The sequence below is a fragment of the Rutidosis leptorrhynchoides genome, chromosome 9 (assembly GCF_046630445.1).
Source record: "Rutidosis leptorrhynchoides isolate AG116_Rl617_1_P2 chromosome 9, CSIRO_AGI_Rlap_v1, whole genome shotgun sequence".
Classification (NCBI taxonomy): Eukaryota; Viridiplantae; Streptophyta; class Magnoliopsida; order Asterales; family Asteraceae; genus Rutidosis; species Rutidosis leptorrhynchoides.
The window spans coordinates 345655848-345727936 of record NC_092341.1 but is presented as its reverse complement, the minus strand read 5'-3'; the positions used below and the strand labels follow the sequence as shown (position 1 = coordinate 345727936).

The 72089-nt window shown below is 34.9% G+C and overlaps 1 protein-coding gene across 1 annotated transcript; it reads right to left on the bottom strand.

The window, feature by feature from the left end:
* Window positions 1-38095: 38095 nt before the first annotated feature.
* Window positions 38096-39995, bottom strand: LOC139866515 (expansin-A8-like). The gene is made up of 3 exons (XM_071854767.1): window positions 39744-39995; window positions 39311-39623; window positions 38096-38659 (listed from the first exon to the last, which is right to left on the bottom strand). The coding sequence occupies exons 1-3, from the start codon at window positions 39865-39867 to the stop codon at window positions 38356-38358; spliced, it is 741 nt and encodes a 246-aa protein (XP_071710868.1). The 5' UTR covers window positions 39868-39995; the 3' UTR covers window positions 38096-38355.
* Between the last annotated feature and the right edge of the window lie 32094 nt (window positions 39996-72089).

Below are 72089 nucleotides of genomic sequence, written 5' to 3'. Positions count from 1 at the left end.
AGAAACAACTGAATATGAGGCAGCGTAGGTGGATTGAATTGTTGAATGATTATGACTTTGAGATTCGTTACCACCCAGGGAAGGCAAATGTGGTAGCCGATGCCTTGAGCAGGAAGGACAGAGAACCCATTCGAGTAAAATCTATGAATATAATGATTCATAATAACCTTACTACTCAAATAAAGGAGGCGCAACAAGGAGTTTTAAAAGAGGGAAATTTAAAGGATGAAATACCCAAAGGATCGGAGAAGCATCTTAATATTCGGGAAGACGGAACCCGGTATAGGGCTGAAAGGATTTGGGTACCAAAATTTGGAGATATGAGAGAAATGGTACTTAGAGAAGCTCATAAAACCAGATACTCAATACATCCTGGAACGGGGAAGATGTACAAGGATCTCAAGAAACATTTTTGGTGGCCGGGTATGAAAGCCGATGTTGCTAAATATGTAGGAGAATGTTTGACGTGTTCTAAGGTCAAAGCTGAGCATCAGAAACCATCAGGTCTACTTCAACAACCCGAAATCCCGGAATGGAAATGGGAAAACATTACCATGGATTTCATCACTAAATTGCCAAGGACTGCAAGTGGTTCTGATACTATTTGGGTAATAGTTGATCGTCTCACCAAATCAACACACTTCCTGCCAATAAGAGAAGATGACAAGATGGAGAAGTTAGCACGACTGTATTTGAAGGAAGTCGTCTCCAGACATGGAATACCAATCTCTATTATCTCTGATAGGGATGGCAGATTTATTTCAAGATTCTGACAGACATTACAGCAAGCATTAGGAACTCGTCTAGACATGAGTACTGCCTATCATCCACAAACTGATGGGCAGAGTGAAAGGACGATACAAACGCTTGAAGACATGCTACGAGAATGTGTTATTGATTTCGGAAACAGTTGGGATCGACATCTACCGTTAGCAGAATTTTCCTACAACAACAGCTACCATTCAAGCATTGAGATGGCGCCGTTTGAAGCACTTTATGGTAGAAAGTACAGGTCTCCAATTTTTTGGAGTGAAGTGGGCGATAGACAGATTACGGGTCCGGAGATTATACAAGAAACTACCGAGAAGATCATCCAAATTCAATAACGGTTGAAAACCGCCCAAAGTCGACAAAAGAGCTACGCTGACATTAAAAGAAAAGATATAGAATTTGAAATTGGAGAGATGGTCATGCTTAAAGTTGCACCTTGGAAAGGCGTTGTTCGATTTGGTAAATGAGGGAAATTAAATCCAAGGTATATTGGACCATTCAAGATTATTGATCGTGTCGGACCAGTAGCTTACCGACTTGAGTTACCTCAACAACTCGCGGCTGTACATAACACTTTCCACGTCTCGAATTTGAAGAAATGTTTTGCTAAAGAAGATCTCACTATTCCGTTAGATGAAATCTAAATCAACGAAAAACTTCAATTCATCGAAGAACCCGTCGAAATAATGGATCGTGAGGTTAAAAGAGTTAAGCAAAACAAGATACCAATTGTTAAGGTTCGATGGAATGCTCGTAGAGGACCCGAGTTCACCTGGAAGCGTGAAGATCAAATGAAGAAGAAATACCCGCATCTATTTCCAGAAGATTCGTCAACACCTTCAACAGCTTAAAATTTCGAGACGAAATTTATTTAACGGGTAGGTACTGTAGTGACCCGAACTTTTCCATGTATATATATATTAATTGAGATTGATATTTACATGATTAAATGTTTCCAACATGTTAAGCAATCAAACTTGTTAAGACTTGATTAATTGAAATATGTTTCATATAGACAATTGACCACCCAAGTTGACCGGTGATTCACGAACGTTAAAACTTGTAAAAACTATATGATGACATATATATGGATATATATATATAGTTAACATGATACTATGATAAGTAAACATATCATTAAGTATATTAACAATGAACTACATATGTAAAAACAAGACTACTAACTTAATGATTTTTAAACGAGACATATATGTAACGATTATCATTGTAAAGACATTTAATGTATATATATCATATTAAGAGATATTCATACATGATAATATCATGATAATATAATAATTTAAAATCTCATTTGATATTATAAACATTGGGTTAACAACATTTAACAAGATCGTTAACCTAAAGGTTTCAAAACAACACTTACATGTAACGACTAACGATGACTTAACGACTCAGTTAAAATGTATATACATGTAGTGTTTTAATATGTATTTATACACTTTTGAAAGACTTCAATACACTTATCAAAATACTTCTACTTAACAAAAATGCTTACAATTACATCCTCGTTCAGTTTCATCAACAATTCTACTCTTATGCACCCGTATTCGTACTCGTACAATACACAGCTTTTAGATGTATGTACTATTGGTATATACACTCCAATGATCAGCTCTTAGCAGCCCATGTGAGTCACCTAACACATGTGGGAATCATCATTTAGCAACTAGCATGAAATATCTCATAAAATTACAAAAATATGAGTAATCATTCATGACTTATTTACATGAAAACAAAATTACATATCCTTTATATCTAATCCATACACCAACGACCAAAAACACCTACAAACACTTTCATTCTTCAATTTTCTTCATGTAATTGATCTCTCTCAAGTTCTATCTTCAAGTTCTAAGTGTTCTTCATAAATTCTACAAGTTCTAGTTATATAAAATCAAGAATACTTTCAAGTTTGCTAGCTCACTTCCAATCTTGTAAGGTGATCATCCAACCTCAAGAAATCTTTGTTTCTTACAGTAGGTTATCATTCTAATACAAGGTAATAATCATATTCAAACTTTGGTTCAATTTCTATAACTATAACAATCTTATTTCAAGTGATGATCTTACTTGAACTTGTTTTCGTGTCATGATTCTGCTTCAAGAACTTCGAGCCATCCAAGGATCCGTTGAAGCTAGATCTATTTTTCTCTTTTCCAGTAGGTTTATCCAAGGAACTTAAGGTAGTAATGATGTTCATAACATCATTCTATTCATACATATAAAGCTATCTTATTCGAAGGTTTAAACTTGTAATCACTAGAACATAGTTTAGTTAATTCTAAACTTGTTCGCAAACAAAAGTTAATCCTTCTAACTTGACTTTTAAAATCAACTAAACACATGTTCTATATCTATATGATATGCTAACTTAATGATTTAAAACCTGGAAATACGAAAAACACCGTAAAACCGGATTTACGCCGTCGTAGTAACACCGCGGGCTGTTTTGGGTTAGTTAATTAAAAACTATGATAAACTTTGATTTAAAAGTTATTATTCTGAGAAAATGATTTTTATTATGAACATGAAACTATATCTAAAAATTATGGTTAAACTCAAAGTGGAAGTATGTTTTCTAAAATGGTCATCTAGACGTCGTTCTTTCGACTGAAATGACTACCTTTACAAAAACGACTTGTAACTTATTTTTCCGACTATAAACCTATACTTTTTCTGTTTAGATTCATAAAATAGAGTTCAATATGAAACCATAGCAATTTGATTCACTCAAAACGGATTTAAAATGAAGAAGTTATGGGTAAAACAAGATTGGATAATTTTTCTCATTTTAGCTACGTGAAAATTGGTAACAAATCTATTCCAACCATAACTTAATCAACTTGTATTGTATATTATGTAATCTTGAGATACCATAGACACGTATACAATGTTTCGACCTATCATGTCGACACATCTATATATATTTCGGAACAACCATAGACACTCTATATGTGAATGTTGGAGTTAGCTATACAGGGTTGAGGTTGATTCCAAAATATATATAGTTTGAGTTGTGATCAATACTGAGATACGTATACACTGGGTCGTGGATTGATTCAAGATAATATTTATCGATTTATTTCTGTACATCTAACTGTGGACAACTAGTTGTAGGTTACTAACGAGGACAGCTGACTTAATAAACTTAAAACATCAAAATATATTAAAAGTGTTGTAAATATATTTTGAACATACTTTGATATATATGTATATATTGTTATAGGTTCGTGAATCAACCAGTGGCCAAGTCTTACTTCCCGACGAAGTAAAAATCTGTGAAAGTGAGTTATAGTCCCACTTTTAAAATCTAATATTTTTGGGATGAGAATACATACAGGTTTTATAAATGATTTACAAAATAGACACAAGTACGTGAAACTACATTCTATGGTTGAATTATCGAAATCGAATATGCCCCTTTTTATTAAGTCTGGTAATCTAAGAATTAGGGAACAGACACCCTAATTGACGCGAATCCTAAAGATAGATCTATTGGGCCTAACAAACCCCATCCAAAGTACCGGATGCTTTAGTACTTCGAAATTTATATCATATCCGAAGGGTGTCCCGGAATGATGGGGATATTCTTATATATGCATCTTGTTAATGTCGGTTACCAGGTGTTCACCATATGAATGATTTTTATCTCTATGTATGGGATGTGTATTGAAATATGAAATCTTGTGGTCTATTATTATGATTTGATATATATAGGTTAAACCTATAACTCACCAACATTTTTATTGACGTTCTAAGCATGTTTATTCTCAGGTGATTATTAAGAGCTTCCGCTGTCGCATACTTAAATAAGGACGAGATTTGAAGTCCATGCTTGTATGATATTGTGTAAAAACTGCATTCAAGAAACTTATTTTGTTGTAACATATTTGTATTGTAAACCATTATGTAATGGTCGTGTGTAAACAGGATATTTTAGATTATCATTATTTGATAATCTACGTAAAGCTTTTTAAACCTTTATTGATGAAATAAAGGTTATGGTTTATTTTAAAATGAATGCAGTCTTTGAAAAATGTCTCATATAGAGGTCAAAACCTCGCAACGAAATCAATTAATATGGAACGTTTTTAATCAATAAGAACGGGACATTTCAATCGTGAACTAAACAAATTGACGGTAAAGAACCGATATCCTCTTCCTCGCATCGATGACCTCTTTGATCAACTACAAGGGTCTTGTGTATATTCGAAAATCGATCTCCGCTCGGGTTATCATCCATTGAGGGTTAAGGGGGAAGATGTCTCCAAAACCGCTTTCTGAACTCGTTATGGTAGTTATGAATTCCTTGTCATGCCATTTGGTCTCACTAACGCACCGGCGGTGTTCATGGATCTTATGAACCGCGTGTGCAAACCGTATCTTGACAAATTCGTTATCGTGTTCATCGATGATATTTTAGTCTATTCAAAAAGCGAAGAAGAACACGAGGAACACCTCCGACTTGTGCTTGAACTTTTAAGACAAGAACAACTCTATGTCAAATTCTCCAAGTGTGAATTTTGGTTAAAGGAAGTTCAATTTCTTGGTCATGTTGTAAGTGACCAAGGTATTAAAGTCGATCCCACGAAAATCGAAGCCATTAGTAAATGGGAGACTCCTACTCCTCCTACTCACATCCGTCAATTCTTGGGTCTCGCCGGATACTACCGTAGATTCATCAAGGATTTTTCTTTGGTTGCTCGTCCTCTAACCACGTTAACTCATAAGGGAAGAAAATTCGTTTGGGCAACCGAACATGAATCCGCATTCCAAATCTTGAAAACGAAGCTAACCACCGCTCCTATCTTGTCACTTCCCGAAGGCAATGATGATTTTGTTGTATATTGCGATGCCTCGAAACATGGTTTTGGGTGTGTATTGATGCAACGAACGAAAGTCATTGCTTATGCTTCTCGACAACTCAAAATTCATGAACAAAACTACACGACGCATGATCTCGAACTCGGAGCCGTTGTCTTTGCACTTAAAATGTGGAGACACTATCTTTATGGAACCAAGAGTACTATCTTCACCGATCACAAAAGCCTTCAACACATCTTCGATCAAAAGCAACTAAACATGAGACAACGACGGTGGATTGAAACTTTGAACGATTACGATTGCGAGCTTCGTTACCATCCCGGAAAGGCAAATGTAGTAGCTGATGCTTTAAGTCGAAAAGAAAGAGCGGTGCCTCTTCGTGTCCGAGCTTTAAACATCACCATCCACACAAACCTTAATAGCCAAATTCGGGTAGCCCAAGATGAGGCTCTCAAGGATGAAAACCTTTCACACGAGCTCTTGAACATTCTCGTCTCTCGATTCGAAATTAGGGAGACCGGACTCTGATATTACGCCGGAAGGATTTGGGTGCCTAGTTATGGGGACCTACGAAGCCTTATTTTAGATGAAGCCCATAAGTCACGATACTCGATTCACCCCGGTGCCAATAAGATGTACCACGACCTTAAACAACTATATTGGTGGCCGAACATCAAAAGGGACGTAGCTACTTATGTTTCCAAGTGTTTGACATGTTCCAAAGTCAAAGCCGAACACCAAAGACCGTCCGGACTACTTCAACAACCCGAGATCCCTCAATGGAAGTGGGAAAGGATAACGATGTATTTTATCACCAAGCTACCAAAAACGACGGGCGATTATGATACCATTTGGGTTATTGTTGACCGTCTCACCAAATCTGCACACTTCCTTGCCATGAAAGAAACGGACAAAATGGAGAAACTTGCACGACTTTACATTAAGGAGATCGTAGCCCGACACGGTGTACCTTTATCGATTATCTCCGACCGAGATGGCCGTTTTGTTTCTAGATTTTGGCGTACTTTGCAAGAAGCATTGGGAACGCGTTTAGACATGAGCACCGCATATCATCCACAAACCGACGGACAAAGCGAACGCACAATTCAAACCTTGGAAGACATGCTACGAGCTTGCGTGGTTGATTTTGGAAAAGCTTGGGACAAGCACTTGCCTCTCGCCGAATTCTCCTACAACAATAGTTATCACGCGAGTATTAACGCCGCACCATTCGAAGCATTATATGGCCGAAAATGTCGTTCTCCTCTTTGTTGGGCCGAAGTAGGCGACAAACAAATCACCGGTCCCGAACTCATTCACGAAACCACCGAGAAGATCGTTCAAATCCGAGATAGGCTTCGGACGGCCCGGAGTCGTTAAAAGTGCTATACCGACAAAAGACGCAACGACCTTGAATTTCAAGTCGGTGACCGCGTCATGTTAAAAGTCGCACCTTGGAAGGGTGTAATCCGTTTTGGGAAACGCGGGAAGCTAAATCCGCGGTATATTGGTCCTTTCGAAATCTTGGAGCGTGTTGGAACCGTTGCTTATCGTTTAGATCTTCCGCCTCAACTGAGTTCCGTTCATCCTACTTTCCATGTATCTAACTTGAAAAAGTGTTTAGCCAAACCCGAACTCGTCATCCCTCTCGAGGAGCTTACTATCGATGACAAACTTCATTTTGTGGAGGAACCGGTTGAAATTGTGGACACCTCCGTCAAAACGTTAAAACAAAGCCGAATTCTAATTGTCAAGGTCCGTTGGAATGCCAAAAGGGGACCCAAGTTTACTTGGGAAAGGCAAGATCAAATGCAAAGGAAGTATCCTCATCTATACGTGAATTCGGAAACGCAAGATCTCGAGGAAGAAACAACGACTACTACGCCTACTTAAATTTCGGGACGAAATTTCTTTTAAGGAGTAGGTAATGTAACATCCCGCCTTTTTCCGGTTACTTTCCGTTTAACTATTTTAAAGTCCGTTATATATTTATAACATCTTTCGTTAATACGCGTTTTAAATTATCTCGATTAGGTAATTCACGCACCCGATTCAAACTTGAGGGACTAAAATTGACACGGGGAAAACTAGTTGACTAGGTCACCTAGTCCACCCCAATCACCACCATTCAACCATCTCCATCTCTCTCTTTCTCTCTAGCAAGAACATACACCCATTTACCAAATTCATTCAATCATCATCTAAATCCGATTTTGGAGGCTAACATCAAAACAAATTACATATTTGGAATCCTCTCTTCATTCTCTACGTTTTGATACTAATTTCATCTCGATTGGGTAACTTTCTAAAAACTCTAAATTTCATAATCTTAGTGTTCTTGACTTAAAAGTGTGTTAATTAGTGTCTATGGCTCATTGTGATGTCGTGTATGTAATTTGTATGCTCGATCTTGTGATTTGACATAACTAGCATGAACTTGAAAAAGTGTTTGTTAAATCTTTGATTTTGGATGATGAAATGTGTTTAGATGTTAATTTTTGTATGTTCAAAGTGTTAATTACTTCATTAGTTTCGTTTTGGTGTATTGATTGACATGAAAACCTTACATTAACATGATTATTGGTTTTGAGATTTTTGGTTAGGGTTTGATAGACTTAATATGAACTTTTGATGCATCAAATGCTATGAAATTTTATTGGTAAGTATTTAGTTGGATTGTATGCCTGATTACCTTCGAAACGGCATATCATTCATGTAAATTGGTTGCCCGAATCATTGAATGGCATTTATGAACTTGTATGCGGTTAATGTTAAGCATTAGATGCAGTTTTGGTTGTTATAATAGGTAGATTGATTGGTGAAATGTGTTTAGTTGTTTTCCTCGTCAAATTACCTTCCCAACGGTATAAGATACTTGTTTTGATTGTGTGCGGATCATAAATTGTGTTTATTTGGTTTTTGGTTCGTGTACTTAGAAACTTACTGCACCAGACTGAAATACCACTCTGGACGCCGTCCAGATCCTTGGACGCCGTCCCAGATTACAAAGCTGGACGCCGTCCAGATCCTTGGACGCCGTCCCAGCCTTCAAAGCTGGACGCTGTCCAGAAAATCTGGACGCCGTCCAGATACCCTGGCAGGCCACTGTCTTCGTTGGTCATTTTACGGAAAATGTTTGCTATGATATGGACCTCCGATTCACATGTAACTTGTTCTAACATGCTCATATATGATTAAAAACCTCAGGAAAATAGTTCGGGACCCGACCCGAATGTGTTGACTTTTTTTGTTGACTTTGACCCGACCTAAGTTGACTTTTAATCAAACTTAACCAAATGTTTGTGAAATCGTTCTAACATGCTTTTATACTTGTACCTTGCACGAAACATGACAATTTGATTCACATGCTATTATGATCGAGTCTTAATGAGCCATAGGACTAATTGAACATCTTTGACCTATCGTGTGTACCGTTATTGATACAACCTATTGTTTAGGTCAAGACTAGCATTGTTCTTTGCACACGTTTACTTGTTGAAGTACTTTACTACTCGTGCACTCAAGGTGAGATCATAGTCCCACTTTTACTCTTTTGCACTTATATTTGGGATGAGAAAACATAAACGTTTCTTTTTAACTAAGTGAACACAAGTACAGGAAAACAAACATTCTACATACGAGTTTGAACAAAAATCCTCAATTCGATTATCATTAGTTACACTTGCCGGGTGTAAGCGAGAACTTATGTTATATGGCCATATGGGTTTGACAAACCCTCATTCAAACGGTTCGCTACCGTTTACGAATGAAATGTATTTTCGAGAAACAGTGTATGTTCTAACACTATGGTGATGGGGTTCTATGGAAGGAATGTTAAGCATTGATAATTGGGTGCTCGTGAAACAAACTTTTGGAATGTATTACTATTATCTCATTGTTGCAAATCTTGTGGTTCACTTGTACTTACTTACTCAAACCTATGATTTCACCAACGTTTTTGTTGACAGATTTCTATGTTTTTCTCAGGTCCTTGAACGATACATGATACATGCTTCCGCTCATTATTTTGATACTTGCATTGGATGTCGAGTATATATGCATACATGGAGCGTCTTTTGGCTACTTTTACATTGTGTCGCATAAATTTCATTTGTACTTATAACTTTGTAACGTAACTTGTGGTGGAACTATTCTCGTAAACCTTGAACAATCTTTACATTGAAATGAATGCGACATATCTTTTGGTCAAACGTTGTTTTAAAGACTTATGACCACGTAACGGGACCTAAGTAGACGGCGCCGTCAATGATGATTTTGTCGGGTCGCTACACCTAATCCTAGGTATTCTCCATCAGCAAACTACTTGCTCTATACCGAGAATGGTGAACCCGAAAGTTACTTTGAGGCATGGAATACAAAAGAATCCATACAATGGGAGCTTTCCATGAAAGAAGAGATGGGGTCACTTAAGAAGAATAAAACTTGGTCACTAGTGAAGTTACCTCATGATAAAAGGGCGTTGCAAAGTAAATGGGTGTATCGAATCAAGAATGAGTTGGATGGCAAGAAAAGGTACAAGGCTCGTTTGGTAGTCAAAGGCTTTCAACAAAAGGAAGGGGTTGACTACAAAGAGATATTTTCACCAGTAGTTAAAATGACTACTATCCATTTGGAACTTTCTATGGTTGCATCCGAAGACTTACATCTAGAGCAACTAGATGTGAAGACCGAATTCTTGCATGGTGATCTTGTTGAAGAGATCTACATGAGGTATCCCGAGGACTTTGAGGTAAAGGGTAAAGAGAAGTGGGTTTGTAAGCTAAAGAAAAGTTTGTATGGATTGAAGCAAGCACCTCGACAATGGTACTTGAAGTTTGATGATTTTATGAAGAAGATTGGTTTCTTAAGATGTGAAGCGGATCACTGTTGCTACTTGAAGAAACTCAAGTCTTCTTATATAATCTTATTGTTGTATATTGATGACATGTTACTTGCAGGTTCCAACATGTCCGAAATTAACAAGTTGAAGGGATTACTTTCCCGTGAATTCGAGATGAAAGATCTTGGTGGTGCTAGGCAAATACTTGGCATGAGTATTGTGCGTGATCGTGTGAAGGGTACTCTATACTTGTCTCAATCCAAATATATTGAGAATGTTGTAGAGAGGTTTAACATGGAAAATTCAAAGGCTCGTTCTATGCCTTTGAGTAACACGATAAAGCTATCGAAAATTCAATCACCTAAAATGGAAGAAGACAAAATAGAGATGGAAAAGGTTCCATATGCATCGGCCGTGGGTAGTATTATGTATGCCATGGTTTGTACAAGACCCAATATTGCTCAAGCAGTGGGAGTTGTAAGTCGTTATATGTCTAATCCGGGGAAAGAGCATTGGGAAGCGGTCAAATGGTTGCTTCGTTATTTGAAAGGTACTTCTAATATGGGATTGTGTTTCTCCAAAAACAATCTCATACGTAGGGGTTATGCGGATGCTGATTTGGGTGAATGTGATGATTCGGGGAAAAGCACTACGGGTTATGTTTTCACAATAGGGAAGACGGCGGTTAGTTGGATGTCTCGACTACAAAAGAGTGTTGCTTTGTCAACTACCGAGGCCGAATATATGGCTATTGCAGAAGCTTCTAAAGAGCTTGTTTGGTTGAAGAACTTCTTAGGTGAGTTGGGTAAAAGACAAGACTATTGCGTCTTGTATTGTGATAATCAAAGTGCAATACATCTTGGGAAGAATCCGGTGTTTCATAGTCGTACGAAACACATCAAGATAAGGTATCATTTTATTCGACAACATATAAATGATGGTACTTTATTATTGGAGAAAATCCTTGGTACGAAGAATCCTGCTGATATGTTTACTAAGGTTGTTACGACAGAGAAATTGAGGTTTTGCATTACCTCAATTGATCTTCTAATGAATTGATGAGAGAAGACCCCAACTAGAGAATTAGAGAGTTAATGTTTCAATTCTAACAAGTAGTGTTGAAGACCTTGTATCGAAAGTCTGCTCATCCGAAGTATGTGTTGAGTGTGCGTGTCCCAAATGGAGTTTGGCGGTATAATGGTGGTTTAACGTTCTTGGTTAGATCATTGATATTTTGGGTTGACGAAGGTTGGGTTTGTTCAAAGTCTCCAAGTGGGAGATTGTTGGAGATATGGAGAACTTTAAACAATTAGAGGGAAGATTTCAGGAAACTCACACGAAGCTTCCACGAAGTTGTTAGGAAACTCACTAGCTTCCACGAAGTTGTTAGAAAACTCACATGTAGCTTCCACGAAGCTGTCAGGAAACTCACATGTAGCCTCCATGAAGCTGTCAGGAAACTCACATGAAGCTTCAAGAAATTGTTTTTAGCTTACTCTTTAAACCATTCTATAAATAGACCCTCTTGTAACTCATTGTAAACACACCACAAATATTCAGTAAATACATTCTCTAGTTGGTCCGTGGACTAAAGTAATCACAACGATTGCATATAACCATGTTATCTCTTGTGTCGATTTACATTTCTTGCATTTATAATCTTTCGTTCATTAAGTGGGTTAGTAATCTTGTAGAATTACTATTGGTGAGTGATCTTGTTGAATTACTTGCGTTGTTTTGGGTCCTAATATCCTTACAAACTCTTCCATTAAATCCATGGTGAGTGCGGGTAACTAAGCCGTGCCTATGGTTCATTACGGATAACTACGGGTAATAAGCGTGTAACTAACCATAGGGAGTGGTCTTAGCTCATTCTGTAAGGAAGTGAATTCGATCAATGAATACAATTTATTAATATTGTGTATGGCAGGGGCGAAAGTGTTAAGGGGCAAGGTGAAATGTCCCGTTCTTATTGATTAAAAACGTTCCATATTAATTGATTTCGTTGCGAGGTTTTGACCTCTATATGAGACGTTTTTCAAAGACTGCATTCATTTTAAAACAAACCATAACCTTTATTTCATCAATAAAGGTTTAAAAAGCTTTACGTAGATTATCAAATAATGATAATCTAAAATATCCTGTTTACACACGACCATTAAATAATGGTTTACAATACAAATATGTTACAACAAAATAAGTTTCTTGAATGCAGTTTTTACATAATATCATACAAGCATGGACTCCAAATCTCGTCCTTATTTAAGTATGCGACAGCGGAAGCTCTTAATAATCACCTGAGAATAAACATGCTTAAAACGTCAACAAAAATGTTGGTGAGTTATAGGTTTAACCTATATATATCAAATCATAATAATAGACCACAAGATTTCATATTTCAATACACATCCCATACATAGAGATAAAAATCATTCATATGGTGAACACCTGGTAACCGACATTAACAAGATGCATATATAAGAATATCCCCATCATTCTGGGACACCCTTCGGATATGATATAAATTTCGAAGTACTAAAGCATCCGGTACTTTGGATGGGGTTTGTTAGGCCCAATAGATCTATCTTTAGGATTCGCGTCAATTAGGGTGTCTGTTCCCTAATTCTTAGATTACCAGACTTAATAAAAAGGGGCATATTCGATTTCGATAATTCAACCATAGAATGTAGTTTCACGTACTTGTGTCTATTTTGTAAATCATTTATAAAACCTTCATGTATTCTCATCCCAAAAATATTAGATTTTAAAAGTGGGACTATAACTCACTTTCATAGATTTTTACTTCGTCGGGAAGTAAGACTTGGCCACTGGTTGATTCACGAACCTATAACAATATATACATATATATCAAAGTATGTTCAAAATACATTTATAACACTTTTAATATATTTTGATGTTTTAAGTTTATTAAGTCAGCTGTCCTCGTTAGTAACCTACAACTAGTTGTCCACAGTTAGATGTACAGAAATAAATCGATAAATATTATCTTGAATCAATCCACGACCCAGTGTATACGTATCTCAGTATTGATCACAACTCAAACTATATATATTTTGGAATCAACCTCAACCCTGTATAGCTAACTCCAACATTCACATATAGAGTGTCTATGGTTGTTCCGAAATATATATAGATGTGTCGACATGATAGGTCGAAACATTGTATACGTGTCTATGGTATCTCAAGATTACATAATATACAATACAAGTTGATTAAGTTATGGTTGGAATAGATTTGTTACCAATTTTCACGTAGCTAAAATGAGAAAAATTATCCAATCTTGTTTTACCCATAACTTCTTCATTTTAAATCCGTTTTGAGTGAATCAAATTGCTATGGTTTCATATTGAACTCTATTTTATGAATCTAAACAGAAAATGTATAGGTTTATAGTCGGAAAAAATAAGTTACAAGTCGTTTTTGTAAAGGTAGTCATTTCAGTCGAAAGAACGACGTCTAGATGACCATTTTAGAAAACATACTTTCACTTTGAGTTTAACCATAATTTTTGGATATAGTTTCATGTTCATAATAAAAATTATTTTCTCAGAATAACAACTTTTAAATCAAAGTTTATCATAGTTTTTAATTAACTAACCCGAAACAGCCCTCGGTGTTGCTACGACGGCGTAAATCCGGTTTTACGGTGTTTTTCGTGTTTCCAGGTTTTAAATCATTAAGTTAGCATATCATATAGATATAGAACATGTGTTTAGTTAATTTTAAAAGTCAAGTTAGAAGGATTAACTTTTGTTTGCGAACAAGTTTAGAATTAACTAAACTATGTTCTAGTGATTACGAGTTTAAACCTTCGAATAAGATAGTTTTATATATATGAATCAAATGATGTTATGAACATCATTACTACCTCAAGTTTAGTAGTTAAACCTACTGGAAGTGATAAGAAATGATCTAGCTTCAAAGGATCTTGGATGGCTTGAAAGTTCTTGAAGTAGGATCATGACACAAAAACAAGTTCAAGTAAGATTTTTACTCGAATTAAGATAGTTTATAGTTATAGAAATTGAATCAAAGTTTGAATATGAATATTACCTTGAATAAGAAAGATAACCTACTGTATATAACAAAGGTTTCTTGATCTTAAATGATTACTTGGAATGGATTAGAAAGCTTGGAAGTAAATTAGTAAACTTGAAGGGATTTTTGAAGTGTTCTTGAAGTGTTCTTATTATGATGATTATAGCTTGATTCTTGAAGTGATTTTTGATGAAGATGATGATTAACTACTGGAAAAATACGTTCATAATAGTGTGGGTGTGTTGAGAGAGAATTAGAAAGAGAATTGGAAGTGAAATGGAGTGAATGATGAGTGGTAATTGATGAGTGGTGAGTGGGGTTAAAAGGAGTTCTAGTTAGTTGACTAGCTCATGGTAGAAGTTAAAATTGATTAGTCATACATGACATAATCAAGAGTGGAATCCCATGCTAGTTCCTATTGGTATATACCTATAGTAAGTACGTTTTGAAACTGTGTATAATACGGGTAAAAATACGACTAGAATTCTTGATGAAAGAAAAGAATGGGAAAGTAACTGTAACCATTTTCGTTAAGTATGAGTGTTTTGATATATGTTTTGAAGTCTTCCAAAAGTATTTTAATACATCTAAATACACTACATGTATATACATTTTAACTGAGTCGTTAAGTCATCGTTAGTCGTTACATGTAAGTGTTGTTTTGAAACCTTTAAGTTAACGATCTCAATTAATGTTGTTAACCCATTGTTTATTATATCTAATGAGATGTTAAATTATTATATTATCATGATATTATGATATATTAATATATCTTAATATGATATATATACATTTAACTGTCGTTACAACGATAATCGTTACATATATGTCTCGTTTCGAAATCCTTAAGTTAGTAGTCTTGTTTATATGTATATAACTCATTGTTAATATACTTATGGAGATACTTACTTATAATAATCTCATGTTAACCATATGTATATCCATATATATATCGTCATGTCGTTTTTACAAGTTTTAACGTTCGTGAATCGCCGCCCAACTTGGGTGGTCAATTGTCTATATGAAACCTATTTCAATTAATCAAGTCTTAACAAGTTTGATTGCTTAACATGTTGGAAACATTTAATCATGTAAATATCAATCTCAATTAATATATATAAACATGGAAAAGTTCGGGTCACTACAGTACCTACCCGTTAAATAAATTTCGTCCCGAAATTTTAAGATGTTGAAGGTGTTGACGAATCTTCTGGAAATAGATGCGGGTATTTCTTCTTCATCTAATCTTCACGATCTTCACGCTCCCAGGTGAACTCGGGTCCTCTACGAGCATTCCATCGAACCTTAACAATGGGTATCTTGTTTTGCTTAAGTCTTTTAACCTCACGATCCATTATTTCGACGGGTTCTTCGATGAATTGGAGTTTTTCGTTGATTTGGATTTCATCTAACGGATAGTGAGATCTTCTTTAGCAAAACATTTCTTTAAATTCGAGACGTGGAAAGTGTTATGTACAGCCGCGAGTTGTTGAGGTAACTCTAGTCGGTAAGCTACTGGTCCGACACGATCAATAATCTTGAATGGTCCAATATACCTTGGATTTAATTTCCCTCGTTTACCAAATCGAACAACGCCTTTCCAAGGTGCAACTTTAAGCATGACCATCTCTCCAATTTCAAATTCTATATCTTTTCTTTTAATGTCAGCGTAGCTCTTTTGTCGACTTTGGGCGGTTTTCAACCGTTGTTGAATTTGGATGATCTTCTCGGTAGTTTCTTGTATAATCTCCGGACCCGTAATCTGTCTATCCCCCACTTCACTCCAACAAATCGGAGACCTGCACTTTCTACCATAAAGTGCTTCAAACGGCGCCATCTCAATGCTTGAATGGTAGCTGTTGTTGTAGGAAAATTCTGCTAACGGTAGATGTCGATCCCAACTGTTTCCGAAATCAATAACACATGCTCGTAGCATGTCTTCAAGCGTTTGTATCGTCCTTTCGCTCTGCCCATCAGTTTGTGGATGATAGGCAGTACTCATGTCTAGACGAGTTCCTAATGCTTGCTGTAATGTCTGCCAGAATCTTGAAATAAATCTGCCATCCCTATCAGAGATAATAGAGATTGGTATTCCATGTCTGGAGACGACTTCCTTCAAATACAGTCGTGCTAACTTCTCCATCTTGTCATCTTCTCTTATTGGCAGGAAGTGTGCTGATTTGGTGAGACGATCAACTATTACCCAAATAGTATCAAAACCACTTGCAGTCCTTGGCAATTTAGTGATGAAATCCATGGTAATGTTTTCCCATTTCCATTCTGGGATTTCGGGTTGTTGAAGTAGACCTGATGGTTTCTGATGCTCAGCTTTGACCTTAGAACACGTCAAATATTCTCCTACGTATTTAGCAACATCGGCTTTCATACCCGGCCACCAAAAATGTTTCTTGAGATCCTTGTACATCTTCCCCGTTCCAGGATGTATTGAGTATCTGGTTTTATGAGCTTCTCTAAGTACCATTTCTCTCATACCTCCAAATTTTGGCACCCAAATCCTTTCAGCCCTATACCGAGTTCCGTCTTCCCGAATATTAAGATGCTGCTCCGATCCTGTGGGTATTTCATCCTTTATATTTCCTTCTTTTAAAACTCCTTGTTGCGCCTCCTTTATTTGAGTAGTAAGGTTATTATGAATCATTATATTCATAGATTTTACTCGAATGGGTTCTCTGTCCTTCCTGCTCAAGGCATCGGCTACCACATTTGCCTTCCCCGGGTGGTAACGAATCTCAAAGTCGTAATCATTCAATAATTCAATCCACCTACGCTGCCTCATATTTAGTTGTTTCTGATTAAATATGTGTTGAAGACTTTTGTGGTCGGTATATATAATACTTTTGACCCCATATAAGTAGTGCCTCCAAGTCTTTAATGCAAAAACAACCGCGCCTAATTCCAAATCATGCGTCGTATAATTTTGTTCGTGAATCTTCAATTGTCTAGACGCATAAGCAATCACCTTCGTTCGTTGCATTAATACACAACCGAGACCTTGCTTTGATGCATCACAATAAATCACAAAATCATCATTCCCTTCAGGCAATGATAATATAGGTGCCGTAGTTAGCTTTTTCTTCAATAACTGAAACGCTTTCTCTTGTTCATCATTCCATTCAAATTTCTTCCCTTTATGCGTTAATGCAGTCAAGGGTTTTGTTATTCTGGAAAAGTCTTGGATGAACCTTCTGTAGTAACCAGCTAGTCCTAAAAACTGGCGTATGTGTTTTGGAGTTTTCGGGGTTTCCCACTTTTCAACAGTTTCTATCTTTGCCGGATCCACCTTAATACCTTCTTTGTTCACTATGTGACCGAGGAACTGAACTTCTTCCAACCAAAATGCACACTTTGAAAACTTAGCGTACAATTCTTCCTTCCTCAATACTTCTAACACCTTTCTCAAATGTTCACCGTGTTCTTGGTCATTCTTTGAGTAAATAAGTATGTCATCAATGAAAACAATGACAAACTTGTCAAGGTATGGTCCACACACTCGGTTCATAAGGTCCATGAACACAGCTGGTGCATTAGTTAAACCAAACGGCATGACCATAAACTCGTAATGACCGTAACGTGTTCTGAAAGCAGTCTTTGGAATATCATCTTCTTTCACCCGCATTTGATGATACCCGGAACGTAAGTCAATCTTTGAATAAACAGACGAGCCTTGTAGTTGATCAAATAAGTCGTCGATTCTTGGTAGTGGGTAGCGGTTCTTGATGGTAAGTTTGTTCAACTCTCGGTAGTCGATACACAACCTGAATGTACCATCTTTCTTCTTGACAAACAAAACAGGAGCTCCCCACGGTGATGTGCTTGGTCGAATGAAACCACGCTCTAAAAGTTCTTGTAATTGGCTTTGCAGTTCTTTCATCTCGCTGGGTGCGAGTCTGTAAGGAGCACGAGCTATTGGTGCAGCTCCTGGTACAAGATCTATTTGAAATTCAACGGATCGATGTGGGGGTAATCCCGGTAATTCTTTCGGAAATACATCGGGAAATTCTTTTACAATGGGAACATCATTGATGCTCTTTTCTTCAGTTTGTACTTTCTCGACGTGTGCTAGAACAGCATAGCAACCTTTTCTTATTAGTTTTTGTGCCTTCAAATTACTAATAAGATGTAGCTTCGTGTTGCCCTTTTCTCCGTACACCATTAAGGGTTTTCCTTTTTCTCGTATAATACGAATTGCATTTTTTGTAACAAACGATCTCTGCTTTCACTTCTTTCAACCAGTCCATACCGATTATCACATCAAAACTCCCTAACTCTACTGGTATCAAATCAATCTTAAATGTTTCGCTAACCAGTTTAATTTCTCGATTCCAACATATATTATCTGCTGAAATTAATTTACCATTTGCTAATTCGAGTAAAAATTTACTATCCAAAGGCGTCAATGGACAACTTAATTTAGCACAAAAATCTCTACTCATATAGCTTCTATCTGCACCCGAATCAAATAAAACGTAAGCAGATTTATTGTCAATAAGAAACGTACCTGTAACAAGCTCCGGGTCTTCCTGTGCCTCTGCCGCATTAATATTGAAAACTCTTCCGCGGCCTTGTCCATTCGTGTTCTCCTGGTTCGGGCAATTTCTAATAATGTGGCCCGGTTTTCCACATTTATAACAAACTACATTGGCATAACTTGCTCCGACACTACTTGCTCCACCATTACTCATTCCAACACCATTTGTTCCTTTCGTTCTATTAACCCCTGGTCCGTAGACCTCACACTTCGCCGCGCTATGACCATTTCTTTTACACTTGTTGCAAAATTTGGTGCAGAACCCCGAGTGATACTTTTCACACCTTTGGCATAGCTGCTTCTGATTGTTGTTGTTGTTGCGGTTATTATTGTTGTTGGGATGATTGTTGTAGTTGTTGTTGTTGTTGTTGTTGTTGTTGTTGTTGTTGTTGTTGGGCCGTTTGTTGTAGTTGCGATTGATGTTGCGATTGTTGGAATAATTGTTGCGATTATTGTTGTAATTGCTGTTGTTGTTGTATTGGTGATTCTTATCACCGTTTTCCTCCCACTTTCTTTTGACTTGCTTCACATTGGCCTCTTCAGCAGTCTGTTCTTTAATTCTTTCTTCAATCTGGTTCACTAGTTTGTGAGCCATTCTACATGCCTGTTGTATGGAGGCGGGCTCGTGTGAACTTATATCTTCTTGGATTCTTTCCGGTAATCCTTTCACAAACGCGTCGATCTTCTCTTCCTCATCTTCGAATGCTCCCGGACACAATAGGCACAATTCTGTGAATCGTCTTTCGTACGTGGTAATATCAAATCCTTGGGTTCGTAACCCTCTAAGTTCTGTCTTGAGCTTATTGACCTCGGTTCTGGGACGGTACTTCTCGTTCATCAAGTGCTTGAATGCTGACCACGGTAGTGCGTACGCATCATCTTGTCCCACTTGCTCTAGATAGGTATTCCACCATGTTAACGCAGAACCTGTGAAGGTATGCGTAGCGTACTTCACTTTGTCCTCTTCAGTACACTTACTTATGGCAAACACCGATTCAACCTTCTCGGTCCACCGTTTCAATCCGATCGGTCCTTCGGTTCCATCAAATTCCAAAGGTTTGCAGGCAGTGAATTCTTTGTAGGTGCATCCTACACGATTTCCTGTACTGCTACATCCAAGGTTATTGTTGGTATGTAGCGCAGCCTATACTGCGGCTATGTTTGAAGCTAGAAAAGTACGGAATTCCTCTTCATTCATATTCACGGTGTGTCGAGTAGTCGGTGCCATTTCCTTCAAAATAGTTAAATGGAACAAGTTAATCATACAGAATATTAAGAGTAGTTAATAGTATTTCGTAGCATAATATGAACTCATTTATAAAAGCTTTTTCTTCATATTAGCGTTTTATAAATTTAAATTCGGGTAGCACCTACCCGTTAAGTTCATACTTAGTAGCTAATATACAATTCAACTACTACAATTCTATATGAAAAACTGATTATAATAATATTTCGCGTTCAAACTTTTATACAATATTTTACAAACTTACAATACCGCTTATTTTACATAAAGCATGAAATATAGCACACAATAACTTTGATACAAGATAGTTGTGAAGATAATTCTAGCTAATACACAAGTCGTTCAGCAAAGGCAATAAAGATACGTAATTCATACGTCCAGAAACAAGTCATGCATTCTGGTTTTACTAGGACTACTTCCCATCCTTGGTCTTGTGGAACATAACCGTTATGGCCGTTGATAAGACAGCGTGTTGTAATGTCGTCAAAGGGACGAGGGTTACGTAATGTCCAACAGTCCCGCAACAATCTAAAAACCTCATTTCTTACCCCAATTACCGACTCCGTCACTTGTGGGAACGTTTTGTTTAATAGTTGTAGGCCGATGTTCTTGTTCTCACTTTGGTGAGAAGCGAACATTACTAACCCGTAAGCATAACATGCTTCTTTATGTTGCATGTTAGCCGCTTTTTCTAAATCACGAAGTCCAATATTCGGATATATTGAGTCAAAATAATTTCTTAACCCATTGCGTAAAATAGCATTTGGGTTCCCCGCAATATATGCGTCAAAGTAAACACATCGTAACTTATGGATTTCCCAATGTGATATCCCCCATCTTTCGAACGAAAGCCTTTTATAAACCAAGGCATTCTTGGAACGTTCTTCGAATGTCTTACAAACTGATCTCGCCTTAAATAGTTGTGCCGAAGAATTCTGACCGACTCTAGACAAGATTTCATCAATCATGTCTCCGGGTAGGTCTCTTAAAATATTGGGTTGTCTATCCATTTTGTGTTTTTATATTGTAAAATAGACAAGAGTTAGATTCATAAAAAAAAATACTTATTAATACAAGTAATTTTTACATATATCATAAAGCATAAGCACACTATATTACATATATTACACCACACGAATACAGCTATCTTATTCCGACTCGCTTGTTTCTTCTTCTTCGGTTTTGGTTCGTTTTGCCAAGTTTCTAGGGATATATGATGTTCCCCTAATACGAGCCGTCGTTATCCACATTGGTTTAGAAAAACCTGGTGGTTTAGAGGTTCCCGGGTCATTGTTACAACTTAAGGACTTCGGGGGTTGACGATACATATAAAGTTCATCGGGCTTGGAATTAGATTTCTCTATTTTTATGCCCTTTCCCTTATTATTTTCTTTTGCCTTTTTAAATTCAGTTGGGGTAATTTCTATAACATCATCGGAATTCTCGTCGGAATCCGATTCATCGGAGAATTGGTAATCCTCCCAATATTTTGCTTCCTTGGCGGAAACACCATTGACCATAATTAACTTTGGTCGGTTGGTTGAGGATTCTCTTTTACTTAACCGTTTTATTATTTCCCCCACCAGTTCTATTTCTTCTTCCGGTTCCGACTCTTCTTCCGGTTCCTCTTCGGGAACTTGTGAATCAGTCCACGAATCATTCCAATTTACATTTGACTCTTCATTATTATTAGGTGAGTCAATGGGACTTGTTCTAGAGGTAGACATCTATCACATAATATCAAACACGTTAAGAGATTAATATATCACATAATATTCATATGTTAAAAATATATAGTTTCCAACAAAAATGTTAAGCAATCATTTTTAAAGAAAACACGGTCGAAGTCCAGACTCACTAATGCATCCTAACAAACTCGATAAGACACACTAATGCAAATTTTCTGGTTCTCTAAGACCAACGCTCTGATACCAACTGAAATGTCCCGTTCTTATTGATTAAAAACGTTCCATATTAATTGATTTCGTTGCGAGGTTTTGACCTCTATATGAGACGTTTTTCAAAGACTGCATTCATTTTAAAACAAACCATAACCTTTATTTCATCAATAAAGGTTTAAAAAGCTTTACGTAGATTATCAAATAATGATAATCTAAAATATCCTGTTTACACACGACCATTAAATAATGGTTTACAATACAAATATGTTACAACAAAATAAGTTTCTTGAATGCAGTTTTTACATAATATCATACAAGCATGGACTCCAAATCTCGTCCTTATTTAAGTATGCGACAGCGGAAGCTCTTAATAATCACCTGAGAATAAACATGCTTAAAACGTCAACAAAAATGTTGGTGAGTTATAGGTTTAACCTATATATATCAAATCATAATAATAGACCACAAGATTTCATATTTCAATACACATCCCATACATAGAGATAAAAATCATTCATATGGTGAACACCTGGTAACCGACATTAACAAGATGCATATATAAGAATATCCCCATCATTTCGGGACACCCTTCGGATATGATATAAATTTCGAAGTACTAAAGCATCCGGTACTTTGGATGGGGTTTGTTAGGCCCAATAGATCTATCTTTGGATGGGGTTTGTTCCCTAATTCTTAGATTACCAGACTTAATAAAAATGGGCATATTCGATTTCGATAATTCAACCATAGAATGTAGTTTCACGTACTTGTGTCTATTTTGTAAATCATTTATAAAACCTGCATGTATTCTCATCCCAAAAATATTAGATTTTAAAAGTGGGACTATAACTCACTTTCACAGATTTTTACTTCGTCGGGAAGTAAGACTTGGCCACTGGTTGATTCACGAACCTATAACAATATATACATATATATCAAAGTATGTTCAAAATACATTTATAACACTTTTAATATATTTTGATGTTTTAAGTTTATTAAGTCAGCTGTCCTCGTTAGTAACCTACAACTAGTTGTCCACAGTTAGATGTACAGAAATAAATCAATAAATATTATCTTGAATCAATCCACGACCCAGTGTATACGTATCTCAGTATTGATCACAACTCAAACTATATATATTTTGGAATCAACCTCAACCCTGTATAGCTAACTCCAACATTCACATATAGAGTGTCTATGGTTGTTCCGAAATATATATAGATGTGTCGACATGATAGGTCGAAACATTGTATACGTGTCTATGATATCTCAAGATTACATAATATACAATACAAGTTGATTAAGTTATGGTTGGAATAGATTTGTTACCAATTTTCACGTAGCTAAAATGAGAAAAATTATCCAATCTTGTTTTACCCATAACTTCTTCATTTTAAATCCGTTTTGAGTGAATCAAATTGCTATGGTTTCATATTGAACTCTATTTTATGAATCTAAACAGAAAATGTATAGGTTTATAGTCGGAAAAAATAAGTTACAAGTCGTTTTTGTAAAGGTAGTCATTTCAGTCGAAAGAACGACGTCTAGATGACCATTTTAGAAAACATACTTCCACTTTGAGTTTAACCATAATTTTTGGATATAGTTTCATGTTCATAATAAAAATTATTTTCTCAGAATAACAACTTTTAAATCAAAGTTTATCATAGTTTTTAATTAACTAACCCAAAACAGCCCTCGGTGTTGCTACGACGGCGTAAATCCGGTTTTACGGTGTTTTTCGTGTTTCCAGGTTTTAAATCATTAAGTTAGCATATCATATAGATATAGAACATGTGTTTAGTTAATTTTAAAAGTCAAGTTAGAAGGATTAACTTTTGTTTGCTAACAAGTTTAGAATTAACTAAACTATGTTCTAGTGATTACGAGTTTAAACCTTCGAATAAGATAGTTTTATATATATGAATCAAATGATGTTATGAACATCATTACTACCTCAAGTTTAGTAGGTAAACCTACTGGAAGTGATAAGAAATGATCTAGCTTCAAAGGATCTTGGATGGCTTGAAAGTTCTTGAAGTAGGATCATGACACAAAAACAAGTTCAAGTAAGATTTTTACTCGAATTAAGATAGTTTATAGTTATAGAAATTGAATCAAAGTTTGAATATGAATATTACCTTGAATAAGAAAGATAACCTACTGTATATAACAAAGGTTTCTTGATCTTAGATGATTACTTGGAATGGATTAGAAAGCTTGGAAGTAAATTAGTAAACTTGAAGGGATTTTTGAAGTGTTCTTGAAGTGTTCTTCCTATGATGATTATAGCTTGATTCTTGAAGTGATTTTTTGATGAAGATGATGATTAACTACTGGAAAAATACGTTCATAATAGTGTGGGTGTGTTGAGAGAGAATTAGAAAGAGAATTGGAAGTGAAATGGAGTGAATGATGAGTGGTAATTGATGAGTGGTGAGTGGGGTTAAAAGGAGTTCTAGTTAGTTGACTAGCTCATGGTAGAAGTTAAAATTGATTAGTCATACATGACATAATCAAGAGTGGAATCCCATGCTAGTTCCTATTGGTATATACCCATAGTAAGTACGTTTTGAAGCTGTGTATAATACGGGTAAAAATACGACTAGAATTCTTGATGAAAGAAAAGAATGGGAAAGTAACTGTAACCATTTTCGTTAAGTATGAGTGTTTTGATATATGTTTTGAAGTCTTCCAAAAGTATTTTAATACATCTAAATACACTACATGTATATACATTTTAACTGAGTCGTTAAGTCATCGTTAGTCGTTACATGTAAGTGTTGTTTTGAAACCTTTAAGTTAACGATCTCAATTAATGTTGTTAACCCATTGTTTATTATATCTAATGAGATGTTAAATTATTATATTATCATGATATTATGATATATTAATATATCTTAATATGATATATATACATTTAACTGTCGTTACAACGATAATCGTTACATATATGTCTCGTTTCGAAATCCTTAAGTTAGTAGTCTTGTTTATATGTATATAACTCATTGTTAATATACTTATGGAGATACTTACTTATAATAATCTCATGTTAACCATATGTATATCCATATATATATCGTCATGTCGTTTTTACAAGTTTTAACGTTCGTGAATCGCCGGCCAACTTGGGTGGTCAATTGTCTATATGAAACCTATTTCAATTAATCAAGTCTTAACAAGTCTTAACAAGTTTGATTGCTTAACATGTTGGAAACATTTAATCATGTAAATATCAATCTCAATTAATATATATAAACATGGAAAAGTTCGGGTCACTACACAAGGGGGGGCCGCCCCCGGTGGATTTGTTTTTTCAGTGTAAAAATTTTGGGATTTTCGACTTTGCCCCCGGTGGATTTTATTTTTTGCCCTCAAACCTACATATTTTGCCCCAAAACCTTCAAAATTTGCCCCAAATTCTTCAACTTTTGCTCCAAAATTTTCAAATTTTGCCCCAAAATATCCAACTTTTGTCCCAAAATCTTCAAATTTTGTCCAAAAAAATTGCTACGGTTAAATTTTTTTTGTTGCCCCCGGTGAAAGAAATCGTAGTTTCGCCACTGGTGTATGGTCTTAGAGAATAGACTAGCCCCACGTGATTGAAAATCATTCAATTTCTTTACATATTGACAGATATTTAAATAACGTAACATATATAATATATATAATATAATATATATATATATATATATATATATATATATATATATATATATATATATATATATATATATATATATATATATATATATATATATATATATATATATATATATATATATATATATGGCTTTACTATACTTGGTAGGGGGCCTCAAGTGGAATGCCCTAGCTTGTGACATGAAGTGAAAATTGTTTTTATTATATTACGTATATATGAGTATTTGCATTTACTATAGATAATTAAATAAGATGATTTAAAACTCTATTTATAAAGTAGGAGGGTTTAATTTTGTCAATATATGTATTCCTATAAGATTATAACTCAGTTAAAGTTTAACTTTTACAATATAGTTATGGTCAACCATACGTATCAACAGGATATAACTCTCAGGGTACCAGGAGTCGTGACACTGGCTCGGTGTTAAATCTCAGTGTTAAACTTAACATTGAAATTTAACACTTAGGTCAAAACAGGGAAAATTGTTCAGTTTTAAATTTCAGTATTAAATCAATTATTTAATTTATTTTTATACTTTTATTTATTATTTAATTTATTTAACTAAAAAAATATAATTTATTATTAAATTATTATTTAACTTATTTTTATATACTTTTATCTATTGTTTATTTAATATAATATAAATTATAAACTATAAAAATAAATAATACTTTTATTAGCAATGTTTATAATTATAATTATAAATATTTAAAGAAAATTTAGCCCAAAATATAAATATACGTTTAGAACCCAACTGTTTTGGCCTATTTTTTGGCCCAACTTTAAACCTAATTATCTACTCCGTATCCCATCGTCTTCTTCACTTCATCTCTACCTGCAAAAGCAAAAAAAATTACAGCAGCAACATCATCAAATAACAAAAGAAAAAAAAAAAGGAAGCAATTATCAACGTCGCCCACCGAACCCCGATCAAAAACGCCGGACCTCGACGGCGGTTTAACGCCGGGACGGAGTCGATGGTACCACCGTCCCCGGCGTTGGATTCCTTTAACGGCAAAAAACGGTGTCGACTCCTAATGATCTCAAGTCACCAAAATATTAATGAGTTTTTATAAGACCATTTGCAGTCGCAGAGTGTGCTGCTTGATGGCGTTGGTTGTTTTTTGCACTTTTTTGATGACTATGATGTATTAATTTTTGGTGTGGAGTATTGGTGCGGTTCGTTTTAGTGTGAGTTAGGAGTACTGTGATTATGTGTTAAAATATAATTGAGTAAGTTTTGGCGGGTATGGCGGGTATAATTATGTAGGAGATGAACGCATGGGTGGTTAAGTCCATCTAGTGATCCTAACAGTTGTCTAAAAAAACTCGGTATTATTTATTAGTTTATTTTTTATTTTTACTATTACAATTAATTAATTCTCCAGTTATACAACACCTCCCGTACACACGCTACCGCTTTTGCCTTGCAATACCTTCGAAACGTAAGCCCCAAACAAACAGGAAGGAATTGCATGTAAATACGCGTATATATCCCCCTTGACACCTGTCATCATTGACTTTTACATAATTTTGACTTTTTCAACTCTTTACCCCTTCAACCCTTTACCATTTTCTATATATATTCCCCACCCCATCACTATACTTTTCCTATTTTCACTTTCTAACAACTTGCACCATAATCCTTCCATCAACAAAAACCTCCCAAATTCTCCGATGATGTCATCCATAAATTTCCGGTTCGTCTTCATTACCATCCTCGTCTCCATCATCCTCGTTTCGCAATACTCGTTTGCAATTGCAAGACCGTTGACAACTAATAATTTCGTAGCGTCACACAATGTCGTTGATGAGTCATCGTTGCCGAAAAGATCGAATCATCCTGGAAAATATAAGAGTTTGTTCATGAGCTCGTTACCGAAAGGAACACGTGTTCCGGCTTCTGGACCTAGCAAAAGAACTAACGGCATGAATAATTAAGCATGGTAGATAATGATTGCGTATATATACGTTTACATATTAGAAAGTGAGTTTTATCAAGTTATATTGATTTATTAGTTTGTTCGTTTTCCTGATTTGGAACTAGGATACTGTTTATTTTATTTTTTTAGCTTTCTTTTTTGAGTTTGAGATGTAAATTATACGGGATTGATGCACTAAATTATGTGCATTTGGTCATTGATTCATTTATTTATTGTAGCAGAATTGACTAATTATAGAATGATTTATGATAAATTATTTATCAAGTGTAAATTGTTACATTTACATTTCATATGAAAAAACTGCACAAAAAATGCATCAATTTATTGAGATTTGATAATCACTATCTTTATGCCTATAATATAATTAATGGGTACAACATTTGCAATTTTATTTTTGATAAATTCACCGCTAAGTACAATTATGTATACCATGTGCTACAACTGTTTTACTCATTTCATGGTTTTGATGAATCTATCAAATATTAATCTGAAAATATCAGTTAGACATAGTTAAATTTGGTCTTATGGCATTATTTTTAGGGATATTGTATAATACAGATTTTATCTACTTTATTCATATTTTTATTTTATTTACGTGTATGAAAGTTTTTTACTTTTAATACATACGTACGTCAAGCTCGTTGATGATAAAAGGTCTAAATTTTGGCTATTTAAGTTTAATGATAAGTTATAGAGTTTTATTCTAGTGTCTGTAAAAGGTGTTCAATTAGTTGGGTTAGTTAATTAACGGTTTTTCTGGAGTCGTGTCTGCGTAATTTGTTCAGTGGTCGGTTTGAATGTGGTTTTAACTTTCTTGATTCAACTTTCAGATGCAATTTCAGACTTGTACACTACACATCAGTATTAGAACATGATATTAAATTGCCATAATATTATTCTGTTGTCTCATATTTCATGTCGTTGTTTTCTTAATTCACATATATTTTTTCCGGTGATTTGTACAATTCATATCTTGACAAGTCAATCGCAATGGTTTGAAACTTTCTTGAAATGTTTGTATTAGCGTGGAAAATGGTGTTTGTTGACTATATTATACATCAAATAGTAGTTGTTGAATGTTTCGTGTAAAGTTATGAGTTGAATAAAACAGTTAACAACTTTGGTTTGACAATCAAATCGATATAGTTGTTTTGTATAGAGTAGTAGACAATTTTTTACGACAAACCAAAAATAATACTGTAAGTTGCAGTTTCGATATCGATGGAATACTTTCAACTTTTGAATAATACATAAGTATTACTCCGTAAAAAATATAACTATTACTCCGTTAAAAAATAATATTAAAATCTATCATATGTAGTACGAGAGTAAAATTGACAAACATCCAACCTATTTCAAATTCAATAAAAATAAAATATACCAGAGACAACATAAATACAAATAGGAGGAAGAAAATAAATCACAAGTTTTAAAGCTTGTACGAGTATATTTCAAAAGGGTCCATACATATTTTTGATAGATTCACACATATTTGTTGTAACTTTCCAGTTATACTCTTCAATAATTTGAAATGAAAAATTTATATAACACATCATTAAAGTTATTTTAGTGAATTTGTGTGAATTTATAAAAAACAAGTTTGGAAATATTAATTCCCATTTCAAAAGTGTACGAGTTAAATTCTAATAGGTTACTTGGAAGGTCTTGAATATTTACATAACTCACTTCTCATTCATTTTATTAGTTGTGAACTATTTTGAGAGGTTCATCTTTTTCTTTGTAATTAGATCCTTAAAGTTGCTCGCAAGAAGTAGATGAACCCCATAGTGGGTATGAGTTCTTTAGATCCATTGGTATCATAAAAGTCTTCTTATAACACAAACAAACTAGATATGACAGAGGTGGGTATTCGGTTCAGAAAAGATAAGTCCGCAAATGATTGCTCATGCCACTGTTATCGAAATTCTTCAGACGATAATACCTTTTTCATTTGAGGTTCAAGAGGAAGAAATGAATACAAACCACCGGCCAACAACGCTTTTATGAAAGTACGATCACCGTTGACTAATACTTTCTCTCACTAATGAACATGGAATTCATCGGAGAAGATTTCACGCCCCAACATTAATGAGAAGTTTCAGCTTAAGTATAGCCTTACCCGCATAAACATCCATAAGAAAGTCAATACGCTTGACAAGATATATTTTTTGTGTTATCGTTCATTATATAATATAATTTAAATCTATTTAATTAACCCTACACAAAACGAATTTCCTACCGATGAATCATATTTGACGTCAAAACGGCATCATTTACCAATGTTAAATCATATTACTCCAAATATTATTATTTTTAATAGGAATAATGATTAATTATCATACATACATTATACATTAAACCCATAATAACAATCTATAAAAGGTTAATATTTACTTGTATATAAATATAAATCGTTAATGAGATACTTTCTCTCTGTACATTCAAACGAGCAAACCAGTCAAGTAATATATCTGCCGCACCTTTACACATCAGTTTGTATTTATTTTCGTAGTTAGTGCGTCGATTGTTAACCCCAATTTTAGGAGTAACTTTTTGTTGACAAAATTTGTTTTTTTAGAGATGGAAGAAATAAGCATTTCTTATCCTACTTTGACCGACAAATAATACTTTTTGTTCAATAAAAAAGTATTAATAATAATTTAGTCAAAAGAGTAATAAGTCATTTGGTCCTAATAGGAGGCATGAAAATGGGCGATATGGTATGAAAGGGGCAAACTTGGTTGATTTACTTTCCCGTATGTTTGAAAATAATGCGGTGGTAGGTTGCCGTCAGCCAAGACGGTGGCGAGGACAATAAATAAGTTAGCATTCTTTTTCTTTGATATTTGTATGTATTATCGATCGATTGATATTTATTCAACTATTCAACTATTTTAGCCACCAACATGACGGTTATTAGATTATATATTTATTTAATTTAATTTTTAATTATAGATTATAGCCAAGTAATCGTATATGAGTGTTTGAATTTACGTTTGAGATACTAATTTATTGATTATTACACTTCTAATCTATGAAATAACCCGCGATTAGTTGCCAAGCAACCCGGGTAGGGGTTTCCTTCTAGCGTGTGTGGGTGCAAATGATAAGGGTCGTTGAAATAAATGATCCGCTGATACAAATTCGTCGTTCAAAAAAAATATATATGAAGAATTATATCATATTGGTGGTTGATAAATTAAGCATAAAAATCAATTAGTAGCTTTTCAAAGACGTTAAACACAAAATTAAAATTGTTTCATTTAATGTGAAAAATGATAAATAGACTAACTTACACAAGTTCAAATTCAAACTTAAAAAGGAAGATATGATACATCTCAAAGTTAATGTATATGACACGAACGTAAAATTTTTAATCAAATGATGTGTTTCACAGAACAAGTAGCTGAAGGTTTGAAGCTAAAAATTTATAGATGAAGTTAAAGCTAAAATTTTGCAGTAAATGTTGGAGTTTAAATGAACAAACTTGAGAGTTGGAATGGGAAGAAACCCTTCTTCCTTTCGAGAAAGGAGGGTTAAATATTGGTTCTTTGAAAAGTAAAAATTTGGCTTTGATCGGCAAATGGTGGTGGAGGTTTAAACCGAAACTAACTCTTTGTGGGTCAAAGTCATCTCTAGCATTTATGGGCATTCGGGTAGTCTTGATGTGGATACATTTATTTCGTCTTTTTCATACAACTCGGTATGGTCTAACATTGTGAAAACAGGAAACCACATTGAGTCTCTTGGGGTTGGATTTAGAAGCTCCTTTATCAAGCATATTGGTGACGGGGCTTCTACTTCCTTTTGGAACGATGTGTGGCTTGGTGGTATGTCATTGAAAAACAGGTACAAAAGACTCTTTCGGGTTGTAGCTGATGCGGAAGTCATGGTTCGAGACAGAGTCGTATGGTCGTATGGGACGGGGAAAATTGGGTTGGGCGATGGCAATGGATTCGCGAAGTGGGGGGCAGAACACGTGATGAACTACAAGACCTTATTGGACTGATGCAACAGGCCATGCTTCGGCCTGATTCTCCCGATTCATGGGCTTGGGTTCCTGGTCCAAATGGGCGGTTCACAACCAAACACCTAACCGAAATAATTTACTCCATATTGCTTCAAGGGAACAACGCTGCGCTAGGTACCCTACATAATAGTTTAATTCCTAAAAAGGTGGAATTATTTGTATGGAGAGCAAGGAAAGGTAGACTTTCAATTTTGCCGGAACTAGACAAGAGAAGAATTGATCTAAATTCGATACGTTGCCCACTTTGTGACGATGATATTGAAAGTTTAGACCATTCCTTAGTTTCGTGTAGATTGCGAAGGATATTTGGGTTAAAATTTTCGAGTGGTGGAAGTTGGGACCAATTCCAAGTTGTGACATTCATACTCTTCTAAATGGGGACACGGGTCAAAACTTCTCGGGTCTAGGCAAGTCTATTTGGCAAGGGGCAATTTGGACGACTTCTTATCTAATTTTAAAGAACCGAAACAACAAAGTCTTCAAGACAAATGTTGGAACGTTCCGGTTGCGGTTAGTGAGATTCAAGTCAAATGTTTCGAATGGATTGAGAAGACATGCAAGGAAAAGAATATGGAATGGCATGATTGGCTACACAATCTTTCGAGTTATGTTTTGTAATTATTACTTCATTGTTGTTAGATGACATCTTGACATCTTAGACACTCGTAGATTTTGAGTTTGGTTGCGAAGTTTTGTAATTGAGACATTATTGTATCATTGTGTTTTAACCAATAAAAGTTTTGTTGCCTTTCAAAAAAAAAAAAAAAAAATATTATGTTTGATAAACCAAGTGATTTAAAGAATTAAATGACATATAAAGACAAAAAAGTACGGAGTAAGATATAAGGATAGCGCGAGTAAACATATAATATAACCTTTTCATAAGCTCTTAGGTCTTAGCTCAAATTAAAAAGCTACATATGTACTTTACTTTTCCAAAACTTATTTTTCCATATACCACGGATCTATAATTCTCTTTACAAAAAGCTCTTATAAGTTAGCATTATTATGAATCGTGTAATGAAATTGTATTTAACTAGCAAACAATAGTTACGATATTGATACAGAAAACTGATAATTAAAATCATTTAAGAGTTTAATGACCTAAATCAAAACCGATATGAAGGCATACTGGCCACGCACGTGCTTATAACTTTAGAGTTGTATCTTGTCCGCAAGTCGTGCGGGTAAGTACCTTTTCTTAAATATTATAGTTCAACATTATCTGCACACCCCTTCCACACGAGTAGGTGTGGGAACTTAACATAACCAGAAACTTTGCACTTACGTGCCACTTCTTGTTCATTGTAAACTCCTCGTCAAAGACTACAAGACTCATTAAATGTATCAAAATATCTTTCACTCGATTGTATATTATTTGATGTTCAAAGTTGATGAAAATCAGTGGCGACTTTACATGTATACTCGTGAGGTCACGGGACACCACTAGTTCAAAAATTTTTATTAGAAAAACCCTATAAATTGTATAGGACACCACTAAAATTAACTGCATGACCTCATATATTTTTCAAATTTATAGTTTTTCTTTTAAATTGTACAAGACATCACTAAATTTAACTACTCGGACCCATATTATTCTAATTTGTAGGTTATTGAAGGTAAACTACCACTAAAACAGCATGCAAATATAATTAGTACTGGAAAAAAATATCGGGACCCCATTGACTTTTAATCCTGAAATCGCCACTGATGAAAATACACTTATAAAAAGAATATTATTCGATAAGCATAAGATCATTTGTTTATAAGACATAGCCAACTAAAAAACTTGTGCATAATTTCAATTCTGTGCATGCAACCATATAGAGTATATCCTACCATTACTCATTATAAGAAGCATAATAACTTTATGTTTGTTTACAACATCCATATTGAAATACATGTATTATTGAAATGTTTTTTTTTTTTTTTTCCTAATGTACGCAAAATTTGTTAAGTTGATTGGTAATGGGCCTAGACATTGTCGAATCCCCATCAAGTGTATCATCCACACTAGGCCCAAAGACATTGCACACCTTCTCCCTATCAAGCCCATGTTCAAATAAAGACCCATTATCAGAATCACATGAGCGCACTGGCCCATCTGACACTATATATATATATATATATATATATATATATATATATATATATATATATATATATATATATATATATATATATCTTGTTACATTTACATTTACATTACATATTACATAAGGTTTCAAATTTTATAAAATATGAATAAAATAAAACAGTCAATTCTGTTAAAAACATTTTGTTAATTCGTTGTACGGATTGCTTCACCTCAGTAATGGATTGGCTCAGTGGCGATTCTAGGATGATAATTCAATGGGGTCCTAAAAAAAATTTCAAAGTTAATTATGTTTTAAGGGTAATTTAGTGGTTGTTTACCTCCAAAAAACCATAAGTTTCAAAAATATAGTGGTGTCCTACACAATTTGAAGAGTACATTGTATAAAAAAAAAATTCAAAGTAGTGGGTCATAAGACCCCACCCACTTCCATGTACAATCGCCTCTGGATTGGCTCAGACTCCAACAATGGGGTAATTTGTTCAATTATTGTAATGATTTGCTGTAGTTTGACTAATTTTGGACATTGATTTTGATCTTTTTTCATGTGATTTTAAATTTACGAATGAATGAATGATTTGAACAGGTGGAATAGCTGGAATATGTTCGCTTGTCAGATAAATGAGACTGATTAAGGAAATAGGTTTAATTCATTGTGATTTTATATTATTTTGGGAATTAGGGTTGATTAGTTCTTAGTGCATGAAAATGCATCTAGACTTGTCAAATATTACCCCTTAATTTATCATTTAGCTGCTACTGTAATTAGGTTTTCACGTGGTCTTTCTTTAATCATGTTAACTTTCTAGTTTTAGGAGTCTACAGTACATCAACCCTTTCAATACTAAATTGGGAGGTGATATTTCCAAACATATTTTTGATAGATACACATATTTTTGTTGTTACTTTCCAGTTATGCCCTCCATATGAGGTGTGTTTGGACGAAAGTAGCTAGAGCTGGAACTTATAGCTGGAACTGGAGCTTATGAGCAAGAGCATGAGCTTATTTTTGAAGCTGATAGCTGGAGCTTATTATTTTTTATAAATGTTTGGTAAACTAGCTGGAGTTTATTTTTCAGTTCATAAGCTCTACTTTTTTCATAAGCTACTACAAGTAGCTTATTTTTTCAGAGTTTATGATTTTCATAAACTCTACTTTTTTTGTCTACCAAACGAATCTTATGACTTGTAGCTTATTAAAATCATAAGCTCAAGCTCCCATAAGCTTCCATAAGCTCCAATAAGCTACGCGCCAAACACACCCATGGTTGTATGTCTGCATTACTGCATATAATTAAAATGAAGTCAGTTTGGTGTTATGTTACTGTACATTATAATTCATTTTGCTAACTGAATAAACTGTTAGTAAAGAAAACCAATGAACAACAATAAATACTCTAAAATCTCTTAATTTTGAGCAACACATATCTTTCCATATTAATACAAGTCAATTTTTCGCCGTAAAAAAAAAAAAAAAAAAATCTTTTACCCACCTCATTTAAAGGACAGTACCTAAGTTATTACAACCATTTTGCATTTGATGTACGGAATTGGAGAAATAAACTACTTTCAAAATTAACACTACACATTAGTTAAATTTTTCTTAAACAACAAATGTTGGTGCACTGGTAATTTTTAATATATTACACAAGATAAAACCTTGTTGAATGAGCATGTTGTTGAACGAAAATAATATTTACCATTGTATTTCGCGAGCACCGTGCTAATATGAGAAAATGCAAATGTTGTAGGTGATATTAGTGTCATATAACATTCATCTTAGTTAATTGGGATTTACTTGAATGCAAATGGTAGCTGGTTATACTTAACAGCGGGTTCAGAGAGTGTGGAGTGCACGTTAGTAAGAGTTGGCTAGTAAGTGTCGCCAAAATTGCAGGGGTCAAGGGGGCCGCGCCCCCTTGCGGGGTCCAAGGGGCAGCGCCCTGGCTGATACTTTATATCGAAAAGTTGCCTTTTAACTGATTTTCCTGCCAAACGGTATGACTTTTAGTCAACCGATTTTCCCACCAAAATGAAAGGTTGTGTCCCTTCATAGTTAACTGCCATTTACTGATTTTTTACATCCGTTTTTGGGCATTCTGCATTCTTTAGAACACACAGAAAAACCACATTCTCTCTAATATTTTGATTTTGATTTCTTCTTGTCTGGAAACAAAATCCGTTCTTGTCTTATCCCAATTGAGATGAGATTTCGTGTAAACCCGAGGCTTGTGAGGGGCGAAATACTTAATCAGGAAAGTGTTTCACGATTCAACAACCAATCCAGATTATCAGTCTCATACCCTATTTCATACAAATGCGAGTGTAGTATGCATGTATTAGGTAATTTAGGTTGACTAATGTTTGTTAACGGAAGTAATATATTTGTTTTGTTCGACAGCTGATGCACTTATCTCAACTGGATTGGCTGATTTGGGATATAATTATGTTAATATACATGCTTTAATTTGAATATTATTAATGGTTGTAGAGTAATAATTTTATTTAATGGGAAGTTTATAAAAATCCTGCCCGATACGAAGGGTGGCAAAATGGAGAAGGTGGGCGGGTTAGGTAAGGATCAAAACAGGCAACTTTTTGGTGCGAGTCAAAATGACCTAAACAATTTGTTTTTGCGCTATACAGTTTAGCGTCTTGACATGATTAGAAAAAGCTATTACCATTTAATAATGTCTTTCTTTTGATCTTTTTCTTCTAATATAACAACTTTCGTCCGTCCACCATTTGACAACTTTTTTGTTTAATTCAGTGTTTTATTATATGACTCATTTGACCCGTTAGAGATAAAACATAAACCCGAATCAGCCTGTACCGAATTGCTCAGGCTGGGTGTGCAGGGTCAGTTAGTTCCTGAATCGAAAACATTTTCATCTGGAATTAAGGCTCTATGGGCAGGCAATGTTGGAAATAGTTGGAGAACAACAGAGTCATTACTCATCAATGACACATGGGCAAGGTTCAAACTTTTCGCAACAACTGATGTGTTTTCCTGCAGTTAGAATATCGATCACATTTAAGCATATGGGCTTTAATGAAGCTAATGTTTGCTCTTATTTCCTTTTTAATGCCATAAGTTCATGTAGATAAACTCGGTTATGGTTTCTTAAATGTGCAGGCTTCACTTCTTATAGGTTGTGATGTCAGAAACATGACTGCAGAAACATTTAAAATATTGAGCAATAAGGAGGTCATTGCTGTAAACCAACTTAATCTATTTATTTGATATGTTATTTTTTCATAGATAATAGTAAATAGTATTTGCCTGATACCTTGAAAAAATATATAATAATAAGTATTACTAATTAATAATGACAATAACAATAATAACAATAGTATTTGCCTGATATATGTAAGCTACTTATATACTGTCTTGCAGACCCACTTGGAATTCAGGGAAGGGAAGTTAATGCTTAAGGAACATATGGCTGTCTACACGTCCGACTTTAGCTCCATAGCAGAGGTGGAAATATGGGCGGGTAATCTAAGTAAATAATTTTTTTTACCCTTGAAAGTAATAAATAAAAACATAGAGGTTTTCTGCATTAAAACTAGAATACATTATTTGCAGCCTTTGACCCGATTGACCTGTTCCTTTCAAAGTTTTTTTTTTTAACTGTTTTGACTTGTTAGAAGAAATGTAACCTGAATCGACATACTCTGTTATTGGTTAAAAATTTTCACCTCTAGTTGTTTTTTTATTTTATTTTATTTAATATAGCAATATACATTACACATATATAACTATATAAGTGAAGCTCGTCTTGACAATTTGGTATATATAGACGTTGTAGCAGACAGTGGCATCATTTGAAGAAACAGTTGATGCTAACAGTTGCGAGATTTTAGTTTTGAAGCCCGAGCTGTTTCATTTTCAAGCCTAAACTATGCACGAGAACCAGGAGTATTCTTTGTAGTATTTTTTTTTTTTTTTTTTTTTATTGTTGTGATGAAATGAAATTAATAAATCTGTGTATTATGTATTTGAATAATATTTTAATCATAGTATTACTGTACATGATATTCTATACCTTCTCAAAGAACCCTGTTTCTAAAAATCTAAACGAAAATTGAATTTTTTATAGATCATCGCATTAAACTAAAGTATAGTGCCATTATACACTACAAAATCATTCATGCTGTGTAAGTAAATATATTCATAATAAAAGACTTATGTGAGTTCATTTCATCTGTTGCAACTTAAAATATAAAAGTATACCAATAACACCAAGCACTATATCATTGCATATATTGAATGTTGTAATGTAAGCGGGTGTCAAATTTGTCACCTCTGCACGTACTATACAAATTCATATAAACTTTTTCAACTACTAAACTTCCATTATCATCTTCCTTAGTTTTTGTCCTTAACTTTCACCCTTTTGTGTTTTAAAATACTAAAATTGTGCCCCTTGAAACGTCTGACCAAACTGCCAACCACCTGGTGCCACGTCGTAGCTGGTAATAGTTCTTCCATCACTCGTGGTGACTTGAAACGAAAGACTTTGGCCATTAAGGTACGAGTTACTTTGCCAGTTTTGGCCCCAATTTCGAGACATTGTTTGCCACCCTGTGTTTGATCCTTTGATTGACACCGAATGCACGTCTCCTGCTCCACCAACGTTAGTGATCAAAACCAAGTTGAAGTACGAGTGACCATTTATCGTAAACCTCACTCCTCCCTTCTTCATACAAGGGACCCTATACAAAGTAATTAAAAAGAAAAGACATTAGGTTAGTCATACTAATTGAGTTTTATAGTTCAAAGTGTGTGAAATAGAGTATATCCAGTGTTGTAAAAAACCCCGATTACTCCCAATTAATTCCCGATTACTTGTATTTAAGAATAGACCGATCCGATTTTTTAAAATCCGTTTAATTAATTGGTTAACGGGTTAAAATCGAATTTGTTGGTCAAAGTCGGTCAAATTCAAAATTAGTTCTACATTCTAACATGAATTTAAACTATATTTTAGAGGTCTTGAAAAAATGAACGATTATGTTTGTGTTTTTAAACAAATATGACAAAGTTTATGTTTATGGTTTTCTTCTATATTTACACATATAATTTTGAAATTTATTATTAAACGTATAAAAGTCCAATCCAATTAATCTCCGAACTGCCTATTACTCCCTCCAAAGTCCTGAACGATAAATCTCCGAATAGCGAGTTTTGCAACCTTGGGATATCTATATTTTAATGACTCCGGGGAGGCCGCCCAAAGTTTTATTGGTTAATTGTTTCACCCCATAATAAACGCGTTCAAGTTTTGCCACCGACTACATTAACATATGTTTTCGTTCTGCATTACAGATTGTAAATGAGTATTGAATGGGGAAAAAAGACGTTACCTTTGGAATGAGACAGGTACAATACCCGCCCGATATTGTGCTATCTGCAAGAAAGCAGGCTCAGCTAAATCAAAGTGTTGAAGAGGAGGATTGCACCATCCGCCGTTGTCATTAGACTGAGCAGGATTAGGTGGACAAAAATTTGTTGCAGTAACGATTATGCTACCGGGCAAGCACCATCTAGGATCATCATTGCATCTCATTTCATAACACGACCCACAACTCATACCATCATTGAAAAGTGCGGTACTTAGTGCCGCAGTATTGGTACCATATCCTTGGCTATACAAATTCCCATACCCACAAGCACCCCCTACAAGCAACATCAAATGTTAAAACACTTTATCTAAATAGTACGTAGTAGTAACTTTCAGCAAATAACTAAATATAGTCAAGTTTGAGAATACATAGATATAGATATAGATATACATACCCATTGTGCCAGAGGCATCTCCTCCACCATAAAATGTGGCATGAGCATTTTGCCAATCTCCATGAGCTATATTGCAGAAGAAGGTAATAAGTAGAGAAACAATTGTTAAATGTGAAAAGGCCATAGGAAGAGTACTAGTATTGGAGACAGTTTGGTTTAATGGATCAAATCAAGATAGACATATATATAGGGGAAGTTGCAGGGAGTTAAAGGTTTATGAGTGTCAAGTTGTGACAGTTATTATTATTATTATTATTTTTAATCAGTTGTTCAATCCATTTTGCGAACCGATTAATTTTCATGTGACCAGTTGCTTTTGTGGGTAGCCTGAAGTCATCGTGAGTGAATCTCCATGTTCAAACTTAAGATCCTTGAGTGCTTATTTATTTATTTAAATATTGTTTTTGGTTTTTGGAAAAGTAATTAGTTGAAAGTAGGGATGGTAATGGCCACCCGATCCGGTGGATATCCACCCGATCCACCCACTTCGTGATGGATATGGATGAACCTAAATGGATACGGATACGGATATGGATGAACCTAAATGGATATGGATATGGACATGGATGAAAAGTTTCATCCATGGATATATCCATTACCACCCGAAATACATATACAAATACATAAATATAGATATATGTTTACATATTTACTATTAAAAATTCATTCACGGTTATATTTACATTATGTTTTAATACCTATAATGAAATAACTATAATATATTACAAACAAACCCATATATCTAACAAAACAAACTTAAAATTTCATATTTATTTTTTCATAATCTATGTTTTATAGTAAATTTAACAATTTTTGTTATATTTGCGACAAAGATTACACATTCTTATGGATAGATTTTAATTTGTCATGTTATATTCATTTTTGTTATACTACGTTTTTATTTTAATCGCATATTAGAAAATTTTATAACAAAATTTTAATATCCATTGGATATCCATTAACCCGCTTAATCCACTGGATATGGATGTGGATGGATGACTTGGAACTAAATGGATATGGATATGGATATGGATGAACAAAAATTAAATGGATATGGATACGGCGTCACCCGATTCATATCTGATCCATTGACATTCCTAGTTGAAAGTGTCCCAACTTGAAAGCAGGGAGCAACCCCAAATACAAAGGAAGGCATCAAAGGTACTCCGAAATATATTAAGACAAAATAGCAAAAATATTAATAAAAAAGATAATTATCTCTTACATTAGGTTGTTTTAATAATATACTCGTATATTTTATAAAAATAAAATACGAGTATTAATTTTGTTTTAGTTACTACTCAGTATAAAATAAGAGAAAAGTAATTTTCTGGTTTAAAATTGAATAACATTTAGGTGTAAAATGAAATGTTGTACAGTACTACAACAAATTTGTAGTGTTATATATCGCCTTACATTATTTTTTTTGGAAAGGCAAATTTATTATATATAAGTAAGAATTTACAACGCATGAAGCACACTACAAAATTCTCACTTCACACTTACAATTAACATTATGTGTAAGTGCCAAAACTATCCTAAGAATACAGTAGGAATATTGTGTTACTTGACACTCACTGATCTCACAGTAGCAACACTAAAACCGACTCATTGACAAGTAGGCAACGAATCTACCATTTGCAATACACACTATATGAAAATTTGTGGATTATGTATCCAATTGTGCCAGTCGATTACCTTCTTCTTGCACTTTTTCGCAATCCACTCGAAACTTGTAACTTGGATTTCATTTAAAGCGACCGGTGTGTTCCAACATTTATTTGTAAACACCTTTTGATTTCGGTTTTTCCAAATTAAGTAGGAACACGTCCACACAACCGCTTGCCAAATAACTTTCCCCATCATATTGTTGGGGGTGCAAACCAAAGTCCCACATCGGTCATGGGACAAAAACAAATGTATTTATATAAGTTTAAGGGGAAGTCCCTCTATCACTAATTGGTTTTAGAAAAGGATGGACTCTTGGGCTTATATTGCAGGACATTGTGTTTGGGCTATACGATCCTTACAAATGGTATCAGAGCTAGGCTATAGCCCCGATGTGGTGGACAGCGCAGTGGCCGCATCCCTGAGCGCACGCAACGACGTGGCGTGACCCTGGCACGATGACTTGATCCTGGAAGCCTTGTATCGAAATCTCCCTGCCCTCCCACCAGGTTGAGAGTTCCGAGTTGGCGGCGGTAAAGGTTGGATCCGGACTATCGTTGGAGGGGAGGCCCAGATGGACTTGGGTTTGAGGGGAGGTTTGTTGGGGGGTGCAAACCAAAGTCCCACATCGGACATCGGTCATGGGACAAAAATAAATGTATGTATATAAGTCTAAGGGGAAGTCCCTCTATCACCAATTGGTTTTGGAAAATGATGGGCTCTTGGGCTTATATTGCAGGACATTGTGTTTGGGCTATACGATCCTTACACATATCGCCTTACATTATTACAATAATGTCCATTTTTACTTGCAGACAAACACGTTTAATTACGGAGTTCCTACAAAATTTGCAGTGCTTGTCTGACATATATAGCATACTGAACTCAATGGTTGTATAGATTTACACTAAATTTAATTTCATTTTGATGTAAGGTGATGTTTATTTGCGTAATTGCGTGTATGGGAGGTGATAAAGGACTCTAGGTAACGATATGCTTCGCAAGTTATCATAAATGCTCTTACACAAAACAATATATTAGCAGAGATCTAGTATTTGATTTAAGTTGTTAATCCAAATTATGCTTTCTTCATTTCTTTTTTTTTTTTTTTTTTAATTGAAATGATAATAACTATGTTAAATAACTTTGTTTAGAAAATTTTCATAGACTCTTTGAAATGTAAAACTGAAAGTAATTATTATTATTATTATTATTATTCCTGGGATTGTGGTCGCGATGTCTGTGTTGACTTGACAGGGTCTTCTCCTTTGACACAGTCTGGGCTTTCTGACTTTGTCCCTGGACGTGCTGTGGTTGAGGCGGCTCGTCGGAAGCGGGTCAAGTACGAATCTTGCTGTCAGACGATTGGTTATGGTTTCATTCCTTTCTCATTTTCTTCCCTTGGGGAATTAGAGAAGGAGGCTGTTTCTTTGCTTAAGCGGGTTCAGAAGAGTTCGATGGCGCAAGATATTGGTGCCGGTGCTGCTGCTCATATTTTTACTAGGATAGGTTTTGCTATTGCTAGAGGTGTGGGGGCCCAGATTGTCTCTAGGCTTCCCACTAATTTTTTGTAAGTTTTAAAACTTTTAAGTTTATTATTATTATTATTATTATTATTATTATTATTATTATTATTATTATTATTATTATTATTATTATGTTAATGTTAATTTTTATTAGATTTAGAATTAGATAGATATGAAAACAAAAGATGAAATTAAAAGTAACATGCACTTGTTTGTTAGCCGTAAGTAGGTCCTCACAAGCCACAAGCACATGCATTTCATCCTCAACTTGTGTATTCAATTCTCTTTTATTTTATCGGAATCATAACTTAGATTTTATAATAGGATTTTCTAACTACAATTGTAAGTCGTTAATACTGTCGCTATAAATAAAGTTAATAGGAGGGTTTCGGCTTGATTACCGGAAGTTTACCTTTTATGAGGAATCAATGTATTCGTTCATAAGTGTTTTCTCGTTAATGAAAAAAATTAAAAAAAAATAAAGTTGATATTTAATAATATAAGCGTATATATGCATGTGTAGGATTTTCTAAAAATTGTCGTTAAAAAATCTTAACCACTTGGGCATAATTCAAGTGGTCACCATATTCCCAATTAAACAGGCGACACGAGTTCAATTTTGGTAACACCCTAAATAGAATTAATTAAGCTCTTAACTAGAGAGAGGTGTCAATGTGCGGTTGTAGCTAGAAAGATTTCCTCTGTGAATTAAAAAAAAAAATCTTTTATAATATTCTATCTTACTTATGCTATGATATTATGTCTTTAGGTAAATATTTATGTTGATTATTATGTATTTTAGTTTTGACAAAATTAACGAAATAATCCCTGTGTTACGCATTTTTTTTCTCTTTTCATTCCTCTCAATTAAAAACTTCAAAAATAGTCCTCAAAATAATTTTTTAATCTCAAAATCATCCTTCGCCCTAACAATTATTAACTATCATGTTAAAAATATCGTTAAGTCCCTAAGATTGACGGACATTAAAAAAATCGTTAAGTCGCATCACATGCATTGCACGTGAAGATATTTCCATCTTTTTAAATTATCTTTACATACCCTTCATCTTCATCCCGACAATATTTTACAAGCCCTAATTTCAAGTGACCAATTCTAGCCCGGAGGGATGTCTCCAAGCTAGTATTTGGGGTCACAAGCGCCCCGGGATTCGAAGGCCCGGAAGGCCCCGCATAAGATGAAGGGCAATGCTGCTTGTAAAGCTCTTTCGTCGAGTGCGCGATCATGACAAGACCCGAGGAAGAAGCCCCAGCTAACTCGAACTGCCAAGGGCATTCCATCCAGCGTAAGCATCTGGATAATCAGGAATGCGACGTGGCATACCCGAAAGCCCTAAGAAATGCATGGGAAAGAAGGTCGGATTAACCCCGAAAAAAGTGATCCAAAAATGGATTTTAAACACATCAAAATTTATATATTGAAGTATCAAACCGATCAAAATTACCAACTGTCATGAACATTAAACCGATTTCGATACAGACTAGTAACCATTAACGAGGTTCATAAATATTTTCAACTTTAAAAGCCTTAATCCGCCTAATTGAAAACCATTAACTTCGTAATTGCCGGTCATATGACTCATTCTCCATTGCTAGCAGCAAACAAAAGCCTGAAGACAAAAACCTCCTAAAATCTCACACAATGCTCACTTACTCGCCCAAAACTACTCCCTGTAAATTAACCGATTGCGCTATCTGGTGAAACAATAGTTTGGTTTGTTTTTTTTTTTTTTTTTTTTGGTTACTCAGGAACCCCCTACGAACGAATCTTTTGACTCCCCCGCAGAGGGTAAACCTGGGGGAACGAGCCCGCTGAGTGCCAGACCCGCTACCGGGTGAATTGTCTTTCGACATCCCTCCAGTCATCTCCCTTTTTGAACAAGCCGAGGCGTAACTCAATCTCGAACCCGGGTGGATGCTATCATGGGGATAGCTCAGTGGCATCCAGGCTATGCCCGGATGGTTTAGTTTGGTTTGTTTGTGATGGGTTTTGTTGGCGGTGGTTTACGACACAACAACACATTTTCTGGGTTCTAAAACTATAATCAAATTAAAACCCAAACCAGTATGTTAGTCAACGGTGGAACATGGCACCATGGATCTGAGTTCTAGAGATCAAAATGTGAAATTGATACAGCAACAGTCCCTGAGACCATTCAACCGCACTAACACTAGCGCCGTTTCCCATGGATCTGGGTTACAGTACCACCACCGGCACCGCCGTTTGTACACCTGACAAGGGTAACGAACTTCCGGTAAGGCTTATTAAGTTTTGTTGATTAATTAGTGAAATTAGTGTTTTTTGATTTGAGGAGTGGGTTTTGTAATAAACTGATTTGAGAAATAGGAAGAAGTGAATTTTTTATTTGAGTTTGATTTGGGTAATGAATTTCTGTAGTTGAAATTGGATTTTTGTACTGGTTCTGAATGGATCTTGGTGGGAACAATGAGATTGCTACACACAAAACAGTAGAATTTGTAAATGAGATTCGTACATGCAAAATGGTACAGTAGTAATTGTTGATGATTGGTACAGTGCTTGTGAATGGATCTTGTTACCCTCAAGTTTGTTATGATTTTATTTGATGCATTGGTGGTATAAGTTGTTAACTGATCCTGTACAAAGATAAACAAAATTAGGTTTGGTAGGGATGGAGATGACTATGTTGTAAGAGATTGGATATAACGACGGATTTACCCTCATGTACAAACCATTGGGGTTTAACAAAAGTTAGGGTAAAAGATAACTTAATGGAATAGTTAACAATTGTTAGGGTAAGGGATGATTTTGAGATTGAAAAATCATTTTAAGGACTATTTTTGTAGCTTTTGATTAAGAGGGATGAAAAAGGCTAAAAAGCTCTAACACAGGGATGATTTTAGCAGTTTTGTCTTTCGTTTTTTATTTTTTGGTGTGTAAATTCCGCATATGGATAAATTTCTTCATGTCATCATTTTGGATCAAAAATTCTTCCGACGACAATTAGGTAAATAAAAACGAGTTTATGAAATTAGGGGCTACCATGTTATGATCACATGAGGATGCGGGCTTTGCGGCCCCCCTTTTTAGTTCAATTTTTCGACTATTTTTAGTAGGCAGAGGGGAAGAAAATGAGACATTATTCAAAAGGGGAAGAAAATGAGACATTCAAATGTGCTCTTTAAACTAAACTAGAAACCACACCCTACAAAGATAGGTAGATAACGTTATTTAATACTTCGACTTCACCGCTAAATCCTCTTATCTTCGTATATGAAACGAATAACATATAACAAATAACGATTCTCATGAGTAGAGAAAACAACGTTGTTGCGTACGTATATTATATTAGACATGTTTCAAACACAAAATCGTGATCGTGTGATCTTTGTAACATGGGTTCAGTTCGTAAATAAAGGTACACGGGTTCCAATTTCAATAGGAGTATATCGGAACAACGACCATGAAGAAATGATGCATCATACTTTGACGTTTTAATTTATTTATTTATTATCGTATTTACAGTATAACGGAAAAAGTATAAATAAATTAAATATTTTTAAATGAAACAAGTTTATAACCGTGGAATAAGTTGTAATTCAAATCAATGGTTGAGAAATAGGAGAAAGATTTTTTCTGACATCATGATCAGTCATGAGATTGTGATCTAAAATAATTATTTAACAGTTATTGAATATGCTTACTTATTTTTGTCGTTATAAATGTTAGGAATTTATGGACCCAACAACGATCATCAATCGATAGATTGTGATTCCACAAACGACAAACGGACAGAATAACAACAAGAAAAGTAAACGACACGAGATATTACGTGGTTATATGCAATCGGTGTGATTGCTTTAGTCCACGGCCAACTAGAGAGCTTTTTTATTGATTTTTCGTGCTTAGGGTTACAGATTACAATAGGTATATTTATAGTGCTAATCAAAATTAAGAAACAAATCGAATAACTTGCTGGCTACGCACACTGACATGTTTCGCGACACTTTGTCGCGTTCCGCGACAAACCTGCATCAGAACGTGACAAAGTGGTTCAGAACGCGACAACTTCTGACACCCACTTCTGCCACATTTGTCTCGTTTCAGTGCACTTTATCACTTTCTAGTCGTGTCGCGTTTTGCGACAAACCTCACTCAAACCCTATACCAGAACTCGACAATTTCTTGTTTTGATCTTCTTTGCAACTATCCAACAATCTCCCACTCAAAGGAGAGCAAAACCCAAAATCTCATCAACCCCAAAACTAACCATTTCAACCAAGAACGTCGAACCACCTCTCATACCGCCAATCAAACATGGGACACGCTAACTCAACATCGCTGGAAGAGCAGACTTTCGATACAAGGCCTTCAACACTACTTGTCGAAATCAATACCAATAACTGATAATGGTAAAAACGAACATATATTTCATAGCATTATTCCTCAAGAAAGACAAGCTTTTAGTTGCAATTGTTCTATTTACAAGTGATATTCGTTTGTATAATAAAAGGTGAAGACAAAAGACAGATTCGACGAATTGAAGACGCAAACGACCAAAAAGCTCAAAAGTACAAAAGACAATCAAAAAGGTTCCAATTATTGATAAGAAACGTCTCGAAATTACAAAAGTACAAGATTCAAAACGCAAAGTACAAGATATTAAATTGTACGCGAGGACGTTCGAAAATCTGGAACTGGGACCAGAGTCAACTCTTAACGCTCGACGCAACGGACTAAAAATTACAAGTTAACTATGTATATAAATATAATATAATATATAATTAATTATATTAATTATATATATATTATATTTATATATAAAAAACCGTCGGCAGAGAAACTCCAAGGGTGTGAGCTGTAAATACATTCTCCGCGACTCGCGGAGTTTGAAGAGGCTTTTGCCGCGAGTCGCGGAGCCTCAAATTTCAACTCTGGCTATAAAGCAAACCGAATTCTGATCATTTTTCATATTCTATTTCTCTCTTCTCTCATATATACGATATATATATATATATATAATTTATATTTTAATTTTAATTTTAATTATAATTCTAATAATAAGGGTATGTTAGCGAATGTTGTAAGGGTGTAAGTCGAAATTCTGTCCGTGTAACGCTACGTTATTTTTAATCATTGTAAGTTATGTTCAACCTTTTTATATTAATGTCTCGTAGCTAAGTTATTATTATGCTTATTTAAAACGAAGTAATCATGATGTTGGGCTAATTACTAAAATTGGGTAATTGGGCTTTGTACCATAATTGGGGTTTGGACAAAAGAACGACACTTGTGGAAATTAGACTATGGGCTATTAATGGGCTTTATATTTATTTAACTAAATGAAAGTTTGTTAATGTTAATATAAAGATTTACAATTGGGCGTCCCTATAAATTACCATATACACTCGATCGGACACGATGGGCGGGGTATTTATATGTACGAATAATCGTTCATTTAACCGGACACGGGAATGGATTAATAGCCACTAGAATAATTAAAACAGGGGTGAAATTACATTCAAGGGTAATTGGTGTAATTGTTAACAAAGTAGTAAAACCTTGGTTTACACGCAGTCGATAACCTGGTGTATTCATTAAACAAAGTATTAAAACCTTGTTACAATTCGAATCCCCAATTAGTTGGAATATTTAACTTCGGGTATAAGAATAATTTGACAAGGACACTCGCACTTTATATTTATGACTGATGGACTGTTATGGACAAAAACCAGACGGACATATTAAATAATCCAGGACAAAGGACAATTAACCCATGGGCATAAAACTAAAATCAACACGTCAAACATCATGATTACGGAAGTTTAAATAAGCATAATTCTTTTATTTCATATTTAATTTCCTTTATTTTATATTTAATTGCACTTCTAATTATCGCACTTTTATTTATTGTTATTTAATCGCACTTTTAATTATCGTACTTTTTAATTATCGCAAGTTTATTTTATCGCATTTTTATTATTCGCAATTTCATTATCGTTATTTACTTTACGCTTTAATTTAAGTCTTGTATTTATTTTATATTTTACATTAGGTTTTAACTGCGACTAAAATCTTAAAATCGACAAACCGGTCATTAAACGGTAAAAACCCCCCTTTATAATAATAATATTACTTATATATATATTTGTATTTTTATAAAAGTAAACTAATATAGCGTTGAGCTTTGTTTAAAGATTTCCCTGTGGAACGAACCGGACTTACTAAAAACTACACTACTGAACGATTAGGTACACTGCCTATAAGTGTTGTAGCAAGGTTTAAGTATATCCATTCTATAAATAAATAAATATCTTGTGTAAAATTGTATCGTATTTAATAGTTTTTCCTAGTAAAATATAAACTATTTTATATACACCTCGTACGACATCAAGTATTTTTGGCGCCGCTGCCGGGGAATATCTTAAACGCCGGAAGCGCAACGCTAATATAAAAAAAAAAAAAAAAGATTTTTTGTTTACTTTATTTAAAATTCGCTTTTGTAAGAATACGTTTTAATTATTCAAAAATATAAAAAGAAAAACAAAAATATATGTATTTTTAAGATTTTGTTAAATATTTAAGTTTTATAAGTTTCTTTATTTTTATTTTAGTTTATAAAAATATAAGTTTTATTTTAAAATCTTTTATTTATTTAAAACAGAAAACAGAAAATAAAAAAAAAATAAATAAAGAAAAACGCGTAAAAATTAAAACCTGTCAGCTGAAATTCTGAACCCCGCGACTCGCGGGGTTTTCTTTATAAATTACCGCAACTCGCGGAGGCCATCTGACACGCGACAGGAAGCCCTAAACCAGCATTAATTACGGGTTTTAATTAATTATTATTATTATTTAAACCTAATTATTATTATTATTATTATTATTAGTTTTATTTTTATTTTTACTTTTTATTTAATTTATGTATTTAGTATTAAGTAGTTTTATTAAATTGTAAAATTAGTAGATTTATTAAATAAATAATATAAAAATAATATTTTTATAAAAATTGTACTTTTTACAACTTTTTGTATATTTTTATATTTTGTCCCTTTTTAATCGTTGTAGCATAACTTTTGTATTTTTAGCTCATATTTAATTTTAAACTTAGTTTTTGCTATAGTTATTTTTACTCCTAGATTTTTAGGCTTTGCCGTAGAATTCCTTAAGTGCTTTTTCTTTAGACTAAGATTTAGGTGCTTTAGAATTTTGCGACGCCTTTTTAAGTTTTAGTTTCTTTTTAAGTTATTTCCATTTGGGATTTAGTTTTTCCTGTAAGCTTTAATATTTTTAGACACCTTTTACTATGTACCAATTATCATTCCAATTAGTAATATCAATTTGCGATTATAATTTTAAGTTAGTTGTAGTAATAAGGTTAGGTTAGTTAAGTATTTTTAAGTTTTTATAAGTTTCTTTTATTTTTCCGTCACCTTTTATTTTTTCAACCATTTTTCTTTTTCTACTTTTTTTCGACGAACTCTTTTTCTCTCTTATTTCTCGCTATTCTAGTTTTAGGCCATAGATTTTTTTTCTACTTCTTATCTAAATTTCTTAAAATTACGAAAATTTATTTTGAGTGGTTAAATTGATAGACATCAAAATTTTCTGGTTCGTAGTAATAGTTGGATTTGTACGTGGACCGGGTTATTGGAGCCAAACAGTCCTCAATTATATTGAGACCAAACGAATCCTGCCCCTCTGCTGCATCTTTTGGCTATTCGAAACGTGGGCAAAATCAGAAAAGTCTATTAATTAGATAACTTATTATAATTTTTCTTTCCTTTTTAAAACTAATAGGATATTCAGTGAATGAACCGAGCAAGACGTTCACCACCTTTTGTACGTTCACCACCTGTAACTAGATCAAGACATTTAGCAAATATAACCGCCGTTGATTTTTCTTTAGAATCGTCATCCAGTCGACCAAGTACTTCAGTTCAAATTTCCGATAATTCATTTTTTGAACCCAACCTCACAATTGAGAATCCGGAGAATATTCAGGAACGGTTCGTAGATCCTGAACCATTAAACTTTCCTCCGGAACCACCAATCATTCAAACAGAGATTTTTGAGGAACGAACCATTAAATCAGAATCATCTAGTGATACCGAGTCAACAAATTCAATTATGGAGAATCTGGAACCTTTAAGTATGGAAGACCGAATGAGAGCTAAACGCACTGGCCAAGGTCACGCAATTACTCATCCAGACATTAATGCGCCAGATTATGAAATCAAAGGACAAATTCTACACATGGTGACTAATCAATGCCAATTTAGTGGTGCGCCGAAGGAAGATCCAAATGAACATCTACGTACCTTTAATAGGATCTGCACACTATTTAAAATCCGAGAAGTGGAGGATGAACAGATATATCTCATGTTATTTCCCTGGACTTTAAAGGGAGAAGCCAAAGATTGGTTGGAATCGTTACCTGAAGGGGCGATCGATACATGGGACGTTTTAATTGACAAATTTCTTAAACAATTCTTTCCTGCATCTAAAGCCGTAAGACTTCAAGCAGAAATTGTTACGTTCACACAGAAACCAAATGAAACTCTATATGAGGCGTGGACAAGATATGGAAAGTTATTAAGAGGATGTCCGCAACATGGTTTAGACACCTGTCAAATAGTACAAATATTCTACCAAGGATGCGACATCACTACAAGAAAAGACATAGATATAGCAGCTGGTGGTTCTATTATGAAGAAAACCGAAACTGATGCTTACAAAATTATTGATAACACTGCTTCCCACTCACATGAGTGGCACCAAGAAAAAGATATCATTAGATCATCTAAAGCAGCTAGAGCCGATTCTAGCCATGACTTAGATTCCATTTCCGCAAAGATAGATGCTGTAGAGAGACGAATGGAAAAGATGACTAAGGATATTCACTCGATACGAATTAGTTGTGAGCAGTGTGGAGGACCACATTTGACAAAAGATTTTCTCAGTATTGAATTAACAATGGAACAAAGAGAGAATATTTCATACATAAACCAAAGGCCTGGAAATAATTATCAGAATAATTATCAACCGCCAAGACCGATTTACAATCAGAACCAGAATTATAACCGAAATATTCCATACAACAACCAACAAGGTCCTAGCAATCAACAAGTATCCAACAATACTTACAATCAGCAAAGACCTAATTTTCAAAACAAACCACCACAACAAACCGATGATAAAAAGCCGAATTTAGAAGATATGATGACGAAGCTAGTTGAAACTCAAACTCAGTTTTTCACATCTCAGAAACAAACAAATGAACAAAATGCTCAAGCATTTAGAAATCAACAAGCTTCTATTCAAAATTTGGAACAAGAAGTGAGTAACCTAGCAAGGTTAATAGGTGAAAGAAAACCGGGAAGTCTACCTAGTGATACAAATGCTAACCCCCGAAATGAAACAGCTAAAGCTATTACCACAAGAAGTGGTACAACACTTAAACCACCTGAAATACCTGTAACTTCTGATGAAACCATTCCTACTCCACAAGAACCACAACCTGATCAAAATAAGGAAAAAGAACCGGTAGTTGAAAAGGTTAATGAAGATAACACAGTTAAGGCTAAACCTTATGTTAAACCGTACCAACTACCGCTTCCTTACCCGAGTAAAATGAGAAAAGAAAGACTTGAAGCCGAGCAATCCAAATTTTTGGATATGTTTAAACAGATAAATGTAAATCTTCCTTTCATTGATGTGATTTCAGGAATGCCAAGATATGCTAAATTCTTGAAAGATCTAATCTCAAATAGAAAGAAAATGGAAGAACTCTCGGCTGTTACTATGAATGCTAATTGTTCAGCAGTGCTGTTGAATAAGATACCAGAAAAATTATCTGATCCAGGAAGTTTCACAATTCCATGTTTTCTGGGTAGTCTTAGTTTAATAGAAGCATTGGCAGACTTAGGTGCTAGTATAAATCTAATGCCGTATTCACTATACGCTAAACTAGACCTTGGAGAATTGAAACCAACCAGAATAAGCATACAACTAGCCGATAGATCAATAAAATATCCTAGAGGGATAATGGAGAACATGCTAGTTAAAGTTGGTACTTTAGTATTTCCAGTAGATTTTGTTGTTCTGGACATGGAAGAAGATTCTCAAGTTCCTCTCATATTAGGAAGACCATTCTTAAACACGGCTAAAGCAATGATAGACGTGTTCGGTAAGAAACTGACCCTAAGTATAGAGGATGAGAGTGTTACCTTTTCAGTTGATAGAGCAATGCAACAACCGCAATCTGCAGATGATACATGTTATTATATTCAAACTATAGATGCACATGCAGAATTATTAGAAGAATTTCCAGAATTACAAGGAACAGGAGAATGTTCTTTAGGAGAAGGTAATGAACCAATTGATGAAGCTGAAATGTTAGCTACACTTATAGCTAATGGATATGAACCAACAACAGAAGAAATTCAAATGCTAAAAGAAGAAGACAGATATCGATATAAATCATCGATAGAAGAACCTCCGAAATTAGAGTTAAAGCCACTTCCAAACCATTTGGAATATGCTTATTTACATGGTGAATCTGAATTACCTGTAATAATATCGTCTTCTCTTACTGAAAATGAGAAATCACAACTCATTTCTGTGTTGAAAGCTCATAAACCAGCCATTGCATGGAAGATTCATGATATTAAAGGAATAAGTCCTTCGTATTGCACACATAAAATCCTTATGGAAGAAAGTCATAAAACGTATGTGCAACGCCAACGAAGACTAAATCCTAATATGCAAGATATAGTTAAGAAAGAGATTATTAAACTGCTAGATGTAGGTTTGATATATCCAATTTCTGATAGCCCATGGGTAAGCCCAGTTCAATGCGTGCCTAAGAAGGGTGGCATGACTGTCATTACAAATGAGAAAAATGAGCTTATTCCTACTAGGACTGTAACAGGATGGCGTGTATGTATTGATTATAGAAAATTAAATGACGCCACCAGAAAAGATCACTTTCCCTTACCTTTCATAGATCAAATGTTGGAAAGATTAGCCGGAAATAGTTACTATTATTTTCTAGATGGATTTTCCGGATATTTTAAAATTCCAATAGCACCCGAAGATCAAGAGAAAACCACATTCACGTGCCCTTATGGTACTTTTGCTTACAAACGCATGCCATTTGGACTTTGTAACGCCCCTGCAACTTTTCAAAGGTGTATGATGGCGATTTTTCATGACATGATAGAAGAATGCATGGAAGTTTTCATGGATGACTTTTCAGTCTTCGGTGATACATTTAAATCATGTCTAGTTAATCTGGAACGAATGCTAATTAAATGCGAAAAATCAAATCTAGTACTTAATTGGGAGAAATGCCATTTCATGGTTAAAGAAGGCATCGTTCTTGGACATAAAATTTCAAAAGAAGGAATTGAAGTGGATAGAGCTAAAGTAGATGTAATTGCTAAACTTCCACATCCCACAAATGTTAGAGGAGTTAGGAGTTTTCTAGGGCATGCCGGTTTTTACCGACGTTTCATAAAAGATTTTTCTAAAATTGCCACTCCTATGAATAAACTCCTAGAAAAGGATGAGCCATTCATCTTTTCAGATGAATGTATCAAATCTTTTAATATTCTTAAAGAAAAACTCACTAATGCACCGATCATGATAACACCAAATTGGAATCTACCATTTGAACTAATGTGCGATGCAAGTGATTTTGCAATGGGAGCCGTTTTAGGACAAAGGATTGAAAAACGATTTCAACCTATATATTATGCTAGTAAGACGTTACAAGGAGCACAAATGAATTATACAACTACTGAAAAAGAACTCCTTGCTATTGTCTTTGCTTTTGACAAATTTTGATCATATCTCGTTCTAGCAAAAACGGTGGTCTATACCGACCATTCTGCTCTTAGATACCTATTTTCAAAACAAGATGCTAAACCAAGATTAATCCGTTGGATCTTACTCTTACAAGAGTTTGATATTGAAATCAGAGATAAAAGAGGAGCAGAAAATCTCGCCGCTGATCATCTTTCTCGTCTTGAAAATCCTGAGTTAGAAGTTCTAAATGAATCGGCCATACAAGACAACTTTCCTGATGAATATCTATTGAAGATAGATTATAAAGAAATCCCATGGTTTGCAGACTATGCAAACTACTTAGTTTGTGGATTCCTTGAAAAAGGATTATCGTACCAAAGACGAAAGAAATTCTTCAGTGATATAAAACACTATTTCTGGGAAGATCCACATCTGTTTAAAAGTTGTCCCGATGGAATAATACGCCGATGTGTATTTGGAGATGAAGCTAGTAAAATTTTAAACCATTGTCACACAGGACCAACAGGAGGGCATTATGGGCCTCAACTAACAGCAAGAAAAGTTTATGAAGCTGGATTCTATTGGCCTACAATTTACAAAGACGCACACCTTCTTTGCAAATCCTGTGATGCATGTCAAAGGGCCGGAAAAATAAGTCAACGTGATGAAATGCCACAAAATGTCATCCAAGTATGTGAAGTATTTGACATTTGGGGTATTGACTTTATGGGTCCATTTCCAAAATCTCATAATAATCTATATATACTCGTAGCCATTGATTATGTATCCAAATGGGCGGAAGCACAAGCTCTCCCAACTAACGATGCACGAGTTGTAGTCAACTTTTTAAAACGTCTTTTTGCAAGGTTTGGAACACCGAAAGCTTTAATAAGTGATCGGGGTACTCATTTCTGTAATAATCAACTTGAGAAAGTTCTTAAAAGATATGGAGTAACTCATAAAATCTCCACCGCATATCATCCACAAACAAGTGGACAAGTTGAAAATACCAACCGAGCTTTAAAACGTATTCTAGAGAAAACCGTAGGATCAAATCCGAAGGAATGGTCCATTAAATTGGAGGATGCACTCTGGGCTTTTAGAACAGCCTACAAAACTCCAATTGGAACCACACCTTTTAGACTTGTTTATGGAAAAGCATGTCATCTTCCAGTAGAAATCGAACACAAAGCATTTTGGGCTTTGAAGACATGTAATCTTGATTTACATGAAGCCGGACGTCTACGATTAAGTCAACTAAATGAATTAGAAGAATTAAGACATGAAGCATACGAAAATTCGTTAATCTATAAAGAAAGAACGAAGAAATGGCATGATAAAAGAATCAGAAGTTCAAAAGAATTTAAAGAAGGAGACAGAGTTCTTCTTTTCAATTCACGATTCAAGCTATTTCCTGGAAAATTGAAATCAAGATGGTCTGGACCATTCATAGTCAAAAGAGTTTTCCCATACGGAACGATAGAATTAATAAATTCAAATGGGATAGAATTCAAAGTTAATGGTCACAGAGTTAAACATTACATACATCGTCCGATGGAAGTCGACAACGAAGTTAATCACAATTTCGACACCACAGCTAACTAAGTGTGGGGAGAATCAAGTCTTTAAAGGATAATATGTATTTCTGTTAGAGTTAGATTGTCTGTTTTCGTGTAGTTCTCGAAAATGGAATACGTATGGTCTTTCCCTAGCAGACCCTAAAGAACTAGTCTTCTCCCCCCATTCTGAATTTTTATTTTTTTAGGTTTTTACGAAATGAAGACTGCCTGTGAACTAAACCATGGTCTAATGCTACACGCTTTGATCACTAAAAGAAATAATGACATACTACCGAGCGAATTAGTATCAGTAATCAGAGAAAGAATGGACGGAGTTAGAAAAGAATCCAGATGCGAAGATAATAAGTTACAATTTGGTAAAGGAAAATCAAAATCCGCAGCGAAAAGAAGAGCACGACACCTAGAACGATGTCACAAATGCGGAAAATGGTCACATGGAGGTAAATGTTCAAATAATCAAACCTATTCAAATACCGAATTTGTTACTTTATGCAGAGACGGACCGTTCATATGTTTAGAAGAAAAGACACTGAATGCTCGAGGTTACACCTATGTAGCCATGGAAAATCAATTAAACCGACTATCTTATGAATGGAATAGATCATATAACTAAGAAATCTATTCCACAGGTATGTCTGTACAGTTTTTATTTTTATTTTTATTTTTAACCTTTTGATAATAAACGCTAATTTGTTCGCTAAAAAGTATTAAATTGGTATTGAATAAAATTAGGTTTGGCGACCGAAATTATTGATATCATTCAAAAATTTATTACATCACTGCGAAATTTAACGTTTATTCTTAAGGTATAAATATCTTTAATCAATCAACCCAAAATATTTCAAAAATTCGTCATGAGTTAAATTAGGTCTTGGAACCGAAATTTCTTTACCGAAAAGAGGGGCGCATATTTTTGATAATATTTGATTGATTAAAGTGGGATAAAAAGCCAAAAAGATTTTTTTTATTTTTACCATGTTTTTAAAATTAATATTTAAATCTTAAATTAATATTGTAAATTTTGTAAAAACAATATATTTAAAATTGTAAATATTTGAAAAATTAATATAAGTTTGGTATGAATTTATAATATGAATTTTTAAATTAAGTTTGGTGTGAATTTTTAATTTTTAAAATATGAAATTTTAATTTTATGCATTTCAAATTTTAAGTTTGGTGTGAATTTTTAATTATTAATTTTTAATTTTTAATTTTATATTTAAGTTGTGTGAATTTAAAAACAAAAATTTACTTTATCTCATTAAGTTAAGAATATGATTTTTAAAATTCGTCGTAAGTTGAAGACTAGGTCTTTGAACCGAAATTGCTTTACCCGAGGGAGGGACGAGAACTTTTATTATCATTATTTTTAATCTTATTGAATTAGAGTATGCCAAAAACATTGAAAAAACCCAAAAATCTTAGCTTTTAAAACAATCGCTACAAAAAGACAAATTTTAAAATTTTGTCGAAGGACGGACTAGGACATCGATCCGAAACGACCTCGTCCTAAATAACAAGGGAAACAAAATTTTAAAATTAATTTCTTAATTGTTTTCAAAAAGTTAATGATTTATATAAAAAAAAAAAAAAATATACCAAACTCCGCGAGTCGCGGAGTTTGGAGGGTAAATCCCCGCGACTCGCGGAGGGACCAAAAATCAGAAAAAAAAATATAAAGAGCTGAACGATCAGTTCACTCCCCACACAAAAACAACTCGAAAACTGCAGCGAAAAAACCCCGAAAATACACGAAAAACACCCCCAAAAATCCCAATTTTTAACCGTTAATCACCAAATTTTTTGCTAAAATCATGTTGAGAAGGATGCTATCTAAGAATTACTCAAGAAAAACGGTAAATTTCTACACCTAAACACCATTTAATTCGAAATTTGGTGTTCTTGAGCAAATTTTTCCCCAATTTGATTTTGATGCTTTTTAGTGTAATTAAGCTTAAATTGTTTATGTATTATGCTTGTATAACCTAGATTGATGCTGTTTAACATGATTAGAAGCCTTAAACTTCAAATTTTGAGTAATCTAGGGTTTGTGTTCTTGAGCAAATTTGGGGCTTTTTGATATAAACAGGTTATGGCCGATTTTTGTCATGAATTGTTGTTAAATTAAGTAGTGTAACATGTTTAGGTAGTTAAATGATCCAAACTTTGAGCCTAAACATGATTTTGAGAATTAAAGTGGACTTTTTCAAGTCTAAAATTCATGAACTTGATTTTTGAAAGATAATGCCATTTGAGACTTGTTTGATTGTTAGTAATGATTATTTTGACATGTTATTTGAGTTGAATGCTTATGAACTTGGCGAAAATTTTCGTATATGCTTATTTGAAAAAGTGTAGATTTGATAAAAATGTGAAAATAAGCTTAAGTTTGATATAAATTGATAATGTCATTGTAATTATTTTGATTGATGATTTTGCTGACACTAATGCATATTTGGATGCACAAAAATTGTGTTTGATGTGTTTTGCAGAATGAAAGGGGTGAATCTTCATCCCAAGCCCGCAATGCTCCTGCCGAGAATTTGGAAAAACAGGAGGTGGATAACTACTACAAGCAGGATGTACCTCATCCAGTCATGACTTTTTCCGATATGCACTTGGAAGAGTTGCACCCGAACCTGAGATTTGACAGACTTTGGATAGATTATCCAAAATATCAACGGGGTTTGCATACTCTTCATTCCAAGGTTGTTGAGGTACCGAGGGTCATAGAATGGGGACCCTTAGAAGCTGTAGAATTGGCCGGGCCAATTAGGGAATTACTTGTACAGAGGTATGGTAATTCTTCTTTTAATGACTGGATATGTTTATTCACCATACGCAGACCTGTATATAAAGTATGGTGTGAAGAGTTGTTATGTAGTATAGAGTTGAATGATCGGGTAGCTAGTTTAACCGATCGTTCTTTTATTAGATTTTTGTTAGGCGGTTCGATGCGCCACATGTCTTTACTGGACATGGCTCAGGCTTTACGTATATATACGCCTGAGGAGTTAGCGTCTGCCGATTGTAGAGGATTGATACTAAACGGTAGAAAGATAGATGAAAATTTTGATACACACGGTGTGTGGAGTCAAATGACAAGCCATCACCGTTTCAAAGGGGGAAATTACTCTTATTTGGATATAGATAGAGCCGAATTAAGAGTGATACATAGGTTTTTAGCTAATTCGATTACACAAAGGGGTAAGAACAAAGAAAAAGTAAATGAACAGGATTTGTTTTACCATATGTGTATTCGAGACCCACAAAGCGCTGTAAGTATACCATATTGTGTGGGTTATTATTTATCAGCTATGGTTCGGGGGATGCGACCACATAGCATAATAGGAGGTGGTATTTTTATTACTTTGATTGGTGAATATCTCGGTGTGGATATAAGTCAGGGGGGATTATTACTAGAAGAGCCGGAACCCCGCGATACTATAGGTTTAAATGTATACCATGGTGCGAAAGTTTTGAAGAGGCGAAATAACGCCGCAGTACGATACCATGGTAGACATCCACAGGTGGAGAGAAACCAGCAACAAGGTAATGTAGGAGGGGGGAATGAGATGCAAGAAATGCATAGGTTTATAGCTTCTCAGGAATACGAAAATGCTAGACAGAGAGCATTTGAAGATTGGCAAGTTCATCAGAACCAGATCATAGCTCATTGCCAACATATAGGTAGAAACTATATTCCTACACCGAAACCCGTCTTCCCTCCTTGGTCGATAGAGATGCAGCCACCATATCCTACGTATGACCCTGCCGAAGCATTCTATAGCACTTATGGTTATGCCTGGAACCCCTATTGGTACCAATATCATCCTTAGTTTACTTATTATTTTTTATTATTTTGTAATTTGTAATTATTGATACATTTAATATTTTTGTTAATATTGTAATCATTTTTATAATTATCTAACTTTTATTCTTAGACTTTAATAATTTTTGAATGTGGGGTAATATACCAAACTTCAAAAATATGTATATATGTTTGCAGTTTATCTTATGTACACAACAGGGTAAAACAACGCATTTTCAAAGACTGGCATTAAGTTCAGCAAAAGCAACTAATTTTGACGACAAGATGCAAAATATATGTGAAATAACAACAAGACGGAATGAACAAATGATGTGCACCATTTATCATTCAGCAAACAAACGCCAATATATTTGGAAATTTTGGTAAAATTTAATCATTTTCACACAAATCACCCTCAATAATTTAAATTGTTACTGATTTCTTGCAAATGAGGGCATTGCAAGATCTTAAGTGTGGGAAGGGGTTAAATTCTTTCGGATTTTAAAATTTTTTACTTTATACACTTGGTTACCATTAAAAATACTAGTAAAGCAGTAGTTGTATTAGAATCTAGTGCTCTCTGATAAAAAAGAACAGCCCTAGTCTTATATACTGACTACCCAATTCTAGTAAAATTTTTCAATTAAATGAATTCAAATCATGTTTATACATATTTATGAACGATAAAACTAGGTTTTAACACCGAAATTATTGTTACCTCGGAAAGGACATAAATTAAGAAACAAACTAAAATGTTAAAATTCATTTAAAATGGAATAGAGGACGATAAAAAGGAAAATAAAAGCCAAGTGTGGGAAAATTTACCAAGTTATTTTAAACATATGTCACATATATCTGTAACAAATAACTGAAAATACTTTTGCTTTGGACTAAACTAAACTGTTTTACCCGATGAAAGAAAAGAAGAGATGGATCTACATGATGAATCAATTCCATCATTAAAAGGAAGTAAAGTCTTCCGAAAAAGACACGCGCTTCTTGATTTAGGTCATGAAGTTGTCGTCCAGACCAGCTGTAGGTTGACGAAAAATCTAGAAAAGTCATCACTAAAATCAGCAGGAAATCCACGGACCTCAGCATTAAACAGGGTCGCCAAGTGGTCAGATTTATCCTAACCATGAGAAGGATTTATCTCGTACAATGGGGGGGCACCATGCAAATTAGCTGGATAAGACTAATGAATCAGATCCCCAGAAAGGATAATCTTCTTAAAGATTAAAAATCAGCTTTTAAGACTGATATCACTCAATCCTTGAGATTGACCTTAAAGATTGAGAATTACAAACTCATGGAATTCAATGATATCTAAACTCGAGCTTGAACGAGAAAATATTTTGATCAAAATTACAAACCGATTTGTTTTCTGAAAACCCTACTTTTAATGCGTTCATTACCATTGAACGTAAAATCCTAGGAATTCACCTGGAATTCATTAGGTCACCTGAATCAAATCGGGTGTCAACCGTAAGAACGGTGGTTGCATAGTGGTCAAAGACAGGACCTTGTGCCAGACCGAAAAATTATAAGGGTGAGCTTTACTATTGCTCCTACCAAGGATAGTAATTGCGTCCGACACGTTATAGACCATAATCAAAAGCATGTCACGGGACATTGCCTTAACAGTTGCTTGTTCAACGCTTTCCATTACAACCGGACGGTAGTTTACCGAAAGGTAATATACGGGACAAGTAAACTGGACGTGTTGCTTTCCAAATACAAGGTTAGCAAGTGGGTGACACAAAACCGCAAGTTTTGAGCTAAAATTTTCAAATCTGAAACCCACCAAACCCACAAAAATATTTTGCAAACACCGGTAAAGGGTTATTCCGGAAAACTTATCTAGGGTAAAAACTAGATTTCAAAAGATCAAATGTTTTCATAAAGATCCAATTTCCTTAATGGATCTAAATTTTTATAGTCATGTGGGACTGTAAACCATATCGTTACTACCATTGTTTATACCGCCGTATAGAAATCACTGATGTACAAAGTGTGAAGAATAAAGAAGTGATTCTAGTATTTCAAGACAATATTGCTTGAGGACAAGCAACGCTCAAGTGTGGGAATATTTGATAATGCTAAAAACGAACATATATTTCATAGCATTATTCCTCAAGAAAGACAAGCTTTTAGTTGCAATTGTTCTATTTACAAGTGATATTCGTTTGTATAATAAAAGGTGAAGACAAAAGACAGATTCGACGAATTGAAGACGCAAACGACCAAAAAGCTCAAAAGTACAAAAGACAATCAAAAAGGTTCCAATTATTGATAAGAAACGTCTCGAAATTACAAAAGTACAAGATTCAAAACGCAAAGTACAAGATATTAAATTGTACGCGAGGACGTTCGAAAATCTGGAACTGGGACCAGAGTCAACTCTTAACGCTCGACGCAACGGACTAAAAATTACAAGTTAATTATGTATATAAATATAATATAATATATAATTAATTATATTAATTATATATATATTATATTTATATATAAAAAACCGTCGGCAGAGAAACTCCAAGGGTGTGAGCTGTAAATACATTCTCCGCGACTCGCGGAGTTTGAAGAGGCTTTTGCCGCGAGTCGCGGAGCCCCAAATTTCAACTCTGGCTATAAAGCAAACTGAATTCTGATCATTTTTCATATTCTATTTCTCTCTTCTCTCATATATACGATATATATATATATATATATATATATATAATTTATATTTTAATTTTAATTTTAATTATAATTCTAATAATAAGGGTATGTTAGCGAATGTTGTAAGGGTGTAAGTCGAAATTCTGTCCGTGTAACGCTACGCTATTTTTAATCATTGTAAGTTATGTTCAACCTTTTTATATTAATGTCTCGTAGCTAAGTTATTATTATGCTTATTTAAAACGAAGTAATCATGATGTTGGGCTAATTACTAAAATTGGGTAATTGGGCTTTGTACCATAATTGGGGTTTGGACAAAAGAACGACACTTGTGGAAATTAGACTATGGGCTATTAATGGGCTTTATATTTGTTTAACTAAATGAAAGTTTGTTAATGTTAATATAAAGATTTACAATTGGGCGTCCCTATAAATTACCATATACACTCGATCGGACACGATGGGTGGGGTATTTATATGTACGAATAATCGTTCATTTAACCGGACACGGGAATGGATTAATAGCCACTAGAATAGTTAAAACAGGGGTGAAATTACATTCAAGGGTAATTGGTGTAATTGTTAACAAAGTAGTAAAACCTTGGTTTACACGCAGTCGATAACCTGGTGTATTCATTAAACAAAGTATTAAAACCTTGTTACAATTCGAATCCCCAATTAGTTGGAATATTTAACTTCGGGTATAAGAATAATTTGACAAGGACACTCGCACTTTATATTTATGACTGATGGACTGTTATGGACAAAAACCAGACGGACATATTAAATAATCCAGGACAAAGGACAATTAACCCATGGGCATAAAACTAAAATCAACACGTCAAACATCATGATTACGGAAGTTTAAATAAGCATAATTCTTTTATTTCATATTTAATTTCCTTTATTTTATATTTAATTGCACTTCTAATTATCGCACTTTTATTTATTGTTATTTAATCGCACTTTTAATTATCATACTTTTTAATTATCGCAAGTTTATTTTATCGCATTTTTATTATTCGCAATTTCATTATCGTTATTTACTTTACGCTTTAATTTAAGTCTTGTATTTATTTTATATTTTACATTAGGTTTTAACTGCGACTAAAATCTTAAAATCGACAAACCGGTCATTAAACGGTAAAAACCCCCCTTTATAATAATAATATTACTTATATATATATTTGTATTTTTATAAAAGTAAACTAATATAGCGTTGAGCTTTGTTTAAAGATTTCCCTGTGGAACGAACCGGACTTACTAAAAACTACACTACTGAACGATTAGGTACACTGCCTATAAGTGTTGTAGCAAGGTTTAAGTATATCCATTCTATAAATAAATAAATATCTTGTGTAAAATTGTATCGTATTTAATAGTTTTTCCTAGTAAAATATAAACTATTTTATATACACCTCGTACGACATCAATAACCCTCAGAACTCTCTAGTTGACGTCTTCTTTCATCAAGTAACAAGAAGACCAGTTGAAGCTATGCAAAGCTTCAACTTTCCGATCGTAACCACCTTAGTACACATATCAGCAGGATTCTCCGTACCAGGAATTTTCTTGACAACTAAAGTACCATCTTCAATAAGTTCGCGAATTTTATGATACCTTAGCTTTATGTGTTTCGTACGACCATGAAACACCGGGTTCTTCACCAAATGAATAGCACTTTGATTATCACAGTGCAAGACATAATCTTGTTGAACTCGTCCCAACTTAAACATAAAATTCTTCAGCCATACAAGTTCTTTGCATGCTTCTGCTGCTACCATATATTCAGCCTCCGTTGTTGACAGTGCAACACAACTTTGAAGTTTGGACATCCAACTGACCGCCGTCTTACCAACCGTGAAAACATATCCCGTAGTGGTTCTACCCGAATCGTCACAACCACCCAAATCATCATCAACGTACCCTCTCAAAATGGAATCACCTTTAGTGAATTGCAACCCCATTTTAGAAGTACCTTTCAAGTAGCGCAAAAGCCACTTTATACCTTTCCAATGCTCTTTACCCGGATTCGACATAAACCGACTCACAACTCCCACTGCATAAGCTATGTCAGGTCTTGAACAAATCATTGCATACATAATACTACCCACTGCCGACGCGTACGGAATTTGAGCCATCTCATCTTTGTTTACTTCCGTTGTAGGTGCTTGACTTTTCGTTAACTTTAAAGTACCGCTTAAAGGCACGGATCTTGCCTTTGAATTACCCATGTTGAACCGCTCTAACACTTTCTCGATATACTTGGTTTGAGACAAAGTTAAAGTACCTTCAACCCGATTCCTTTCAATACTCATTCCGAGTATCCGTTTAGCAGCCCCTAAGTCTTTCATCTCGAACGCGTGAGATAACTTTCTCTTCAACCTGTTGATCTCTAACATATCTGATCCTGCAATCAACATGTCATCAACATAAAGTAACAATATAACATAGGAGGACTTGAATTTCTTCAAGTAACAACAATGATCCGACTCGCTTCTTGTAAAGCCACTCCTTGTCATAAATTCATCAAACTTCAAGTACCATTGCCGTGGTGCTTGTTTTAACCCATACAGACTCTTCTTCAATTTGCAAACCCATCTCTCTTTACCAACTACCTCGAAGCCCTTTGGTTGCACCATATAAATCTCCTCTTTAAGATCCCCATGTAAAAATGCGGTCTTTACATCTAACTGTTCTAGATGTAAGTCATCAGCAGCAATAATACTCAAACCAAGCGAATAGTAGTCATCTTCACAACTGGAGAAAAGATCTCATTATAATCAACTCCTTCCCTTTGTTGAAACCTCTTAACTACCAACCGAGCTTTGTACCGCTTTTTCCCGTTCAACTCATCTTTGACCCGAAAGACCCATTTACTGTGCAACGCCTTTTTCATTGAAGGTAATTTCACTAAAGACCATGTCTTATTCTTGATAAGTGACCCCATCTCTTCTTTCATAGCAAGCACCCACTGTATGGATTCTTTAGATTGTCTTGCTTCAAAATAACTCTTGGATTCACCATTTTTGGTATAGAGCAAATAGTTTGCTGATGGAGAAAACCTAACAGTAGGTTTGGGCGTTCTACGAGAACGTCTCAATGGTGGAGTAACGGGTGGTGGTGATTGAGTTAAGTCACCATCATCCCCACCAATAGAGCTCTCATCATTTTCGAAACTAGCACCACTCTCCGAATCATCTCCATCACTTTGATCCTCACCGTCAATTGGCAATTCAATAGTTCCCGAACTCCCACTAGAACCTGTATTCACATCAACAAACTTATCAAGCATAACCGGACTATGATTAGAATTAACCGTTACCTTGGTGCCATACAACGAGCTTTCATCAAAAGTAACATCTCTACTACGAATCACCTTCCTCGCCTCATTGTCCCAACACCTATAACCCATGTCATTCAACCCATACCCGATAAAAGTACACTTTCTTGATTTAGCTTCAAGCTTGTCTTTGTCAATGTCTTTGGTTTTCACATACACATTACAACCGAAAACCCTTAAGTGAGCCAAACTCACCTTTTTACCTATCCATTCTTCTTCTGGAATTCGAAACTCTAACGGTGTTGAGGGTCTCCTGTTAATAAAATAAGCTACCGTATTTACAGCATCTGCCCAAAACATCTTGGGTAGACCCGAATGTAACATCATACTCCTAGCCCGCTCATTAAGCGTCCGGTTCATGCGTTCGGCAACCCCATTGTGCTGTGGTGTTTATGGAACAGTTTTCAACATACGAATACCATGTTCCTCACAATAGTCTTTAAATTCTTTACTGCTGTATTATCCTCCATTGTCAGATTTCAAGCACTTAACTTTTAAGTTAGTCTCGTTTTCAACAGCAGCTCTTCACACTTTAAAAGTAGAAAACACATCAGATTTAACTTTGAGAAAGTAAACCCATACCTTTCTTGTGGAGTCATCAATGAAGGAGACATAGTAGCGGGAACCACCATGTGACTCAACCGTTGTAGGTCCATAGACATCGGAATGAACAAGTTCAAGCTTCTCATTCTTTGGTGAAATTCTCGATTTCCCAAATGATACCTTCTTTTGTTTTCCCATAGTACATGGATCACAAAACCCGATATTCACTTTCTTCAAACCAGGAATCTTCCCTTTAGAAACTAGCAATTTCATCCCCTTCTCACTCATATGCCCTAATCTTCAGTGCCATAGAGTAGAATCAACCCCTACATTACTTTTCACATTAACCTCATCATCATCGAATACCTCGACCATGTATAAAGTTCCCTTTTTATGTCCCGAAGCCATGACTTGACCATCCTTTAGAACACGCCATTTGCGATCACCGAAGGTAGTATGATTACCTTCTTCATCCAATTGACCTATAGAGATAAGCTTCCTTTTCAAATTCGAAATATACCTCACATCTTTCAAAGTCCAATTGGAACCATTGGATGTCTTCAATGTCACATCTCCAATGCCTCTTATGTCTAAGCGTTTGTCATCCGTCAATCTCACCTTCCCCCGATACGCCTTAAAATTCTTCATCATCTCCTTACTAGGATTAGCATGGAATGATGCGTCCGAATCCATGATCCAAGCTTCAACCGAATTTTCAACACAACACACCAAAGCGTCATCCGTATCCTCGAAAGTGAAGTTCACCCTACCTTTATCCACCTTTGGATTCTTACATTGAGTGCTAAAGTGGCCCTTTTGATTGCAATTCCAACAAACCGCAGATTCTCGATCCTTAGAGTTAAAACTCTTTTTGAATTTCTTACTGTGATGCCCCGTACTAAATCAACATGTACGGACCATCAACAACAGGATCATTACAAGGTCAAACACTATATGCGTTTTCAAAACAAGTTGCATTCATGATAAAAGGTGACGTCATAAACAACGTCAAATATTTTACATCCAAAAGTATGCTTCTATGACTAGAAGCAAAGTTAATAGTACGTAACCCTTAGGTCATTACAAATTATAGTTCCAAAAGTAATAAAGTTTATGAATGCAAGATAATGTTCATGCGGTGATATCTCTAAAGCAGCGGGTGTCTACAGCAAGACTAGTACAACAGCGGAAGCGGCTAATCTTAAGCACCTGAGAAAAACATGCTTAAAAACGTCAACACAAAGGTTGGTGAGCTATAGTTTAAGTATAACAGTAATGTAAGGTAGGCCACGAGATTTCAGTGCTACAAAGAGCGTTTCAAAATAGTATGATAAAGTATATGTTTAACCGTGGGCACTTGGTAACTAACTTAATGTTTATAACCCCCTGAAAGTACACTTGGCGAGTGCGTATGTTTACGAAGTATTAAATGCTCGTTAAATGCTAGCGCGTCTAGCCCGAGTGGGGATGTCAAACCCTATGGATCCATATCTAAGATTCGCGTTCACCGGTTCAAAAACCAATGACTAAACGTTACCGAGCTAAAGGGAATGTTTATGCCGTTGTATAACCCACACATATATAAAGTTTAAGTACTCATGCCTAGTATGTAAAATGTAAAATGCGCATGTATTCTCAGTTCCCAAAATAGTTAAAGTAAAAAGGGAATGCTATAACTCACCGTGGTAAAGTAGTAGTAAAGTCGAGTTGGGAAGTAAGCAAGTACGTAGGTCCGGAAAGTCCTCAACCTAAGTCAAATAGTACTAAGTCAGTAAATCGTCCCAATAGGTTTAAATGTATGTAAATAAGGTCTTAAGGGTCATCATCATTCATCATCAAATAAAAGGTGTAAAGTAAGTTCCGTTCATGAAAGAAGTTTAAAACAAAGGCTGACTTGGATCAGTCACCACGGCCTCTATACCTACTGAAATAAGGTGAGACCAGTGGACATGGCTCCGTATATGAGTCCTTTAGTTGTGGTAAAAATTCCAGAAGCAAACTCGTCTTCGTTTGACCGTGGCGACGGTCTAAGTGCGAGTAGGTTAGAATTTTCAGCACAACGTTAAAAGACATAGTGACACTCAGATGGCCATAAATCCTAAACCGTAACTCGGATTAAGACGAGTCTTAAATGAAAAATTATCTACTCGAACAGAGATAACTGAAAATCAACTTTACAGTAGCCCAGATATTCGGGTATGTTCCAAAAAACAGTAAACAGTAGGTTCCAGTGGTTTCTTGGTGCTTGATGTTCATCACGGTTCTCATCCTTGATGCATATAGCTTCAAGTGTACAACTCGTTGATGTGTTTACATCATCTTTACCAAGGTTTGACCATCATAAAACTAGTGCAAGTCTAAGATATGTAGCACAACTTAATTAAGTGTTGCAAGTGTTTTGATGAACCAAGGTTACATCAAAGTCTTAGATTTAACACATACATGAAATATAAAAGTAATATTGAACTACAAACTTGAATGTAAACTAATTAAACAAGATCTTAGGTTGTAGAAGATAGTTCTTAGTTTGATCTTGAAGATCCAAGACTCAAAAGTCTAGATCTAAAGTTATTAAGTTAAATCCTAAGTAATAACACTTGAATCTTTACTTTAATGAAACCATAAGTTACAAAACTTAGATTATCATCTTGTAAAGTGTATGTAAGCTCATAAGCTCTTGATTATGACAAAGTTAGAAGACCATAAGCTATATAAACTTAGATCTTTCATAAGTATTTGAAGTTATAACTAGAGAGTTATACCTCCATGTTCTTGAAACTCATAAAGTTAATTTTAGTTCAAGAAAGTATGAGATCAAGATTAACTTGTAATACTTGACCATTAACAACCAAAATCACGAATTTAAAGAGTGTATAATATGAAGAAATAAACTAAATAAACAAGTAACAAGTCATGGTTGTTCATACTTTAAAGATTCAAGCCAAGGCTTGATCTTTAAGAATGTAAACTTTAAGTTTACAAACATGAATTACAAGTATGGTTTTTACAACACATGAATTTTAATCTTTTAGAACTTTAAAGGTAGAACCATAAACTAGTAATTCTAGATTCTTGTGTGTTCTTGTAAATACAAGATAGAATGAGGAACAAACTAGAGAGTTTGATTCTTAAATACTAGTAAGTAACAACTACAAGTAAGTAAACAACTAATCAAAGACAAGTAACAAAACAACAACAAAAGAATGATGATGAGAGGTGTTTGGTTTCGGTTTTTAGCAAGGAAAAGAAGAGAGAATTTCTTCATATTACTTACAAGTCTTGAGAGGAAAAGAGAGCAAAATGAGAAGCAAGTTTGAAGTATTTTGTGTGTGTGAGAAGTGAGGAAGTAATACTAGTAAACAAGTAGTCACAAAAAAAAAATTGAACCCTCCCTTGTACTACCCCAAAGCCGACGGTTAGCAAAGAAAAGGGGAGAGGGAAAAAGTCCACAAGGTTCTTGCATGCATTTGACTAAAAAGATGGTTATTAGGGGTGTTGTTATGGGAATGTGTTGTAAGTAACTTGTAACAAGATTCTATATGCACTAAACTAACTAGTTTCATCTTAAATGTAATACTTACATAATGAGTTGGACTAGTTAGTCCATTAAAGATGTAGGGTGGGCTTCTAAGTCCACTAATCATGAGCCCAAGTCCAATTAAGTAATAATCCAAATAAAAGCCCAAGTAATTAACTAGTAGTCTTAGTTAATTAAAATGATTAATAAAATTAATCATGAATGTAAATAATATTTAAAATATTATTCGTGAAAGTTTCGTGTGTCACAAAGACGCTTCGGGCATTTAAAGTCAAGTATGGTAACAAGTAAATGTATGTAAACAATACATTCATTAAATCACAAGCATTAATAATAAATATTAATAAGTAAACGTTGGAAAATCCAGGGTCGTTACATTACCCACCTGTTAAAGAAAATTTCGTCCCGAAATTTTAAGCTGAGGTAGATGGAGGAGTTGGGAAAAGGTGAGGATACTTTTGCATCATTTGATCCTCTCGCTCCCAGGTAAACTCAGGTCCTCGTTTGGAATTCCATCGTACTCGGACGATCGGAATCTTGTTGCGTTTCAAAGTTTTGACCTCACGGTCCATAATTTCAACAGGCTCTTCCACGAAGTGGAGTTTGTCGTCAATGGTAAGTTCTTCCAGTGGTATGATGTGTTCGGGTGTAGCAAGATACTTCTTCAAGTTTGACACGTGGAAGGTAGGATGAACTGAGCTCAATTGTGCTGGTAGATCCAAACGGTAAGCAACGAGTCCAACACGCTCCAAAATTTCGAAAGGACCAATGTATCGTGGGTTCAACTTTCCACGTTTTCCAAAATGAATCACACCTTTCCAAGGTGCAACCTTCAACATTACACGGTCACCAATGTTGAATTCAAAGTCCTTACGTTTACCGTCTGCATAACTCTTTTGACGATCGCGGGCAGTCTTAAGTCTAGCTTGAATTTGAGCAATCTTCTCCGTTGTTTCATGGACTACCTCGGGTCCGGTGATTTGCTTTTCGCCTACGTCGGCCAACAAATAGGGGATCGGCACTTGCGGCCATACAACGGTTCAAAAGGTGCGGCATTAATGTTTGAGTGATAACTGTTGTTGTAAGAAAATTCGGCGAGTGGCAAATGCCTTTCCCAGGCCTTTCCGAAATCAATAACACATGCATGCAACATGTCTTCCAAGGTCTGAATCGTTCGTTCACTTTGCCCGTCAGTCTGTGGATGATAAGCAGTACTCATGTCGAGACGGGTTCCCATGGCTTCTTGTAAGGAACGCCAAAATCTGGAAGCGAAACAGGGATCGCGATCTGAGATGATCGACAAAGGTACACCATGACGAGATACAACCTCTTTGATGTATAGTTGAGCAAGTCTCTCCATCGTATCCGTTTCCTTCATCGCTAGAAAGTGTGCAGATTTGGTAAGACGGTCAATGATAACCCAGATGGTATCGTATCCGCCCACCGTCTTTGGTAGCTTGGTGATGAAATCCATCATTATCCTTTCCCACTTCCATTGCAGGATTTCCGGTTGCTGAAGTAACCCAGAGGGCCTCTGATGCTCGGCCTTAACTTTCGAACAAGTCAGACACTTACCAACATAAGTTGCAACGTCCTTCTTAAGATTCGGCCACCAGTACTGTTCCTTAAGATCGTGGTACATTTTTCCCGCTCCGGGATGAATCAAATATCTCGACTTGTGGGCTTCATCAAGTATAAGGTTCCATAGATCTCCATAAAGAGGTACCCAAATTCTTCCGGCATAACATCGGAGTCCAGACTCCCTAACCTCGAATCGAGAGACAAGAATGTTCAAATGTTCATGAGATATATTCTCCTCCTTGAGAGCCTCATCTTGGGCTACTCAGATCTGACTGTTGAGATTCGAATG

What these genes read in the sequence shown, in the direction of transcription:
- LOC139866515 (XM_071854767.1), bottom strand. Translation starts at nt 39,867, where the DNA reads ATGGCCTTTTCACATTTAACAATTGTTTCTCTACTTATTACCTTCTTC. An exon ending in AGATGCCTCTGGCACAATGG is followed by an intron (nt 39,624 to 39,743) that starts GTATGTATATCT and finishes TGTTGCTTGTAG; the next exon opens with GGGGTGCTTGTGGGTATGGG. An exon ending in GTACCTGTCTCATTCCAAAG is followed by an intron (nt 38,660 to 39,310) that starts GTAACGTCTTTT and finishes TACTTTGTATAG; the next exon opens with GGTCCCTTGTATGAAGAAGG.